Raw genomic sequence first — 72,089 nt, 5'->3', positions numbered from 1 at the left:
ATGAAGAGCATTGTGAACGTTTTACTCTGTTGCAATCTCTACATGAAGATGTTCTCATTGTCTAGTCCTATTTTGGGCGTTTTCCACCACTTGGCACTATCTCTCGTGCAACTGGTAATTGACCAGAGTCAAGGGAATATTGATCAGACACTTGCCCCCATGAGCCCTGCAGGAGCGGCCTGCATTCAGTCTGTTTCTTCTGGATTGTGTGGTTGGTGCAGGTTTGTGGGGGCTGGGTGGGGAGACAGGAAACAAGATCCAGGAACTGGGATCACTGCATCAGAGAACAACCGATTAAAAACTCATGTGGGAAAAGTTAAGATTAGATTACTTACAGTGTGGAAACAGGCCCTTCAGCCCAACAAGTCCACACAGACCCACCGAAGCACAGCCCATCCAGACCCATTCCCCTACACCTAACACTACGGGCAATTTAGCATGGCCAATTCACCTAACCCGCACATTTTTGGACTGTGGGAGGAAACCAGAGCAAACCCATGCAGACACAGGCAGAATGTACAAACTCCACACAGTCAGTTGCCTGAGGTGGGAACTGAACCCAGGTCTCTGGTGCTGTGAGGCAGCAGTGCTAACCACTGTGCCACCGTTAACTCCCAATTTGAACCTGCTGACTCAATCCAGCACAGAGATGAATAAAATTCACAGCAAATTCAACCCTTTCCAAAACAATTTATTGTGTCAAAATCATCAGCAGAGATTTACACATATATACATCATTGAGAATACTGAAACACTGCAGTTATTTAAAAATAGATCCATTCATCATGTCTTAACTAATTGATCAAAGTATACAAGGCAGGAAGTAAACCTTTAACTTTCCGCAGAGTAAAATGTAACTGTTGGAAGTATAAATGATTTCTTAACAATAAGAGGAGTTTGGGACTATGAGAGGAGTCCATTGCTCAGTCCTTTGAGTACAGGAGTTGGGACATTATATTGAGATTGTACAGAAGATTGCAAAGCCTCTTCTGGAATACTGTGTCCAGTCCTGGTCGCCCAGTTATAGGAAGGTCGAGATGGCTAAGAAGAGATTTACTGAGATGTTGCCGGATATGGAAAGTTTGACTTATTAGAAAGGCTGGATAGGCCGGGACATTTTTCTTGCTGGAATGTTGGAGGTTGAAAAGCGATCTGATTGAACCTTATAAAATTATGCGAGGTACAGGTATAGTTGATGGGAGCTGTTTTTTCCTTATGAAGAGGAATTTCAAGACTAGGGGCCACATTTTTAAGGTGAGAGGAGAGAGATTTAAAAAAGAGATGAGGCAAACGTTTTACACAGAAGGTGGTTCGTGCGTGGAATGAACTTCCTGAGGAAGTGTTGAATACAATTTCTATTACAACATTTAAAAGACATTTGGATGGATACATGAATAGGAAAGGGATATGGGCCAGGAGAAGACAGGTGTGGCTAGTTTAGTTTGGGATTATGTTCGGTATGGACTGGTTGGACTGGAGGTCTGTTTCTGTGCTCTATGACTCTATGTAATAAATATGTCAGAGCACCCTAATGAACTTCTGTACTGAGCTAGGACGCCAACAATAAGAAATCAGGCCATTTATCTAACTTTGAATGGACTTTAAGCACAGGCATAGATTCAATACCCAAAGCTGGCTCTCAACTGGAATGAGGTAGTTGTATAAAACGGAAGGGAGAAAGTGAGGACTGCAGATGCTGGAGATCAGAGCTGAAAATGTGTTGCTGGAAAAGCGCAGCAGGTCAGGCAGCATCCAAGGAGCAGGAGAATCGACGTTCCGGGCATGAGCCCTTCTTCAGGAAGGCTCATGCCCGGAACGTCGATTCTCCCGCTCCTTGGATGCTGCCTGACCTGCTGCGCTTTTCCAGCAACACATTTTCAGCTTATAAAACGGAAAGCCATGTTTCCAGGTTGTGGAGGTGCCAGTGTTGTTCACAACTAATCTTGGAGGAACCGGTTTCGGTGAAGTTCACAACATAGAATCAGATAAGTTAATTGTTATTTTAAGTCTGTCCATGAGAAAGGCTGTATTAGTGAGTACAGTGGGTTCTTGATTATATGTTTTTGAAGATAAGTCTCTTGATTAAACTTAAAATATAAGCCATAGCTCTTAATTTAACTTGGGGCAGTGTTTTGGAGAGGAATAAGACGGTGTTATTTTCTGGGTCTGTAGATTGTGAAGGAGCAAAAATGGCCTTTGCAGTGATATGTATTTCTTGTCAGATGTGGGAGTTTAAAGAGAGTTTAAGGGTTACTGCGGATTATATCTGCCACAAATGCTGTTGGATGCGAATCTTATCAGATCAAGTGGAACGGTTGGAGAGACAGATAGAAGCGATGAGGAATTTGCAATAGAAACAGAATGTGATGGATTCAGTTATAGGAAGGGGTGAAAGTCTCAGATACAGTCACATAGATGGGTTAACTCCAGGAAGGGTAAGAGAGGTTGGCACCTAGGGCAGGAGTCTTTTGTGGATATACCCATTTCAAACAGGTGTGCTGCTTTGGAAAATGTAGGGGGTGATAGATTCTCAGGGGAACATAGCATAAACAGCCAAGTTTCTGGTGTTGAGACTGGTTCTAATGCAACGAGGGGTATAGCAGTTCCAAGACATCAATTGTGTTAGGGGATTCTGTAGTCCGAGGTACAGACAGACGTTTCTGTGGCCATCAGAGAAAAAGCAGAATGGTGTGTTGTTTCCCTGGTGTCAGGATCAAGGATGTCTCAGAGAGGGTGCAGAATGTTCTCACGGGGGAGAGGGGCCAGCAAGAGGTCATTGTCCACATTGCAACCAATGATATAGGAAGGGAAAAGTTGAGATTCTGAAAGGAGATTACAGAGAGTTAGGCAGAAATTTATAAAGGAGGTCCTCAAGGGTAGTAATATCTGCATTACTCCCAGTGCTATGAGCTGATGAGGGCAGGAATAGGAGGATAGAGCAGATGAATGCATGGCTGAGGAGCTGGTGTATGGGAGAAGGATCCACATTTTTGGATCATTGGAATCTCTTTTGGGGTGGAAGTGAACTACAAAAGGTGGATTGATTGCACCTAAATTGGAAAGGGACTAATATCCTGGCAGGGAAATTTGCTAGGAGAAAGTGAGGACTGCAGATGCTGGCGATCAGAGCTGAAAAATGTGTTGCTGGAAAAGCGCAGCAGGTCAGGCAGCATCCAAGGAGCAGGAGAATCAACATTTCGGGCATAAGCCATTCTTCAGGAATGAGGAAGGTGTGCCAAGCAGGCTAAGATAAAAGGTAGGGAGGAGGGACTTGGGGGAGGAGCATTGGGAATGCAATAGGTGGAAGGAGGTTAAGGTGGGGGTGATAGGCTGGAGAGGGGGGTGGGGGCGGAGAGGTCAGGAAGAAGATTGCAGGTTAGGAAGGTAGTGCTGAGTTTGAGGGTTGGGACTGAGACAAGGTGGGAGGAGGGGAAATGAGGAAGCTGGAGAAATCTGCATTCATCCCGTGTGGTTGGAGGGTTCCTAGGCAGAAGATAAGGCGCTCTTCCTCCAGCCGTCGTGTTGCCATGGTCTGGCGATGGAGGAGTCCAAGAACCTGCATGTTGTTGGTGGAGTGGGAGGGAATGTTAAAGTGTTCAGCCACGAGGTGGTTGGGTTGGTTGGTGCAGTTGTCCCAGAGGTGTTCTCTGAAATGTTCCGCAAGTAAGCGGCCTGTCTCCCCAATGTAGAGGAGGCCACATCAGGTGCAGCGGATGCAGTAAATGATGTGTGTGGAGGTGCAGGTGCATTTGTGGGGGATATGGAAGGATCCCTTGGGGCCTTGGAGGGAAGTAAGGGGGGAGGTGTGGGCGCAAGTTTTGCATTTCTTGCGGTTGCAGGGGAAGATGGCGGGAGTGGAGATTGGGTTGGTGGGGCGTGTGGACCTGACGAGGGAGTCACGGAGGGAGTGGTCTTTCCAGAACGCTGATAGGGGAGGGGAGGGAAATAGATCCTTGGTGGTGGGGTCCGTTTGGAGGTGGCGGAAATGACGAAGGATGATATGAAGTATCTGGAGGTTGGTGGGGTGGTAGGTGAGGACTAGTGGGGTTCTGTCCTGGTGGCGATTGGAGGTGTGGGATTCAAGGGCGGAGGAGCGGGAAGTGAAGGAGATGTGGTGGAGAGCATCGTCAACCATGTCTGAGGGGAAATTGTGGTCTTTGAAGAAAGAGGCCATCTGGGTTGTTCGGTATTGGAACTGGTCCTCCTGGGAGCAGATGCGGCGAAGGCGAAGGAATTGGGAATATGGGATGGCGTTTTTACAGGGCGTAGGGTGGGAGGAGGTGTAATCTAGGTAGCTGTGGGAGTCGGTCGGTTTATAGTGAATGTCCGTGTTGAGCCGGTCGCCCAAGATAGAAATGGAGAGGTCTAGGAAGGGGAGGGAGGAGTCTGAGATGGTCCAGGTAAATTTGAGGTTGGGGTGGAAGGTGTTGGTAAAGTGGATGAACTGTTCAACCTCCTCGTGTGAGCACAAGGCAGCGCCAATACAGTCATCAATGTAGCGGAGGAAAAGGTGGTGCCAGTGTAACTGCGAAAGATGGACTGTTCCACATATCTGACGAAGAGGCAGGCATAGCTGGGGCCCCTGCGAGTGCTAATGGCTATTTCTTTGGTTTGGAGGAAGTGGGAGGATTGGAAAGAGAAGTTGTTCAGGGTGAGGACCAGTTCAGTCAGTCGAAGGAGGGTGTCAGTGGAAGGGTACTGGTTGGGTCGGCAGGAAAGGAAGAAGCAGAGGGCTTTGAGTCCTTCGTGATGGGGGATGGAGGTGTACAGGGACTGGATGTCCATGGTGAAGATAAGGCATTGGGGGCCCGGGAAGCGAAAATCATGGAGGAGGTAGAGGGCATGGATGGTGTCCCAAACATAGGTTGGGAGTTCTTGGACTAAGGGGGACAAGAGCATGTTGAGGTATGCAGAGGTGAGTTCGGTGGGGCAGGAGCAGGCTAAGATAATGGGTCGGCCGGGGCAGTCAGGTTTGTGGATTTTGGGCAGGAGGTAGAAACGGGCGGTGCGGGGTTGTGGGACGATGAAGTTGGAGGCGGTGGATGGGAGATCCCCTGAGGTGATGAGGTTATGGATGGTCTGGGAGATGATGGTTTGGTGGTGGGAGGTGGGGTCATGGTCAAGGGGACAGCAGGAGGAGGTGTCCACGAGCTGGCGTTTAGCCTCATTTGATAGAACAGCTTGGGAGTTTTTAAACTGGTAAGATGGGGGGGGCAGGGAGATAGTGAGGAAAGAGATCTATCTGAGACTGGTACGGTTGAGAACAGAAGTGAATCAAACAGTCAGGGCAGGCAGAGACAGGGTAGGGCTAATAAATTACACTGCATTGATTTCAATGCAAGAGGCCTTACAGGGAAGTCAGATTAACTCAGAGCATGGTTAGGAACATGGGACTGGGATATCATAGCAATTACAGAAACATGGCTCAGGGATGGGCAGGACTGGCAGCTTAATGTTCCAGGATACAAATGCTACAGGAAGGATAGAAAGGGAGGCAAGAGAGGAGGGGGAGTGGCATTTTTGATAAGGGATAACATTACAGCTGTGCTGAGGGAGGATATTCCTGGAAATACATCCAGGGAAGTTATTTGGGTGGAACTGAGAAATAAGAAAGGGATGATCACCTTCATGGGGTTGTATTATAGACCCCCTAATGTCAGAGGGAAATTGAGAAACAAACTTGTAAAAATAATAGGGTAGTTATGGTAGGGGATTTTAACTTTCCAAACATCGACTGGGACTGCCATTGTGTTAAGGATAGAGATGGAGATGAATTTCTTAAGTGTGTACAAGACAATTTTCTGAATCAGTATGTGGATGTACCTACTAGAGAAGGTGCAAAACTTGACCTACCCTTGGGAAATAAGGCAGGACAGGTGTCTGAGGTGTCAGTGGGGGAGCACTTTGGGGCCAGTGACCATAATTATATTCGTTTTAAAATCATGATAGAAAAGGATAGACCAGATCTAAAAGTTGAAGTTCTAAATTGGAGAAAGGCCAATTTTGATGGTATTAGGAAAGAACTTTCGAAAGCTGATTGGAGGCAGATGTTCGCAGGTAAAGGGACGGCTGGAAAATGGGAAGCCTTCACAAATGAGATAACGAGAATCCAGTGAAAGTATATTCCTGTCAGGGTGAAAGGGAAGGCTGGTACGTACAGGGAATGTTAGATGACTAAAGATTTTGAGGGTTTGGTTAAGAAAAACAATGAAGCATATGTAAGATATAGACAGGATAGATCGTGTGACTCATTAGAAGAGTTTAAAGGAAGTAGGAGTATATTTAAGATGCAAATCAGGAGGGCAAAAAAGGGGACATGAGATAGCATTGGCAAATAGAACTAAGGAGAATCCAAAGGGTTTTTACAAATAAATTAAGGACAAAAGGGTGACTCGGGAGCGAATAGGACCCCTCAAAGATCAGTAAGGCGGCCATTGTGTGGAGCCACAGAAAATGGGGGAGATACTAAATGAGTGTTTTGGATCAGTATTTACTGTGGAAAAGGACATGGAAGATATAGACTGTCGGGAAATAGATGGTGACACCATGCAAAATGTCCAGATTACGGAGGAGGAAGTCCTGGATGTCTTGAAACGGTTAAAAGTGGATAAATCCCCAGGACCTGATCAGGTGTACCCGAGAACTCTGTGGGAAGCTACAGAAGTGATTGCAGGGCCTCTTGCTGAGATATTTGTATCATCGATAGTCACAGGTGAGGTGCTGGAAGACTGGAGATTGGCAAACGTGGTGCCACTGTTTAAGAAGGGCAGTAAAGACAAGCCAGGGAACTTTAGACCAGTGAGCCTGACCTCGGTGGTGGGCAAGTTGTTGGAGGGAATCCCGAGAGACAGGATGTACATGTAATTGGAAAGGCAAGGGCTGATTCAGGATAGTCAACATGGCTTTGTGTGTGGGAAATCATGTCTCACAAACTTGATACAGTTGTTTGAAGAAGTAACAAAGAAGATTGATGAGGGCAGAGCAGTAAATGTGATGTAATGGACATTCAACGAGGTTCCCCATGGGAGACTGATGAGCAAGGTTAGATCTCATGGAATACAGGGAGAACTAGCCATTTGGATACAGAACTGGCTCAAAGTTAGAAGACAAAGGGTGGTGGTGGAGGGTTGTTTTTCAGACTAGAGGCCTATGACCAGTGGAGTGCCACAAGGATTGATGCTGGGTCCACTACTTTTTGTCATTTACATAAATGATTTGGATGCGAGCATAAGAGTTACAATTAGTAAGTTTGCAGATGACACCAAAATTGGAGGTGTAGTGGACAGTGAAGAGGGTTACCTCAGATTACAACAGGATCTGGACCAGATGGGCCAATTGGCTGAGAAGTGGCAGATGGAGTTTAATTCCGATAAATGCGAGGTGCTTCATTTTGGGAAAGTAAATCTTAACAGGACTTGTACATTTAATGGTAAGGTCCAAGGGAGTGTTGCTGAATAAAGAGACCTTGGAGTGCAGGTTCATAGTTCATAGCTCCTTGAAAGTGGAGTTGCAGGTAAATAGGATAATGAAAAAGGTATTTGGTATGCTTTCCTTTATTGGTCAGAGTGTTGAGTACAGGAGTTGAGAGGTCATGTTGCAACTGTATAGGACATTGGTTAGGCCACTGTTGGTATATTGCATGCAATTCTGGTCTCCTTTCTATTGGAAAGTTGTTGTGAAACTTGAAAGCGTTCAGAAAAGATTTACAAGGATGTTGCCAGGGTTGAAGGATTTGAGCTATGGGGAGAGACTGAACAGGCTGGGGTTGTTTTCCCTGGAGCATGGGAGGCTGAGAGGTGACCTTATAGAGGTTTATAAAATTATGAGGGGCATGGATATAATAAATAGACAAAGTCTTTACTCTGGAGCCGGGGAGTCCAAAACTAGAGGGCATAGCTTCAGGGTGAGACGGGAAAGATAGAAAAGAGACCTGAGGGGCAACCTCTTCATGCAGAGGGGGGTATGTGTATGGAATGAGCTGCCAGAGGATGTAGTGGAGGCTGGTAGAATTGCAACATTTAAGAGGCATTTGAATGGGTTTATGAATAGGAAGGGTTTGGAGGGATATAGGCCGGGTGCTGGCAGATGGGACTAGGTTGGGTTGGAATATGTGGTCGGCGTGGACAGGTTGGACCGAAGGGTCTGTTTCCATGCTGTACATCTCTGTGACTCTATGACCCATTTATTTGTGGCATCCTCCCACTAAAATAAAATCTGGTCCTATTCAATCTATTATCAACAAAACAAGGTCAGTACAGAACAACAGAAACTGATGAATGTACCACAACTGAGTGTTGGTTTCTACAGGAATATCCACTTCCTGTTTGACATGAGATTTAAATAGAATGAAAGAAAACCACAACATGAACAAAAATACAGTCTTTCATCAGGAATGAGCTGACATCAACACGTGGGACATCTTCACATGATCTGACTTGTAAGCACAATCGTCCCCATGGCTTCACTCCAAAATGCTCCAATTGGATGTCCCAGTTGAAAATAAGGCAGCATCATGTCAGCTCCATCCTCTCCAGCTCAGGGTGAAGCTGTTGAAATGATTTGCTGGTCACTCTCAAACCTGGATTCCTTCCTTAAAATGGGTCCAAATGTCCGAGAGCCAATCACTAGAAGCACACACAGCAGGAACCAGAGATATTGGGATGGAGTTACACCATCTCCATTACATCAACACAGCCTGTTCTACTGGAGTGAGTACAGAGACAGTGAGAGAATTAAAAGCAGACAGTGCAAAATCCTGCCGTTGGGTCTCGCAACAGTAAGTTTACAGTGGGTGCAATATAAGTCCAGTCAATTTTAGTAAGCACACGTTCTCTTTCCGGGCACTTTACAAATTGACATTTCAATATTTAATAAAGGGACTGCTCCCATCACATTAATGATGACAGAAAGATAGAGCTCCCTCACAGAGGATCCCAGTGATGTGCAGCAAGTTGACACAATGTCTCTGACTGGAAACGGTGTATCACTCAGTTTCCAGCTGGAGAACTGGTCGCTGGGGGTCAAGCTGTCGTTAATAACTGGGCAGCTTTCCCCAGCTTGTGGGTTCTTTCAATTCAAATTGTAACCACAGCTGAACTACAAGATCAATTCCAAAATGTGACAGATCTTTTTAGTTCAGTTACAAAGACTGAAGTTGCAAGGTCAATTAATTATATCAATAGACACATCCAAAATATTATCCATAGAATCAAAAAACAGCAACAAAGCAAAGATATCCCTTATTTCACTGAAAACTCTTGAAGATCTTAAACAGAAATCTGCAATTCATAAAATAGTCAAAAATGACACAATGATCAATTGTACAAATCAATATTTGCATCGAGTGCATATCGAGTGCGATCTCAGTACAGGTCAGATTCAGTGGAGTGTTGGAGGCTGAGGGGTGACTTTATAGAAGTTTATAAAATCATGAGGGGCATGGACAGGGTGAATAGTCAGGGTAGGGGCATAGGTTTGAGGTGAGAGGGCAAAGGTTTAAAAGAGGCCTAAAAGGGACCGAAGGGACAACTTTTTCACGCATAGGGTGGTGCATGTATGAAATGAGCTGCCAGAAGAAGTGGTGGAGGCAGATACAATTAAAATATTTAAAAGGCATCTGGATGAATAGGAAGAGTTTAGAGGGATATGTTGGCAAATGGGACTAGATTAATTTAGGATATCTGGTCGGCATGGATGAATTGGACTGAACGGTCTGTTTCCATGCTGTATGTCTCTACGACTCTAAGTTGGACCAGCGTCAAATACTGTGCAGATGTAAATAAAGGGTAAATTGGTGATGAAATACTGGCCAAGGTGGAGTTATTTCAATGACAATGATGGAACAGCTGCGCGCACCTTTTGAAATCCACGGGCTCCCAGAAGCGTTGGTCACAAACAACAGGCCATCATTTACCAGCAGGGAATTTGAGTATTTCCTAAAGTCAAATGGCATTTGGCATAGAAGGACAGCTCCATACCATCCATCATCAAGTGGTCTGGTGGAAGGAACAGTCCAAATTTTGAAGGCAGGATTAAAGAAACGGCCTAAAACTTCACTCGATACTTAACCGTCCCGGTTTCCATTTGATTTTCAGGTCATTCCTCGTGCAACTACAGGGATATTCCAGCAGAGTTGCTCACAGGGAGAAGACACTGTATCAGGTTAAATCTGATCTTCCCGGACCTGAAGGTGAGGGTGAAACAGCATCAAGAACACCAATGGCAAACACAAGACTCCTCTAAATGAGTGAGGCAGTTTACTTCAGGGGATGACGTTTGATGCCAAAAGCATGGGAATGGCCCTGCATGGGTAAGGGCCATGGTCAAAGTGAGATCAGGTCCAGTGACATACTAAGTTCAGGTAGGTGAGGCAGTCCTGAACATGCACGAGGACCACATGAAAACTGCAAACCTGCAAAAGTGCAAAACATACCCAGCCCCTCAGAACAGCTGGATAGGCTGTTGGGACCCATGGGTTCCCCTCCTCCATCTGGTATCAAAGAAATCTCAGAGACTGAGATGGACACAATAGATGTCACAGCCTCGACTCCTTCACACCCGAAGTAGATGAATTTCTCCCAAGATGCTATGGGCACAGCGGGTAGGCTATGGTCTGGTGCATTCTGCCCGTAGCCAAGGCTGATTTGGAGGAATCTGACCCGGTGCGACAACACCAGGAGAGGCTACAGGGAAAATAACAGACCTACGTGTCTGGATTTAAAAAGGAGAGGGATGTAGTGACTGTAGGTCAGGCAATTTGACCTTGCAGAATATGAGTTCCCTGATTAGGGCTGTAACCTGGTCCAGTCAGGGAGCCCAGGCTGACAGATATAAACAGGAGTGTCAGAGGGTCTGTCCACTCTGAGAGCTGGCTCCGAGGGAGCTGGATTAGTGTCAAGTACTATGCACGTGTAAATAAAGGGTGACTTTGTGATGGGATACCGGCCTCTGAAGTTATTTCGTGGAGCGTAATCCAGAATATTTGGTAGTGGGTAAAAAGAACAAAAACAAGGTTTAAAAGATTGTGATTTGCAAAAGAGGTAAGGGTGATGTGAAGGAAACAAATACCACCCCAGTATAACCAGGGTCCAGAGTGCACTGCCTGGGAATGTAGTGGAGGCAGGTTCAATTGAGGGGTACATTGGGTAATTATTTGGATAAAAATAGTGTGCAAGGGTATGGGGTAATAGAAGGCACTTAGTTGTGATGTGCTATTGAATAGCTGATGCAGATATGATGGATCAAATGGCCTGTTTCTGCACTGTAACATTTATGCAACTCGTGTGCTAGTATTTTGCAAACAAATTGTGGTGGTGGCGTTGTCAAACTCACTGTCACTCTTTTAAACAACGCATAGTCCAGTCTCAAAAATACTGTTCACTCTTCACTGGAGAAAATTAAGTCTTACATTCTTCAAAATTAATCAATGACAAGAATACAAGGGAGTGGTGTGAAACAAAGCTGAAAAACAATCTTGTATTGAGCAATTTTGAATTATGAGGCATGGATTATATTTGAGACATGGATTATATTTGAGACATGGGCCTCAGGGAAGGGGATAGTGACATGTAATAAACGCTACTAATGGAAGCAGAGTGTTGTTGAGGAAGATGAGGAGGATGGGGGAAAATCTAAAGGCTGGATCCCACATCTCTACTTCCTCACCATTACCCAGCAGCCTCATAGACAGTAGAAAGACACAGATGAAGATAAATGAGATAAGGGCAAATGAATCCTCATAGTATCATCTACCATGATTTAATTATTGCTAACAAAACCAATATGAATCCATATATACAAACCAACATACAAGTAAACATAATTGCAGGAGAATTTCATACATGCGTGAATAATATTCACTTAAGAAATATTTGATAAAAAAATTATTTTCTTTGACTTTAAATTTCCGATGACCACTCAGTGAATACTAGACATTTAATCCACTTGTCTTTAAGAATCCTTTATAATCTTGCTCCAGGCATTTTCTTTGGAAGTTCTTCCTCCAATTACTGTATGGAACTGTGTACAATCAGTTGCTCGACAAGTACTTTGTATTTCTTGTTGAGGAAGCAATTAAGATTAACTGTTCCATCTCATTTTGTTACCATCTAGGTTATCAAGCTGCTCCGCTGATTAGTTTTTGATAAGTCCAAAATGCTATGGTTTATTATTGTTGAAGAAAACTCTCAGACTGCCCGAAACGTCGAATTTCCTATTCCTTGGATGCTGCCTAACCTGCTGTGCTTTAACCAGCAACACATTTTCAACTGATTACTTTATTACACGATATATCACGGGGAATTCACCGTCCTAACTGTGGCTCGGTGTTATTCTGAAGTACATCAGGATTATATCGAGAAAACAGCTCGGAGCTGATCGTTAATTACCCAGTTTGGCATGCTTACAAGTTGATGCTAAATTAGAGGTTAGTCATTAAGTTCAAAACTAAAGCACTATAATGCATTCTACAAGTGGACAGATCAAATGATATCATCACCTGCTCTAGTCACACAGACTGCTAACACTCAGCAGAGATGTCCCTAATTAGCTGAATGACTGTGAAGAGGCAATAACTAGAGAAGGAAGGGGGACTAATTGGAAAGTCTATGTCAGATTGACTGGTTCAACAGCCTGCGCTGATCATTCAGCGAAGGGAGGAGACACTATCATGAGAAGGAAGATCAGGATAACCTTTCACATTACCTCATGGTAAGGAATGCACAGGGAGCAAAGTTCCGACTGGGGACACAAAATGGAACTCTCAGCCAAATCAGGAAAATGGCTTCCAGGCAAATAATGCTAACTTTTCCCCAACAATCCTCTCCTTTTTCTTTCCATAATCAGAAAGGCGGGTCCAGGACTCATGGGGGAAGGGTGGGGGTGGGGGGAGGGAGTCTGAAGGTTGAGTGTACTTCCTCTTAAAGTGGACCGGATAGACTTTGAGGTAAGGAGCAGGGAATAGTTGCAACTGTTATATCCAGCATCTGGATCAGTGTTGCTGGAAGAGCACAGCAGTTCAGGCAGCATCCAACGACCAGTGAAATCAACGTTTCGGGCAAAAGCCCTTCATCTGGTTTCCAGCATCTGCAGTCATTGTTTTTACCTTGTTGTATCCAGCAACCCACCGACCGGGAGAGTGGCTTTTAAAACAAATAGTTCCCAGGGGTGCAGCCAAGCCCGTGATGTTTGCAAGGCCCAGGGCAGTGGGTGCCCGCGAGGGGTTGTACCAGCCTGTGTACCTATTCAACGTACACCCTGCTATTTCCTGCGGGGGTGACTATTATCTGTTAGGGCAAGGCCCAGTTTCTCGAACCTACTGGTTAAGTCGCAACATGGCCCACCTCGGAGGACCGATTCCGTTCCAACCATCATTCAGCAGTGTCCGATTTACGGGATGGGATGGGAGGGGGGGATTCCCCCATGAGAATGAATAGGAATGTGAGCACATACCCAGCAGCGGGAATGGTCAATCTCTTTCGCATAAGTCATTTGTAGGAAGGTGTTAGCATGTAACTCACGAACGATAAAATGCTGTGCCCTGTTCCCTGGGATCCCATTCAAACCCCACCAGGGGGTACAGAGCTAGGAGGGATACAGAGAAGAGGCAGACAGTCACTCCCCAGATGGCACAGCCAGCGGGTATGCTGGTGCTTCCAGTGTCTGCTGTTAAGGGGTGTTCTGGTCAGGTTGTTCGGGCAAAGGCTCTCTTTTGCAACTGGCGGTGTGTCCACTCAGATACTCCTTCATCCTTGACAGCCGTTCGGGTCACTAGGAGGACGAGGTATGGGCCTTTCGACCGAGGAGAAAGAGAATTCTTTTCAAAGGATTCAATCATCACATACTACCCTGGGTGGAACAGATGCATGGGACCATTACCCGGCACGGGAAGGACCTCCTTGACCAACTCATGGTTGCGAGTAATGACCTGGCACAATGACTTGGCATAATCCAGAAGAGACTCGTGAGTGAGAAGCAGAGCCACATTCTGGGGAAGTCTCGGGGGGGGAGGGAGGGGGGTCAGAGCTCCGTGGGCATCGTGCAGCCCATGAGTACCTCAAAAGGGAGTTAGTCCCATGGTTCAATTTCCTTGGCCGCGGAGAGTGTAAAGGGCTAGTGGCAATGCCTTTGGCCAGGTCAGATCTGTATCCTGGGTGACTTTGGTGAAAGTAGTTTGAAGGGTGTCATTCATCTGTTCCACCATCCCAGAGGACTGGGGCTGATACTGAATCTGGTGTTTCCACCTAATACCCAGAATTTTACTAACCCCTCTTGTGACCTCAGCAGTAAAGTTTGTCCATATGTCACTGTTAACACTATTCGGGACACCATACAGAGGAATCACATCCTTCATGAGACACTTCACCACTGTTCTAGTATCATCCCTACGTGTAACGAAAACTTCCACCCATTTGGAAGACATATGCACTATGACCAGCAGGTATTTAAAACCCTGTTTGAGGGGGAATATGGGCAAAGTCAATCTGCAAAGGATGAAAGGGTCCGTCGTGGACAGGCAAGTGATCATATTTGGCCAGCGGGTTAGCATTATTATTCTGTTGGCAGATCAGACAGTGGGAAACTTGTGCTTGTGCTGTAGCAGTGAAGCCGGGAGCATTACCAGCTTTGTCTTACTGCATGGATCGTTCCCCATCTTCCTGTATGGCCAACTCCAGGGACAGCCAGTGCCAAAACATGCAGGAGTGACCGGGGGCAGACGGTTCCACCATCCTGGTGTTGTGCTCGTCCTGAGCTCTCCGATTCCTTAGCCCCTAGACGTGCCCAGCTGTCTTTCCCGGCCTGAGGGGCGTGCTGCTGAGCGACCACCATCCCATCCGCCAGTAGGTGTGAAGCTTCTTTTGGCTTCCCTGTCTTGAGAGGCTGCGAAACACATAGAGAGAGGATCAAAGCTGCTGACTTGGCAGCTTGGTCAGCCCGCGCATTCCCTCAGGGTATTGGATCGTCTGTAGCAGTATGGGCTGCACACTTGACCGCAGCCACAGCAGGGGGAAGCATTATAGCCTGCAAAAGGTTGTTAATGAGCAGGGCATGTCGGAGGGGTTGCCCAGAGGAAATAATAAATCCTCTGTTTCCACAGGGCTCCAAAATCACGTGTATGTGGAGTCAGTGTGAACATGAACAGACTGTCCGGGGAGAGCAAACAATGCAGCCGGGGAAGGGACTTCAGCACAAGCAATGCAGCCGCTCCGAGGGTATCGAAAGGGGCACAGACCGCATTTCCGGCCAACAAAGAGAAACCATCAGTAAACAGAATCATGTCTCCGTTGTCCAATGGGTCTCAGAGGGAAGGGTGGAGTGGGGTGAGGGGCGAGGAGTGGTCAGTGTGGGGAGAGGTCGAGGTGGGGTGGGGCGAGGTGAGGAGTGGTCAGGGTGGGGTGGGGTGAGGGGCGAGGTGAGGTGAGGTGAGGGGTGGGGAGAGGTCAGGGTGGGGTGGGGTGAGGGGTCGAGGTCGGGGAGAGGGGCGGGGTGAGGAAGGGATTGGGTGGGGTGAGGTCGGGGCGGGGTCACAACCTCCTGGAATGCCTGCAGTCAGTCCTGGTCCGCCCCAGGTGGGTCAGGGGAGGGGTGGGGAGTGGGGAGGGTAGCTGGGTGCAATGTGGATGTGCGGTGTCATGTCAAAGGTTGGTCCGGGATAGTAAGAGACCCTTGTAGCCAGTTCTGCGCGTTGCTGCAAGATGTTGGGTTGCTGCTGAATTTAGCCGCAGGGAGAGTGATCGAGGCACCAGAACAGTGCTCGGGTAACCCATCACAGCGGGGGTGGGCTTCCCCACCATTACAGCAGCAGCACACAAACAGGCCGGTATCCCCCTTACAACAGCTGGGAACTGTACACAATAAAAGGCGGCAGGTCATCCCTGTGTTAAAATGCTGGATGCATACCCCTCTTGTGTACATACACTACCGTTTCAGCTTTATAGTGAGGTGTGCCCAGAGCCAGGCGTTGTTGAAGCGGGCCAAAGCCCCGTGATAGCTCAGGCGTCCAGGCGCATCAACAAGACGATAGTCCGGGATCCAGTGTCTGTAATAGTTCAGCATGCTGAGGAAAGCTCATTCCGAGCAGCAGGAGGACAGAGTTTGTGGTGGGGACGGCAAGTTTGGGATACTGACTGGAGTAGAGGTGGAGGGGCGGTATGTGGGGATATGCAGGAACGGAAGGGGCTGCAGATTCAGTGAAACGCTGAGAGCGGATTTTAGTCCGGGAGGGGCTGATGGCTTTTTAAAGCAACTTCCTTAAAGTTATCTAGACAGCCGAGCATGTAGCCCGTGTCCCAGAAGGGATCCCTGTAACCATCCTCAATGTCCGCATATCCAAGCCGAAAAGAACCCCCGTAAAACCAATTACCGTGGCACCATCCGTACAGCTCGGGGGTGAAAGGGATAGTGTACCGGCTGTCACCAGCCTCCTGTGTTCCTGATGAAGGGCTCCTGCCTGAAACGTCGATTTTCCTGCTCCTCGGATGCTGCCTGAACTGCTGTGCTTTTCCAGCACCACTCTGATCCAGAATCCATCCAGACAGTGCCAGCCGGGGGAACGAGAGGGTCTCCCACCTTACTCTTGCATCGAACATATTTACCATGGTGCTTTACAACAGCCTTGGGGGGGGGGGGGGGGGAAGGGGGGCAAAAGGGCGGTGTGTGGCCCGCACAGCGGAACAGGATTGACCTGGCCCGGGGCCGGAGCTTCAGTCAGTCCCGGAGATACTCGCAAACTCATCACAAACCTGTCAACAAAACAACCCACAACCCACAAAGACAGTACTAACAGCAGCGCCGCAACCACTCCTCAAGGTCCTTCCACAAGCAGTCTTCTGGGCAATAGTCCATCTTCCGTCCCACCCCGAGCTCAGCTCAAGTTAATACCAACATTACATTTAATGCGATTTTCCCCTTATTCCGTCCTGCCCCCCCAGGGGGATCAGCCTGCAAGGCTCAGCTCAGGGGCACGCATGTGGCCGATAAAAGTAATTCCGAGTGGCCCTTCACACTCTACTAGCCAATTGAACACAAATTTAAAGCACTGTCTTTTCGAAGACAAACCCACAGTAAATGAAACTACAGGTCCAGCTAACCTCGTAAAATAGAGGCCGAACTGACTGCACCAATTGTTGAAGAAAACTCTCAGACTCGGACCTTGCGAACTGATTACTTTATTACACGATATATCACGGGGAATTCACCACCCTAACTGTGGCTCGGTGTTATTCCGAAGTCCATCAGGATTATATCGAGAAAACAGCTCGGAGCTGATCGTTAATTACACAGTTTGGCATGCTTACAAGTTGATACTAAATTAGAGGTTAGTCATTAAGTTCAAAACTAAAGCACTATTATGCATTCTACAAGTGGACAGATCAAATGGTAGTTAACTAGAATGCTCTAGTCACACAGACTGCTAACACTCAGCAGAGATGTCCCGAATTAGCTGAATGACTATGAAGAGGCAATAACTCGAGAAGGAAGGGGGACTAATTGGAAAGTCTATGTCAGATTGACTGGTTCAACAGCCTGCGCTGATCATTCAGCGAAGGGAGGAGACACTATCATGAGAAGGAAGATCAGGATAACCTTTCACATTACCTCATGGTAAGGAATGCACAGGGAGCAAAGTTCCGGCTGGGGACACAAAATGGAACTCTCAGCCGAATCAGGGAAAAGGCTTCCAGGCAAATAAAGTTAACTTTTACCCAACAATTATCAACAGACTTTAACTGGTCAACAACTGTGAACTCTGAACCTATAACTCCACCACACTGTGAGATGTTCTCCCTCTCCTGTTTAGATTTACGTTCTGTGCAAACCAACACTGCATGACAAAGCTGTCCTCCTTAGGTCACATGTCCAGGTATATAACCTAATCCTACCTTCCACAATGTTCGTTCCTTTCAGGTTGGGACTTCTTATTGCTTGATTCTAGTGTGCAAGCAGCCATCTGTAGCACTGGGGTATCCAGCTAGTCCTTCACACCACTCCCCTGGCTTCATCACTAGGGTGGCATGGTGGCTAGCACTGCTGCCTCACAGTGCTAGTGATCCTAGTTCAACTCCACCCTGGGGGAGAGTCTGTGTGGAGTTTGCACATTCTCCCTGTGTCTGCAAGGGTTTCTCCCCAGTGTTCCAGTTTCCTCCTACAGTCCAAAGGATTGGCCTTTGGAATGATGGAGTGGGTCTGGGTGGGATGCTCTTTGAAGCATTGATGTGGGTTCAAAGGGCTGAATAGCCTGCTTTCACCCTGTAGTGATTTTATTCTGTTCTACCCCACAATGTGGGTTTACTTTGATTAACCTCCTGATTGTTCCCTGGGCTCATTTTACTGCCCTCTCCTCAGGGACATAAAGTTTGCATTGATCAAAATGAAACCATTTAGTTTGATTTGACAGTCACACTGAGGGTTTCACGGGCTTCCCTTGTGCACAATACTGTACATTGCCATGTACTGTGATTCAAGTTCTTCATCTGACATGATCTCAACTTGACCTGGTCCCCTATCCTCCACTTCTGTGACGGTAGCAACATTTTAATTTCCTGGTGTTGGCTACTCATGTGTCCCCAAGTATTGTCCTCCTGGTGTCATACAGATCTTGTAGAAATCTGTGCTCAGTGATATTCTTAGTTTAGGTTTCGTTCAGGATCAGTACCAACTTGACTTGCATCCATGATACCCTTCTGGTCATCAACTTGTATGGGGAGTGCCTGTGCTCTCACAGCCTTGAGGTTTGTAAGAAATACATGCAGCACCTCAATTCCATTTCTTTGGACACACACCTATCTTCTTCCAACAACCCTTCTTCAAAGTCTGGTTCATCCTCTCGACTACACCCAGTAACTTGGAGTTCTGGGCTGTTTGCCAGTTTCTCAATATTCCCAAAAGTCTTATGGTCAGCCTGTATGGCGTGCCTTATGAAATTGTTCCACCCTCCCCAATCTTAATGTGCAATGTGGGGAAAGCCCCAGTGGGAGAACACATCCCATAGTCGGATCAAAGTTGCTGTAGCCACTCTCCCCAACACACACACACACACACACGCGCACAGACCCCTACCAGAGAAAATGTCCACCATCTACAGAGCATGTTTGTTACTGATTTTATGCGGGGCAGTGGCATGATGAAGTCTGTTTGTGTAAATAGCTATGATCCTCCTAACCTCCTCCAAAGAGCTTTGCCATGATGGTGAGTTGGATTGTTGATCCTCCTAACCTCCTCCATAGAGCCTTGTTGTGATGGTAGATTGGATTGTTGATCCTCCTAACCTCCTCCAAAGAGCCTTGTTGTGATGGTGGGTTGGATTGTTCACAGAAACACAGAACTGGAAGAGGAGATCGGAGCACTCTATTCCTCTTGAGACTCCAGACTGTGGCCTAATCCAGGGGTGCCTGCTTGGAGATAAAACTTAAGTAAGACTTTAAAATGTGGACATTTCTCATTCCTTTTGGCTTTGTTTCCTTTATTTCTGCTTTTTTTTAAAAAAAATCCAATTTTGCAATCAAGTGTGTTACCAAGATGGTGCTGGTTATATTGGTGAAGATGAGATGGCTCCAAAAAGTGGTGACCTTTGCTCCAGTGGCAACAGCACGCTGAAGGGGACTTGTGCCTGGTGACCAGGCCCATAACCCATGATGGAGCACTTAACAAGAAGGCCTGTAAAGTTGGACATTTCCTTTATTTCCTCATTTTTCTGCTATTATATTCTATGTTTCAGATTATTTTTCTGTGTTTTAAGATGGTGCCAGAGAGTGGTGACACTATACAACACTTTTCACTGTATTATGTAACAAGACTGTTTTCCCTGAAGCATCAAAGGCAATGATCATCCCTTTGATATCTGTCACAAAGCTGTGAATTGATACATCTCCGAACATAGGCTGAATGTATTTGAAACACAACTTAGGAGAACACTGCCAAGGCATCAGCTATCCAAATCCTCAACAATATAGGATAAATTTCAGAAAAATTAAGGAGAATAAAGATGGTACATAACCAATATGCAGAAGTGGAACTGCAATGAAGATCGTATGAGGAAAGGCTGAGGCAGTTGGGGCTGTTCTCATTGGAGAAAAGAAGGTTTAGGGGAGATTTGATAGAGGTGTATAAGATGATTAGGGGTTTAGATAGGGTAGACACTGAGAACCTTTTACCGCTAATGGAGTCAGCTGTTACTAGGGGACACAGCTTTAAATTAAGGGGTGGTAGGTATAGGACAGATGTTAGGGGTAGATTCTTTACGCAGCGGGTTGTGAGTTCATGGAATGCCCTGCCAGTAGCAGTGGTGGACTCTCCCTTTTTATGGTCATTTAAGCGGGCATTGGATAGGCATATGGAGGTTATTGGGCTAGTGTAGGTTAGGTAGGCTTTGGTCGGCGCAACATTGAGGGCCGAAGGACCTGTACTGCACTGTATTTTTCTATGTTCTATGTTCTATGTAAGACACACTCTGCAATAAATAAACAAACTGTTCTGGTGCAGAAGGAGACCATTCAGCCCATTACACCAGCAGTAACTCATTCAACGGGCAACATTATCTCATGCCAATCACTTGCCTTTTCTCTGTAACCACACACACACACAATTTCTATCCAAATAATCATCCAATGTCCTGCTGAATGCCTCAGTTCTACTTGCTTCCATCACATTTCCAGGCAGTGTAGTCCATACCTTAACCACCCGCCGAGTGAAAAATGCTTTGTTTTCTCACATCATCCCTGTTTCATTCACATATCATTTTCAATCAATGAAGTTTAGTTCTTGTTTGTTTTATTACTAGGAACAGCCCCAGTCATGACTTTGAAAACCTCTATCAAATCCCCTCTTGGCCACCTCTTCATGAGAACAATTGCAACTTCTTCAATCTCTCCACATATCTGAAGTTATCATCCCTGAAACCATTCTTGTCAACCACTTACAACCATAAAGTCTTAAAGATGTACAGCATGGAAACAGACCCTTCAGTCCAACTCATCCATGCCAACCAGATATCCTAAATTAATTTAGTCCCATTTGCTAGCACTTGGCCCATTTCCTTTTGAACTCTTCCTATTCATATAGCTATCCAGATACCTTTTAAATGTTATAATTGTACTATAATTGCTCATTCCATACATGCAACACCCTCTGCATTGAAAAGTTGTCTCTTAAGTTCCTTTTAAAGTTTTCCCCTCTCAACCTAAGACTATGCCCTCTTGTTCTGGACTCCCCCACCCCAGTGAAAAGACCTTGTCTATTTACCCTATCCATGCTCCTCATAATTTTATTAGAAGGTGTACAGAGCGCAGGAGCAAACAAGGGATGTTGAACTAATATGAAACACTCATTCCACCTCGTGGAGTATTGTGCACAGTGCTGGATGCCATATTTTAGGAATAATGTGAACACATTGGAGAGAGAGCTGAACAAGACATTAGTTAGGCCACGTTTGGAATAATGTGTGCAATTCTAGTCTTCCTGCTAGAAGGAAGGATGTTATGAAACTTAAAAGGGTTCAGAAAATAGTTACAAGGATGTTGCCAGGGTTGGAGGGTTTGAGCTATAGGGAAAAGATGAATAGACTGGGGCTGTTTTCCCTGAAGCATCAAAGGCAATGATCATCCCTTTGATATCTGTCACAAAGCTGTAAATTGATACATCTCCGAACATAGGCTGAGTGTATTTGAAACACAACTTAGGAGAACACTGCCAAGGCATCAGCTATCCAAATCCTCAACAATATAGGATAAATTTCAGAAAAATTAAGGAGAATAAAGATGGTACATAACCAATATGCAGAAGTGGAACTGCAATGAAAACAGAAGGTCAGAGTCATATGTCATGCATAGTGATCAAGCCTAACTTGAAGAGGTATCGGAAGAGCACAGGGTGTCTTGATGCAATGAAGTCATGACATTCAATAGCACAGTTTTGGGAAAAGCTGAAGCCAACTCAGAGAACTGCACAATACTCCAATTGTGCATTCAACAAACAAAATTAAACTTAGATAATGAAGGGTGGAAAAGGTGAATCTGTCTAAAAGTTTGATTAGGCCACAATTTAGCACCAATTTAATTACAGAAATTATAAAAAGAAATAATTGAGACAAAGTTAGGACAAAATTTAACTTTTGTTCCCTCCACGGCTCCTGGTTTTCTAAAGTGGCTATGGGATGCCACCGCTGAAGCAAGGAATTCCAGATTGGACCCCCTTGCTGTCACTGTCAAAGCCAACACTGAAGCCATTACATCACCATCATTGCAAGGAGTGACAGACTGGATCCACCACATCACCATTGCAGAAGCCATCACCACAAGGGACAAACTGGATCCACTGTGCCACCATCGCTGAACCCACCACAACACTGCCAAAAGGAACAGAGCAGACCTCTTGACGATGAAGTCTTTGATAAAGCCATGGCCATTATGGTCACAAGGAATGGACATCTGGATCCACCATGCTGTCCTCACCTTCACCTTCACAGGTGGCATTTTAAAGTCAATAAATTGCAAACCTTTATGGTAGATTGCCTCAGTCATGTGATAAATACCAGATCTTGCAGTAAGGGACAGGAGGTTTAGAGAGGATGTGAGGAAAAGCTTTTGAACCCAGAGGCTGATGGGAATCTGGAACTCACCGCCTCCAAGGGTGGTAGAGGCAGAAGCCCTCACAACATTGAAGAAGTATTTAGATGCCACAACAGACAAGGTTATGTGTCAAGTGCTGGTGAATGGGATTAAAATAGTGAGGTGGTTGTTTTTGACCAGCATGCATGCGATGGGCTGAAAGGCTGTAGATATGTGTTGTAAATCTCCCACAACACTAAAGTGTGAGATCTAAATCTCTGAAGGTCACACCATTACAAGATCAGGATAGATTGTCAAATCACCTGGATGTTACACAAAAATGGAATGCACTGCCTGGAAAAGCTGTGGGTGTTACTTAAATTATGGCATTCAAGAGACTGATGGATAGTTACTTAAATAGGGACAATGTGGAAGTTTATGGGGAAGTAAGGGGTTTAGTATTGAGTCAAAATGTTCAGAGAGCTGGTGTGAACACTGTCAGCCAGTTGGTATTCTGTGCTGCAACAATGTTACAGGTCTGTGACAATTTGATCAGAGGAGTTCCGAATGGGCAGGAGGAATGTAATGGACAGAGGTGTGGCACCTTTTACACTTTGATCATAAGAATGACAGAGCTTGTTTTAAATGTAAAAGTTGTAAATATTGAGGCTCAGAGAAACATTGATGTATGAGAAACACAGAATTCTAGTGGGGAGGATTTTAATTTTTAAAATTTGATTCTTTGTTCATTCATGGAATGTGGGCATTACTCGTGCCTTATGGATGATGGACAGGCTTTGGGGAGTCAGGAGGTGAATTACTCTCTGCAGTATTCCTAGCTTCTGACCTGCTCTGATTTAAATGGCTAGTTCACTTCAATTTCTACTCAATGGTAACCACAGGATGTTGATCGTATGAGATTCAGTGATGGTAATGCCGTTGAATTTCTAACTTGATTGTCTCTCCAATAATTATTGGAGATGGACGTTGCCTGGCATTTATGTGGCATGAATGTTACTTGCTAGTTTTCAGCCCAAGCCTAGATATTGCATTTGGACATGGAGTCCAGTAGCCTAGTGTCCTCGCCTTCACCTTCACAGGTAACATTTCAAAGTCAATAAATTGCAAACCTTTATGGTAGATTGCCTCAGTCATGTGATAAATACTAGATCTTGCAGCAAACTTTGCAAACTTTGCAGTGAAATTTGCATTCATCACCAATCCTACATTTATACTATAGCTATTTCAACCTTTCATTTATTTCCCAATAATTTTAAATCTGCATTTCTCTATTGAATTATTTAATAAATATTTTAATTGTACTGTATTAAATTATTTAATCAATATATTAAATGTATCATTGGTTATTTTATAGTAATTTACTGCTTGAAGATTTTTAAACTTGTTTCTTTGTATTACCGAATCTCTGTACTGCTTGTGCCTTATTTTTTAAACATCAAAATAATAGTTATCCACTTTTTCTAGGGTTTTCCTACTTCTTTGTAAATAAATTGAATGTTTTCTTGTTTTTCATTTTTTGAGGTATCAAGCACTTTCCTTTCCACAACTTTAAAGATAAAGTTCTCCAGACAAAGCCTTTTTATATCTTCCTACTGGAATCACACCTTGATTACTGAATCCCAATCCTTTTAAATCTTTCATTGTTCCTAACTTTCCCTTCTGCTGGATCCTATCACAAGCTTTCATTAAAACATTGGTTGTTCCCAGATTAAGTAAATGCTGAAGCCTTCCTAGTTAAGCAGTCCTGGTCTAAGTTTTTTTTTCTGCACCCTTCACTATTATGTACAGCTGTGGCTCATAAAGCCTTCTCCTGAATATGGCAATACTTGCCAAGGACATGAGAACTCCCTTTTACGCTCCCTTGACCTCTGTCCCAGCTTTTGTTCCACTTTTAAAGTTATCCCTTTTTAGTTTGGGATCTCTAATTTTACTTCCGGGAACCTTCAGGTGCTTCCTTCAAAACCTCATTCAATGAGGGGGATCTCTATAATACTAATCTTGGCTGGTTTTTCCATCTTTTCCTAGTCTTGCTCCTGCACTTCTTACCAGCTTCTGAGACAAGTTTAGCCTTTGGAGTGCTTTTTCTGTTTCCACAGCTGCTGCCATCTTTTTGTCAGTCGCTGAGTTTCAGCTGCTGACTGACTGTTCTCAAAACAGTAATGCTCTTCAAGTGGGAAACTCACTTGATTTCTGTTCTCTCCTTCTGGCTCATCTAGATTTCTTCACCTTGTGATGGGGACCAGATATGTACCAATCCCATCATGCGGTATTTTCCCAGATGACCACTCCTGGTTGCCAACTCCATGACTATGTGGTGCTGGGTAAGAGTTGATTGAGGTTGACTGTTACCTCCAAACTTCCTCTACCTTTTCTTTGTCTTCAGACTATTTAGTGATTAATAGTAGAGGATACACAATTGTAGAGTACCTCTAGAAGGGACATTACTATTTGTTAACAAGAATGTCTACTGGATGATAATAATAAGCACAATGACATTTAGTCAAGCACAGACCCTTAAGGAGCTGACTGAGATACATCTGCTCTCCTCAACAGTTACAATAGAACTCCCTCCCCAGACAGTGAGAGACATCAGAGGTGTGTTGGAGGCAACATAATACGAACAGTAACCCCTTCAGAACCATTGGCTCAATTAACATCCCACTCACCCATCCATCTTGACTTTCCATGTTTGCACAGGAACACAGATCACAAGAAAGAATCTGGGAGCTGGAGGTGGTCCTCTTGCCACCTTGCAGGTAACAAGGGAGCTATTGGAGACATGATGTGACTACACACCTGGCTGTCGGGGAGGGGAAGGGGACCTTTCCAACACCTGGTAACAGAATTAAATATAAGACAGGCTCATGGTCACAATGGCACTCATTCTGATAGTTTACCCCCCAATACTTTCAGCAGGTGATAGTCCAGTTCACTCATGAGGATACTGATCCTCAGAGGAGGTCACTCCCTGCAATAGGGTTATGGTTAAAGGTCAGCTCAGTCCCTCTGAATACAGAATATTTGATTTTGCTGGTGAGGCCGCACCTGGAAGACTGTGTACGGTTTTGGTCTCCCCATTTGAGAAAGGACATACTGGCACTGGAGCAGGTGCAGAGAGGTTCACTGGGTTGAGTCTGGGATTGAGAGGGTTGGGTTATGAGGAGAGACTGAGTAGACTGGGACTATACTCATTTGAATTTATAAAGGTGGCGGTGGGGGATCTTATAGAAACATACTCAATTATGAAGGGAATAGACCAGATAGAAGCAGGGAGGTTGTTTCCAGTGGCAGGTGAAACTAGGACTCAGGGGCACAGCCTCAAAACAAGGGGGCGTGGATTTAGGACTGAGTTGAGGAGGAACCTCTTCACCCAAACAGTTGTGAATCTGTGGAATTCCCTGCCCAGTGAAACAGTTACGGAGATCTCGTTGAATGCTTTTTATGGCAATGCTAGATAGATGTTTGAACAGTATTAAGGATGGTGGTGAGCAGGCTGGTAAATGGAGCTGAGGCCACAAAAAGGTCAACCATGATTGTCTAGAATGGCAGAGAAGCTTGAGGGGCCAGACTGCCTATTCCTGCTCCGATTTCTTACGTTCTTATTTTCATTTGATTTGCTTTATTATTGTCACATATACTGAGATATAGTGAAAAGGATTGCTTTTCACGTTAGCTGAAAATGTGTTGCTGGAAAAACGCAGCAGGTCAGGCAGCATCCAAGCAGCAGGGGAGTCAACGTTTCGGACATGAGCCCTTCTTCAGGAATGAGGAAAGTGTGTCCAGCAGGCTTAGATAAAAGGTAGGGAGGAGGGACTTGGGGGAGGGGCGTTGGAAATGCGATAGGTGGAAGGAGGTCAAGGTGAGGGTGATAGGCAGAAGTGGGGTGGGGGTGGACAGATCAGGAAGAAGATTGCAGGTTAGGAAGGCGGTGCTGAGTTTGAGGGATTTGACTGAGACAAGGTGGGGGGAGGGGAAATTAGGAAACTGCAGAAATCTAGGTTCATCCCGTATGGTTGGAGGGTTCCTAGGTGGAAGATGAGGCTCTCTTCCTGAAGGGCTCATGCCCAAAACATTGACTCTCCTGCTCCTTGGATGCTGCCTGACCTGCTGCGCTTTTCCAGCAACACATTTTCAGCTCTGATCTCCAGCATCTGCAGTCCTCACTTTCTCCTGCTTTTCATGTTAGCCAGGCAAATCATACCTTACATAAGCACATCAGGGTAACAGAACAGAATGTAGTGTTAAAGTTATAGAGAAGCTGCAGAGAAAGATCAACTTTAATATATCAGAGACCTGTTACTAAAAGTCTAATAACATTGGGGAAGAAGCTGTTCTTGAAGTTATTGATAAGTGTTTTCAAACTTTGTATCTTCTGCCCAATGGAAGAGAGTGAGAGTTTATTATCAGGGTCGGAAGGTCTTTGATTATGATGGTTGATTTCCTGAGGCAGTGGGAAGTGTAGATGGAGTTAATGGATGGAAGCAGGGTGGTTGTTTCCAGTAGTGGGTGGAACTAGCGCTCGGGGGCATACCCTCAAAATTCCGTAACTGACTAGATTGTGTTCACAGCTCTCTGTATTTCTTGCAGACTTGGATATAAGAGTTGCCATACTGAGCTCTGATGGATTTGGTAGGATGCACTCTCTGATGTATCAATAAAAAACTAGTAATAGTCATTGTGGACATGACGAATTTCCTTAGCCTTCTGAGGAAATAGAGGCATTGGTCTGATTTCTTGACAGTAGCATCAACATGGGTGGACTAGGACAGATTTATTGGTTACATTTACATGCGTACATTTATCTATATACAGACCGTACACAAGCTCAGACACTCTCACTGAGATCGGGAAGGATAATCATTGGGGTTTCATCCAAGGTTTCACACATCACAAGTGAGAGAGAGGAGATGCTGGAGACAGGAGCAGCAGTGGAGGAGGTGGGGGCCTGAAAGGGAACATTTGTAATCTTTTGTTCAATTAAATACTGAATAAGACTGAGGTTTCCTTTTGTAATTGTTTATTCATGCATGCAAGGGAGTATCTGCATCAAAAAACGCAAACAGTGACCAAACCTGTGACAAAACAATGGATTTATAATATCTTTTATGGGTAACAGCTTTCCAATAAAATAGTAACACACTGAACACTTTCATCTCTATCCAATAGTGTTCATTCTACTCTACATTCCAAGTGAGTACGCACGACTATATTCTCCAATTGGACTGAAATGTGTACAGAGAATTAGGTTATACAATTGAATCATTACATTTTCACATCAACTGGATGTACATTGTGATTATGGAAACTCTTTACTGTATTTCTACTTGCTTTCAGAATCCTGGGAGACTGTGTAGGAGCAGCAGCATCAGATAATGTGTGATGGACTGTCAGGAATTCCAGCTGCTCTCTGCAGGATTACAGAGAGAACATAGCAGTCCGGCTCATGACAAGGGGCATGTAGTCCCAGGCTATTGTGTTGGTACCTTCGCCCTTGGGATATGTGAGCTCACGCGTGGAGAGTCACACTCAGCAAACACACACGGGTATTAGCAGATCCCTCGACAATGGCTTTGATTCTGAAAGCCACCTGAAATAAGAAGGTTCCCCCATCGACCCCCACCTGCCCTGGCCATTCATCACCAAACTGAGCTGCAGTGAGGTCACTGCTCAGAGTGAGGGGTGGCTGGGCTATGAGAATAAAGATGACAAAAGGGATTTGAATGAGTCAGATCAGCTCAAAGTGTTTTGACGTCTCACACGTTTACCTCCCTCCCAGCCCCTCAATCAGTGGCTATAAGACCATTAGACCATCCGAGCAGAAATGAGGCCATTTGGCCCATCAAGTTTGCTCTGCCATTCAATCATGGTTGAAAGGTTTTTCAACACCATGTTCCTGCTTTCTCCCCATAGACTTTGATCTCCTTGGCGATCAAGAACTTATCTGTCTTGGTCTTAAATATACTCAATGGCCTGGCCTCCACAGCCCTCTGTGACAATGAATTCCACAGATTCACCACTCTCTGGCTAAAGACGTTTCCCTTTATCTCCGTTCTTTAAGGGTATTCCCTTTGTTCTAAAGATGTGCCTTCGGATCCTCGCCTCTCGGGCCAATGGAAACATCTTCCCAATGTCCACTCTGTCCAGGCCATTCAGGTATTCTGTAAGTTTGGGCATTCATGAGTTGCTATGGGCCATCAACAGCAGCAGAATTATACTCCAGCTCAATCTGCAACCTCATAGCCTGGTATATCCCCCACTCAACCATTGTCATCAAGCTAGGGGATTAACCCTGGTTCGATGGAGAGTGTAGGAGGACATGCCAGGAGCAGCATCAGGCATACCTAAAAATCAGGCAACCTGGTGAAGCTGCCAAATGGCACAAACAGCAAGTGACAGACAGAGCTAAGTGATCCCACAATCAACAGAAAAGATCTAAGCTCTGCAGTCCTTCCGCATCTAGTCGTGAAAGGTGGTGGACAATTAAACAACTCATTGGAGGAGGCGGCTCTATAAATATCCCCATCCTCAATGATAGAGAAGCCCAGCACATCACTGTAAAAGATAAAGCTGATGCATTCGCAACCATCTTCAGTCAAAAATGCCATGTGGACAATTCATCTCGGGCTCCTCCAGTGGTCCCCAGCATCACAGATCCCAGTCTCCAGCTAATTCAATTCACTCCACATGATATCAAGAAGCAGCTGGAGGTACTGGATACTGCAAAGGCAAAGGTCCCTGATAATATTCCAGCAACAGTAATGAAAGAGTGTGCGCTCGAACTTGCCGGTCCCCTCGCCAAGCTCTTCCAGTACAGTTACAACACTGGCATCTCCCCAACACTGGGGAAAACTGTCCAGGTATGTCCTGTGCACAAAAGGAAGGAGAAATCCAACCCGACCAATTACTGCCCAATCAGTCTACTCTCCATCAAAAGAAAATGATGGAAGGGGTCGCCAACAGTCCTATCAGCAGCAACCTATGTAGTGATGCCCAGTTTGGGTTTCGCCAGGGTCACTTAGCTCCTGATCTCATTACAGCCTTGGTTCAAACACAGACAAAAGAGTTGAATTCTCACGGTAAGGTGAGAGTGACAACCCTTGACATCAAGGCTGCATTCGACCTGGTGTGGCACCAAGGGGCTCTGGCAAAACTGAAATCAATGGGTATCAGGGGGCAAACACTGCATAGGTGAGAGTCATCTTGGAGAAAGTGCAGACCGCAGGTGCTGGAGATCAAAGTCGAGAGTAGTGTATGTAGTGTAGTATTTATGTAGTACCTTCAATCGAATAATTGGTGCTTCGAACCAAAAGTGTGAAGCAAAATCAAGCACTGAGTCACATCAAATATGTTATGGCAAATGAAGAAAAACCTTCTCCAAAGTGGTTTGATGGACCCTCTTAAAATCAGAACATGAGGAGGCAATGTAGAAAGGTTTAATGGATTCTGGTGCAGTGGCATGAGGTGGAACAAAAGCTGAGCTGCGATAGGGTGAAATAATTATCGTTGGCGATGCTGCAAGAACCAGGATTAGAATGCATACCATCATAGAATGCCATTCAGCCCATTCAGTCCACACTGACCCTCTGAAGAATATCCCACCCAGACCCAGCCACATTTAACCCTAATCCTACATTTCCCATGGCCAATCCATCTAATTTGTACATCTTTTGACTGTGGGAGGAAACCGGAGCACCTAGAGGAAACCCATGCAGACACAGGAAGAATGTACACTCTCCACACAAGTAGTTACCCAAGGGTTGAATTGAACTTAGGTCCCTGGTGCTGTGAGGCAGCAGTGCTGAGCACTGAGCCTCCATATATCCCAGTGGATTATAGGGTTGGATGAACATACAAAGATAGGGCAAGGATCTGTCAAGAACAAGGATGAAAACTTTAAGATTGAGGCATTGTGTGAAACAGGAGCCAATGTGGATGATTGTGCTCAGAGACATTGGGCCAATGTGATATGATGCCAGCATTCTAACGCACAGCAGAACTTTGAAATGGCCTTGATTTTGTAGAAGGTGGAATGAAGGAACTTAGCCAGGAGTGTGTTGGAATAGTTGAGTCCAGCGGCCACATAGGGGATGAATTTAAACAGTCGTGGAGTTGGGTCATCTTACCGTGATCTTCATAATGGTCCAGATGTATTCAGAAATTCTTCCCAATGGCAGATATGACTTCGGTATTCAGGACAGCCTCTGTGTGTTTCTGGTGGGAGGGATTAACATTGCATTCAGTCGTGCAAACATTCTACCAAATGGAATTCTATGCCAACTGCAATTTCTGGCAACCTAACCATAAAAATTAAGTGTTTGATCATGCTGGAAAGTATGCAAAATTGCAGCAAAGGTCAATGAAGCATCAAATCATTTCAGTTGGAATGAGTCCTGATCATAGGTAATCATGTTTAGTCATGTACTTGAAAGTTAACACGGCCGATTAAACTTGTGATTATTCCCAGCGGGCATTACATGCAGCTTCCTTCAGAGTATGGCATCAACAAAGGAAACTAATCTGAGAGTGTACTTCCAACATTTTCCACATGGCCTTCCCACACACCTTCCAATTCAACTGGTATCAAACAAGTATGTAGGCGGTGATGGATTCTCAGGGGAATGTAACATGAACAGCCAAGTTTCTGGTATTGAGACTGGGCCTAATGCAACGAGCGTTAGGTAGGAACTTAAAAAGGAGGCCCTTGAAAATAGTAATATCTGGATTACTCCTGATGCTATGAGCTATTAACGGCAGGAATAGAAGGTTGGAGCAGATGAATGCATGGCTGAGAAGCTAGTAAATGGGAGAAGGATTCACATCTTTGGATCATTGGAAGCTCTTCTGGGGTAGAAGTGACCTGTACAAGAAGGATGGATTGCACCTGAATAATATACTGACAGGGAGATTTGCTAGAACTGCTTGGGAGTTTTTAAACGAGTAAGGTTGGGTAGGGGGGTGGGGGTAGTGGTGGGACCCTGGGACCCAGGGAGACAGATCAATCTGAGACTGGTACAGTTGAGAAAAAAGGCGAGTCATACAGTCAGGGCAGGCAGGTAAAAGGTAGGACTGATAAATTAAACTGCATTTGTTTCAATGCAAGAGGCCAAACAGGGGAGGCAGATGAACTCAGGGCATGGTTAGGAACATGGGACTGGGATATCATAGCAATTACAGAAACATGGCAGGACTGGCAGTTTAATGTTCCAGGATACAAGTGCTACAGGAAGGGTAGAAAGGGAGGCAAGAGAGGAGGGAGAATGGTGTTTTTGATAAGGGATAGCATTACAGCTGTACTGAGGGAGGATATTCCCGGAAATACATCCAGGGAAGTTATTTGGGTGGAACTGAGAAATAGGAAAGGGATGACCTCCTTATTGGGATTGTATTATAGATCCCCTAATAATCAGAGGGATATTGAGAAACAAATTTGTAAAGAGATCTCAGTTATCTGTAAGAATAAAGTTATCTGTAAAGAGACCTGGGTTCAATTCCCGACTCAGGCGACTGACTGTGTGGAGTTTGCATGTTCTCCCTGTGTCTGCGTGGATTTCCTCTGGGTGCTCCAGTTTCCTCCCACAGTCCAAAGATGTGCGGGTCAGGTGAATTGGCCATGCTAAATTGCCCGTAGTGTTAGGTAAGGGGTAAATGTAGGGGTATGTGGGTTGCGCTTCGGCGGGTCGGTGTGGACTTGTTGGGCCGAAGGGCCTGTTTCCACACTGTCAGTAATCTAATCTAATAATAGGGTAGTTATGGTAGGGGATTTTAACTTTCCAAACATCGACTGGGACTGCCATAGTGTTAAGGATTTAGATGGAGGGGAATTTCTTAAGTGCGTACAAGACAATTTTCTGATTCAGTATGTGGATGTGCCTACTAGAGAAGGTGCAAAACTTGGCCTACTCTTGGGAAATAAGGCAGGGCAGGTGACTGAGGTGTCAGTGGGGGAGCACTTTGGAGCCAGCGATCATAATTCTATTCATTTTAAAATGGTGATGGAAAAAGGAACACTAGATCACAAAGTTCCAGTTCTAAATTGGAGAAAGGCCCATTTTGATGGTATTAGGCAAAAACTTTCAAAAGCTGATTGGGGCAGATGTTCACAGGTAAAGGGACGGTTGGAAAATGGAAACCCTTCAGAAATGAGATAACGAGAATTCAGAGAAAGTATATTCCTGTCAGAGTGAAAGGGAAGGCTAGGTATAGGGAATGCTGGATGACTAAAGAAATTGAGGGTTTGGTTAAGAAAGAGAAGGAAGCATATGTCAGGTATAGACAGGATAGATCGAGTGAATGCTTAGAAGAGTATAAGGGAAGTAGGAGTATACTTAAGAGGGAAATCAGGAGGGCAAAAAGGGGACATGAGGCAGCTTTGGCAAATAGAGTTAAGGAGAATCCAAAGGATTTTTACAAATACATTTAGGACAAAAGGATAACGAGGGAGACTATAAGGCTCCTCAAAGAACAGCAAGGTGGCCTTTGTAGGGAGCCACAGAAGATGGGGGAAATCCTAAATGAGTATTTTGCATCAGTATTTACTGTGGAAAAGGACATGGATGGCATAGAATGTTGGGAAATAGATGGTGACATCTTGAAAAATGTTCATAGTACAGAGGAGGAAGTGCTGGATGTCTTGAAATGCACAAATCCCCAGGACCTGATCAGGTGGACGCGAGAACTCTGTGGGAAGCTAGACAAGTGATTGCTGGGCCTCTTACTGAGATATTTGTATCACTGATAGTCACAGGTGAGGTGCTGGAAGACTGGAGTTTGACTAACGTGGTGCCACTGTTTAAGAAGGGCAGTAAAGACAAGCCAGGGAACTATAGACCGGTGAGCCTGATGTCAGTGGTGGGCAAGTTATTGGAGGGAATCCTGAAGGACACGATGTCCATGTATTTGGAAAGGCAAGGACTGATTTGGGATAGTCAACATGGCTTTGTGCGTGGGAAATCATGTCTCACAAACTTGATTGAATTTTTTGAAGAAATAACAAAGAGGATTGATGAGGGCAGAGCGGTAGATGTGATCTATATGGGCTTCAGTAAGGCGTTCGACAAGGGCCCCCATGGGAGACTGATTAGCAAAGTTAGATCTCATGAAATACAGGGAGAATACTGAGAGTCTACTGACTCAAAGGTAGAAGACAGAGGGCGGTGGTGGAGGGTTGTTTTTCAGACTGGAGGCCTGTGACCAGTGGAGTGCCTTAAGGATCGGTGCTGGGTCCTTTACTTTTCATAATTTATATAAATGATTTGGATGTGAGCAAAAGAGGTAGAGTTAGTATGTTTGAAGATGACACCAAAATTGGAGGTGTAATGGACAACGAAGAAGGTTACCTCAGATTACAACGGGATCTTGATCAGATGGGCTAATGGGCTGAGAAGTGGCAGATGGAGTTTATTTTAGATAAATGTGAAGTGCTGCTTTTTGGGAAAGCAAATCTTTGAAGGACTTATACACTTAATGGTAAGGAACTAGGGAGTATTGCTGAACAAAGAGACCTTGGAGTGCAGATTCATAGCTCCTTGAAAATGGAGTCACAGGTAGAAAGGATAGTGAAGAAGGCATTTGGTATGCTTTCCTTTATTGGTCAGAGTTGAAAATGTGTTGCTGGAAAAGCGCAGCGGGTCAGGCAGCATCCAAGGAGCATGAGAATCAATGTTTCGGCATGAGCCCTTCTTCAGGAATGAGGAAAGTGTGCCAAGTAGGCTAAGATAAAGGTAGGGAGGAGTGACTTGGGGAAGGGGCATTGGAAATGCAATAGATGGAAGGAGGTCAAGGTGAGGGTGATAAGGTGAGGGTGATAGGCCGGAGTGGGGTGGGGGCGGAGAGGTCAGGAAGAAGATTGCAGGTTAGGAAGGTGGTGCTGAGTTCGAGGGTTGGGACTGAGACAAGGTGGGGGGAGGGGAAATGAGGAAACTGGAGAAGTCTGAGTTCATCCCTTGTGGTTGGAGGGTTCCTAGGCGGAAGATGAGGCGCTCTTCCTCCAGCCGCCGTGTTACTATGGTCTGGCGATGGAGGAATCCAAGGACCTGCATGTCCTTGGTGGAGTGGGAGGGGGAGTTGAAATGTTGAGCCACGGGGTGGTTGGGTTGGATGGTCCGGGTGTCCCAGAGGTGTTCTCTGAAACGTTCCGCAAGTAGGCGGCCTGTCTCCCAATATAGAGGAGGCCATGTCGGGTGCAGCGGATGCAGTAAATGATGTGTGTGGAGATGCAGGTGAATTTGTGATGGATATGGAAGGATCCCTTGGGGCCTTGGAGGGAAGTAAGGGGGGAGGTGTGGGCGCAAGTTTTGTATTTCTTACGGTTGCAGGGGAAGGTGCCGGGAGTGGAGGTTGGGTTGGTGGGGGGTGTGGACCTGACAAGGGAGTCATGGAGGGAGTGGTCTTTTCGGAACGTTGATAGGGGAGGGGAGGGAAATGAAATATATCCCTCCTGGTGGGGTCCGTTTGGAGGTGGCGGAAATGACGATGGATGATACGATGTATACGAGGGTTGGTGGGGTGGTAGGTGAGGACCAGTGGGGTTCTGTCCTGGTGGCGATTGGAGGGGTGGGGCTCAAGGGCGGAGGAGCAGGAAGTGGAGGAGATGCGGTGGAGGGCATCATCAACCATGTCTGGGGGGAAATTGCGGTCTTTGAAGAAGGAGGCCATCTGAGTTGTTCGGTATTGGAACTGGTCCTCCTGGGAGCAGATGTAGCGGAGACAAAGGAATTGGGAATATGGGATGGCGTTTTTACAGGGGGCAGGGTGGGAGGAGGTGTAGTCTAGGTAGCTGTGGGAGTACTGAGCACAGGAGTTCGTTGGTCATGTTGCAGCTCTACAGGACATTGGTTAGGCCACTGTTGGAATATTGTGTGCAATTGTGGTCTCCGTTCTTTTAGAAAGATGTTGTGAAACTTGAAAGGGTTCAGAAAAGATTTACAAGGATGTTGCCAGGGTTGGAGGATTTGAGCTACAGGGAGAGGTTGACTAGGCTAAGGATGGTTTCCCTGGAGCGTCGGAGGCTGAGGGGTGACCTTATAGAGGTTTATAAAATCACGAGGGGCATGGATTGGATAAATAGACAAAGTGGTTTCCCTGGGGTGAGTGAATCCAGGACTAGAGGGCATAGGTTTAGGGTGAGAGGGGAAAGATACAAAACAGACCTAAGGGGCAACTCTTTCACACAGAGGGTGGTACGTGCATGGAATGAGCTGTCAGAGGTAATGGTGGAGGCTAGTACAATTGTAACATTTGAAAGACATTTGGATGGGCATATGAATAGGAAGGGTTTAGAGGGATATGGGCCAGGTGCTGGCATGTGGGACTTGGTTAGGTTGGGTTATGTGGTTGACATGGACGGGTTGGACTGAATGTCTGTTTCCATGCTGTATATCTCTATGACTCTATGTTCCCTTTCATTCTGATCATTCTCCAGTATTGCTCTGCCTGCATCCCCAGAGAGACCTCTGTGTCCCATTCCCCCAGAGTGACCTCTCTTACCCCTCAGCAAGTTTTATAACTCTGTGGAAAATCACAGAATCACTTTACTGTGGAAGCAGGCCATTCAGCTCATTGAGTCTAGACAGATCCTCTGAAGAACATCCCACACAGGCCCAACCCCCTCACCCTATCCCTGTGACCTTGCAATTCTCATGGTTAATCCACCTAGCCTGCACATCTCTTGACTATAGAGCAACGTAATGTGGCCAATCCATCTAACCTGTACACCTTTGGACTGTGGGAGGAAACCCACACAGACACAGGGAGAAGCATAGAATCTCTACAGTGTGGAAACAGGCCATTTGGACCAATAAGTCCATACTGACCCTCTGAAGAGTACCCCACCCAGACCCATTCTCCTACTCTAATACTCTAAATTTCACATGAAATGCACCTAACCTACACATCCCTGAAGACTACGAGCAATTTAACATGGCCAATTCACCTAACTGCACATCTTTGGGCTGTGGGAGGAAGCCAGAGCACCCAGAGGAAACCCATGCAGACACAGGGAGAATGTGGAAACTCCACACAGACAGTTGCCCAAGACTGGAATCGAACCTGGTTCACTGGTGCGGTGAGGCAGCAGTGCTAACCACTGAGCCACTGTGCCCACCACCCCCCACCCCCCTCTCCACCCACCCAGAACAAACGAGTAACAATGGGGGAAGGTACAACACCGTTATAGAAGTAAGTATGGTGTGGAATTAATTTAGCAAGTATATAATGGGAAATTAAAACTGGCAATACACTGACTGCTTTAACAACACATGACGTCCACCATGTAGAAGGAGAAGGAGTTGGCGACATTACCAGCACCAACTGCACAGTATCCTGATTTAGAAATACATTGCTGTTCTGCAGTGTCACTGCGTGAACATCCTAGAGCTCCATTCTCAACAGCCTCGATCTAGTTGGCCACTGTTTTGCGGGGACCTGCTCCTGGCATCCTGAAACGGGTGGGAACAACACAACCCAAGACGACAAGAGAAGCTGCCTTACCCCAGCGCCCTGCAGCCCACCGTCCACAGCAACGAGCAACTGAATGGACTGTTGTCAGGAGTCACCACAGCCCAGGGGCAAAACTTCAACCTCAGGGGGCAAAATGAGAAGATGATTAAAATGTGTTTTGAACCTTTAAAATTAAGCTCAACCACCCAATGAATGTCTCAAATCCACAATCTTGCAGTTTGTTCCAACCTTCCAATTCTTCACCAAGACATCTTACCAGAACGCTGGCAGTCAGGACAATCCGTAGCCCAGGCTAGTTTCTTCAGCTTGTTGAAAACATATTGGACTTGGCCTATGTCCCCAGAGAAAGTGAGGACTCCAGATGCTGGAGATCAGAGCTGAAATATGTGTTGCTGGAAAAGCGCAGCAGGTCAGGCAGCATCCAAGGAGCAGAAGAATCAACGTTTTGGGCATAAGCCCTTCTTCAGGAATCAATGTCCCCAGAGTCAAGGCTAGAATCTCTCAATCCCTCCCCTGCCCACCCACCCCCAGCCCTGTCACCGCTACCACCACACCACTCCCTTTCATCAAGGCTCAGGGCACATAGCACACCCCTCCTTCACCTCATCTCCAACCCAAATTTCACATTCCTCTCTCTCTCTCCCAGCCCCATGGTTCTCTCTCAAAGCTCAGTGAGGTTTCCTCTTTGCCTGGCATAGTGGTCTCTTGGTGGCCTGGCAGGATTGTCTTTATAATTTCATTTTTCCCTAGGGCAGCATGGTGGACCAGTGGTTAGGATTGATACCTCACAGACCCAGGGACTCAGCTTTGATTCTCACCTCGAGCGATTGTCTGTGTGGAGTTCGCACATACTCCCCGTGTCTGCGTGGCTTTCCTCCAGATGGTCCAGTTTCTCCCACAATCCAAAGATGTGCAGGTCAAGTGAATTGGCCATGCTAAATTGCCCATAGTGTTAGGTGCATTAGTCAGGGGTAAACATAGGGGAAGGGAACGGGTCTGGATGGGTTACTTTTTGGAGGGTCGGTGTGGACTTGTTGGGCTACAGGACATGTTTCAACACTGTAAGGAATCTAATCTAATCCAGTGTCCATGGATGTGCAGGCTGGAAAAGATAGGGTTAGATGGGATAAGGTGGGGTGAGGGGAATGGTGCATCTGGATGAGATGCTCATCAGAGGGTCAGTGTGGATTTGATGGGCTGAATGGCCAGCATCCACAGTGTAGGGATTCTAAGAATCTGTACTTCGACACTTTGAACCAATTATGGCACCATCAGTGATGATTTGTAAACTTTTATATAAAATAGTACAGCATAGTGTTATGACTTAGGGTAAACTTTAGTTTAAATCCAGCAGAACGGAGAAGATGTATACTATGCAGTAATCTGTGGCCAAGAACTATACAAAGTAAGAATTGACAACTTTATTTCTTAAAGTATAGCAGAGAATACTTAACTAACCACTATTTACAATTTCTTTTTCTCTAAGCTTTCTTTGACCTTCCCTTCTACAATATTAGTCTGATAAAACTCCCAAAAAATATTTATAAAACAACACTTTTTATCTCAAAACCAGGCAGCTGTAGGTTCTTATCTTTGGATCTTCCTGTGTCTTCTTTTCTCCTTGCTAGGAATTTCTGCATCATAGGATACTGATCAAAAAGGTACTTTTAAGAGAGATATTTTTTCAAGCAGTCTGTCAAATGCTAGGAGTTGGCAGTTCTCTGCTCAACTGTTCAGTTTTCCCCCAATCTTATACCCCAAAGCATTGGATTGTCATTGGCTTTTAAAATTGTCAATATACTCAATTCAAATTGGACTGGAGTTTGATATCTTTTGAGGTATAATTTAAACTGATTGGCTGAATTCAAATTTGTTTTTGTCTCCAGGCAACATACTAATCGAGTTGTTCAACCCTGTGTTACATTGGTGCCTTACTGAAAACACTCAGTGTTGTAGTTCTGCTGCTTTTAACTCTCTGAGAGGTGCATCCACATCTTCATAACAACAGGCATGGGCTCTTCACTGAACATGACACAAAATGAAACGAATCTCCTCTGCCCGGTGTTGGTCCATCTCCCTCTATCCCTTGTATATTCATATTCCTATCTGAAAACCCCTTAAGCACCCCTATATACCCTGCCTCTACCACTACCCCTGGCAGTACATTCCAGATTCCTATTACTCTCTGTGTAAAAAATATGCCCCTCACATCTTCTTTGAAATTTCCGTCTCTCATCTCACATCTCCTAATATTAGACATTTAGCAATGGGAGAAAGATTCAAAAGTAAACCCTATCTATGCATCTCATAATTTTATAGACTTCCATCAAGTCTTCCCTCAGCCTCTGCCATTCCCGAGAAAAGAAAACCTAGTTTTTCAAGCCTCTCCTTATTGCTCAGACCCTCTAATCCAGGCAGCATCCTGGTCAACCTCTTCTGCACTCCCTCCAAACCTCCACATCCATCCCGTAACGTGGCAACCAGAATTGAATACAGTGTGGCCTTAGAAAGCTGCAGCATGACATTTTGACTCTTGTACTCAATGCCCCAACCAATAAAGGCAATCTCTCCATACACTTTCTCTGCCACCCTATCTAATTGTATGGCTACTTTCAGGGAGCTATGGACTTGAACCCCAAGATCCCTCTGAACATCAATGCAGTTCAGGGTCCTGCCATTAATTGTATACTTTTCCTTAACATTTCTTCTCCCAAAATGCAGCATCACACACTTTTTCATGGTATTCATTTGAGTGTATGTGACAATAAAGTTAATTCTAATGCAAAGAGGTTGGAGAGCAGAGGAGTGGGGGCAGGTCACGAATAGGGGAGTAGAGGCAGAGGGGAGGAGGGTGGGGATTGTGTAAGACTAGATTGGGTGATGACTTATGTTTCAAAGAGATCACTTTTCGTTCTTCTGAACCCTAGTGAGTAGACTCCCAAATTGTTTAGTATTTGCTCATAAGATAATCCCTCCATTCCAAGAATCATCCTAATGAACCTTCTCTGAGTTACCTCCAATGAAATGGTATCTTTCCTTAAATAAGCGAACTAAAACTGCTCATAGTACTCCCAGTATGGTCTCCCCTGCACCATCTACAGTTGCAGTAAGACTTCCCCACCCTTATACTCCAACTCCCTTGAAATGAGGGCTGACTTCCATTAGCCTTCCTGAATACCTGCTGCGCCTGTATACTAGCTTTCTGTGTTTCATGCATAACTACTCCGAACCCCTTGTCTGCAGCCTTTCTCCATTTAAATAATACTGTATTCTTTCACTCACCCTTCCAAAATGAACCACTTCACATTTTCCCACATTATAATCCATTTGCCAACTTTTTGTCTACTTAAATTATCAATATCTCTCTGTAAACAGTTTGTATCCTTCTGACAGCTTGCCTATCCACCAATTTTTGTGTCATTTGTAAATCTGGCCACAGTCCATTCACTTCCTTCCACTAAACCATTAATATACAATGTAAAGAGTTGTGGTTGCAGCACTGGTCCCTGTGGAACCCCACTAGTTACAGGTCACCAACCTAAAAAACAACCCCTTTTCCCCACTTGCTGTTTCCTGCCTATTAGCTAGTTCTCGATCCATGTCAATATACTCACTCCAACACTGTGAGCTCTTATCTTATGGCTTAACTTTTTGTGAATTAGCTTGCTGAGTCCATTCTGAAAGTCCAAACACAATGCATCCACTTGTTCCCTCTACCCACTCTGATCAAGACTTTCTTGAAAAACTTGAATAAATTAGACACAGTTTTCCTTTCATGAAACTAGATTATGATTTTCCAAATGTTCTGCTATCACCTCCTTGGTAACTGATTACAATACATTTACAACTACAGATATTAGGTTAATCAGCCTATGGTTACAGGCTGTTTGACCATAATGCTGTTTTGTTTATGTGAATTCACTATAATGTGATTGACCAATTGGGGACCCTGTTTCTAAAGTGCAAACTTTTAAAATGTGTGCTTGCTGTAATGCGGTTACATCGCCAATTTGTCACAGCTGTTTACATTTTACACAAATCCCCTCCCATTCTTCTGAACACCAGAGAATACAGACCCAACCTTTCTCATAAACCTGCCATCCCAGAGCGCATCCAGTGAACCTTTGCTGCACCCCCTCACAAGCAGTATTATCCTTCCTTGGGTGAGGAGATCATATTGCATACAATACACCAGCTACAATCTCACTGAGGCTCTTAAAATGACACTAAGACTTCCTTGTCCTGTTTCTCAAACTTTCTTCCAATGCATCATCATATATTCAAAGTTTGTGAGAAGATTTGTAGCTCGGGTGCTCGTTGTTGTGGTTCTGTTCGCCGAGCTGGGAATTTGTGTTGCAGACGTTTCTTCCCCTGTCTAGGTGACATCCTCAGTACTTGGGAGCCTCCTGTGAAGTGCATCTGTGATATTTCCTCCGGCATTTATGATGGTTTGTCTCTGCCGCTTCCGGTTGTCAGTTCCAGCTGTCTGCTGCAGTGGCCGGTGTATTGGGTCCAGGTCGATGTGCTTATTGATTGAATCTGTGGATGAGTGCCATGCCTCTAGGAATTCCCTGGCTGTTCTCGGTTTGGCTTGTCCTATACTAGTAGTGTTGTCCCAGTCGAACTCATGTTGCTTGTCATCTGTGTGTGTGGCTACTAAGGATAGCTGGTCATGTCATTTCATGGCTAGTTGGTGTTCATGAATGCGGATCATTAGCTGTCTTCCTGTTTGTCCTATGTAGTGTTTTGTGCAGTCCATGCATGGGATTTTCTACACTACATTGATACAAAATCCCATGCAAGGACTACACAAAACCCTACATAGGACAAACAGGAAGACAGCTAACGACAGCTAAAGACAGAATTTCCAGATCACCTTGGCGTGGCTAGAAATGCGTCTCATAGGGGATGTCTCCTGTTCCTAGCAACCATTGTTGTTTTAAACGCATGAATTAAAAAACCCAGCCCTGCAGTTTCGATGTTGAATAAATCAGAGAAAAGTCAGTGCTAGAAAAACACTAGAACTGTGTCAACACTTGTAGGTGATTGACAATGGATTAAAAGGGCGTGAATCAAAAGGTTTTGGTGGCTCAGTCATGATGTATGAGGTTAGGGGCCAAAAAGAAGAACTGCTAAAGTTATTCCCCAGTTCCAAATGAAATAGAACTGTTAGAGCTGTACCTCTGTTTGTCCAACTGAAATGTGTCCCATTTTCATTGAAATATTTAAATTTTAAAAAATTGTTTCCCTAATTCGAATTCAGCGCACATTGCAAAACAACAATAAGCTTTGTGCAGAAGTGGGATTGACTGAACCATTTGCATGGATCTGAATGAGAATGCTAAATGTATCTGCTGAGTAAAAATCAGCTGACCACAAAGCTTCAGAAAAATACTGTGACTTCTTTTAAACTGATTTTTCTCAGAACATACCTACCCCTTGATCAAATCTATATTGCACACAAAACAGATTTTAGTATCATAGCGTGGTAGCACAGCACAGAAAAAGACCATTTGGCCCATCTCATCCATACTAGTCAAAAATAACCATCTAACTACTCTAAACCCATTTTCTAGCACATAGCCCATAGCCTTGCGCAAATGCTTATGTTGCCGATGTTTGCTGGAACTGAGTATAGTTCTAATAGTTTGAGGCACATTATGCAAATGTTTATGCAAATGCTGCATTTATTCACAAAGTAATCGATTGTAGGGCATGATGTGGAGGTGCCAGTGTTGGACTGGGGTGGACAAAATCAAAAATCACAAGCCATCGGGTTATAGTCCAAAAGGTTTATTTGAAACACAAGCTATCTATAATTTATAATAATTGTAGTAATGCACTGATCAAGAAAGATATACCTGAAAAATATTTCATCATGTTTTTTGAACATTGCTTGAGGTTGGGCAAGTTACTGACTTACTGGACAATTGTTGTGCTCACCCCTCAGGAATGTGAATTTGCAAACAGAAAACAACTTTCATTTTACCAATTGGTAACACACTCATTGCCAATTCATAATAAATAATTACCAATTTCCTGTCTCTCAGTGTAACCTCATGAATTCAAACAATAGATCTGAGTTTCACAAAGAATGTGAGATATTACTGCAGGAAAGATTAAATGAGTAAGTCAATTACTCATGAAGGCACAATGCAGAGCTTACAATTCATTCAGACATTAAAAGGTGTAATTTTTAATGTGGATATCAAGGGAAGGTGAAATATTGGGGAGAATTTGGAAGAAATAGCTCTCCAGTGTTGTGTTTAGTGAAGATTCTTCTGACAAGGAAGACTTTGAAGATTTATTTAAACACCTGGGACAAATATATGATCGGAAATTGTGGAAATGGTAAATGCTGTGATTGATTGTGTCAATAGTGAGGAAGCAGATCAAACAGAGATCACAGAACAAGAAGCTGAAAGCAAATGGAAACATATGAAAGAGATTATAGAACATCTTGCAAAGGATGAACTGGCTCAAAGGTTGGAGACAGGGAGTGGTGGTGAAGGGTTGGTTTTCAGACTGGGGGCCTGAGAAAAAGTGTGTCTCAAGGACCAGTGTTGGGTCCACTGCTTTTTGTCATTTATATAAATGATTTAGATGTGAACATAGGAGGTATGGTTAGTAGGTTTGCTGATGACACCAAAATTGGAGGTGTAGTGGACAGCGAAGAAGGTTACCAAGATTACAATGGGGCCTTGATGAGATGGGCCGATGGGCTCAGGAATGGCAGTTGGAGTTTAACTTAGATAAATGTGATGTGCTGCATTTTAGAAAAGGCAAATCATGGTAAGACTTATACACTTAATGGTAAGGTCCTGGGGAGTGTTGCTGAACAAAGAGACCTTGGAAAGCAGGCTCATAGTTTGGAGGAGTTGTGGGAAGAGTTGTCAATGGTACTGACCATTGTACAGCAAACACGAGCAGTCTCCTTCCCAACCTGAAAGTAAGGTGTGGGTGCAATGTCGTCGCTGGGAATGGCCATTCGGCCTCTTTTGTTCTTTGTCCAGTCTTCCCCATTCCACATAATTCAAACCTGACTCATCTTCCTTCTCAGAGCTAACCTATCAACCTTCCCCATCTCCCTCCACAGATCCAGCCCAACCTGCTCCTCAATATTCCCACCATTTTCTGCTAAGATGCAATATAAACGAAGTGTACATATTGGTTCAGACATTGCGCCCGCAGCCAGCCCCCACCTCACTGAATATGTTCCTGAGTTAATAAGACACCGTTAGGAGCTGGCGTTAATGTCCTCATTCAGCAGCAGATTTGTTGTAGAAATTCGGAAATTCTGTTGTAACTGTTCCTTACTTATTCCCAATATACATTCGCAGTCATATGGGAGAAGGAAACATCATAATTAAAGGCGGATGCTGAGAAAGACACACAGACACAGAGACAGACACAGACACAGAGACAGACACAGACACAGAGACAGACACAGAGACAGACGGGCATCGCACAAAGACCAAAACAGACAAAATTACTGCAATACACAACACATGCAGCCAGAGAGAAAAACACACACTGACATGAACGATTTTCAAAGATCTTTCTCACTTTCCCGAGAGAAGCAGCTGTTTATATTTCTCTACGATTTTGTTCCCAAACTGATTAATCTCGATTTCCGTCAGAATTTCCGAAAAGCTTGTCACAGTTTTCGGTCGAAATTCGGTTTTCTCCTGACTATCAGATGCTGAACGCGAGTGTTCACTCGGCCATCCCCTGTACTTCCTGGATATGAAAACGATCAAATATTAGCTCTAACCATCCTGGATCACGGACACCTTTCAGCTGGGGGTAGGTCACGCTGATGTTCAAAATGTTTCCTTTGGGAGTTTGTTCGTATCCTTCTGTCCTCTTTTCAGCTTTTTTCACGTTTCTTAGGAACAACACAATGTGTGTCGGTCACCTCCACATCGACCACCAGGTTTGAATTGAAGTGAAATGTTTTTTTCCCCAGGGAATGTCCTTCCGGGATTAAACCCTCGCTATTTCTCCATGATTTGGAGATGCCGGTGTTGGGCTGGGGTTGACAATGTGAAACCTCACACAGCACCAGGTTATAGGGTTAATTGGAAGCACACTAGCGAGCTATTTCTAGCTATTTCTCCAGGCTGTAGCTCGGGCGGCGGGACTGGAACATGGTTAGGATATTCTTATCAAAGGCGAAAGGACATTTACTCAGTTCAACCCTAACCTTTTTTATTCTCAAGCGTGTCTTTTCGTTGTTTTCTAAGCTATAAACGGTGAAGAGTGTGTGAGGGGACTCACTGTTGAGTTTAACGCTGTGGAGGTGCCTTGGAATGGGGTGGACAAAGTTAAACATCACAAAAGTTAAAAATTTTATACATCAGTGATCTATTGCTATAAATTCTGTGTCCTATGCTCCGAGCCCACTTGCTACCTGATGAAGGGGCAACACTTCCAAATAAACCTGTTGGACTTTAACCTGGTTTGGTGTGATGTTTAACTTTGTCCACCCCATTCCATAAAATTGAAGAAATCCTGATTGTTGTTGTGCCAATCTAATGTATCAGTGTATGGCACTATAATCTTTTGCCATAATTTCTGTGCCCTAATGATCCAACCCCACACGTTCCCTGACGAAGGAGCGGCGCTTCGAAATAAACCTCCAGTTAAACCTGTTGGACTGTGACCTGATTTTTCACCTTTTGTTGAGTTTACAAACGAGGAGAGTTAATCCTTGAAGGTGTAAAGAGCAGCTGAGTAAGACAGAGCCGAAGGGAGTGGCGCTGACTGAGAAACTGCAGGAGCTTGTGAAACCAGGAGGGTCTGTTTTTGGCATTTTCCTCCATTCTTACCTCACCCATTCGCACTCCTTTAGTGAACCCACAAAGATAATGACAGAATAGATTTTATTGACGCAATAACTTTGATGTTTTCAAAAGAATCTATGAAGTGTTTTTTAAGCTTTGTCCAGTGTGCATACACTGCAAGATACTGCTTCTGGAAGAATGAATGCTCCTCCCAATCAGCTGATGTTGTACATTATTGTGTGGGGAAATGAACCCTGAATGGGTCTGTGTCTCCCAGAAAGCCTTTTACTATGAATGGGATTACACACCTCCAAACCTCGATTGGGGAGCTGATGGACCAGTGGCTAGACTGGTGCGAGACTGTTAATCTATACACCTGGGTATTGTTCTGGGAATATTAGTTCAAATCCCATCACAGCAGGTGATGGAATTCCATCAGTAACTGGAATGAAGGATATAACAATGGCCATGAATCCATTGTTGATTGTTGGGAAAAAAACTCATCAGGTTCACGTATGTCCTTTAGAAAAGGAAAGTGCCCTCCTTACCAGGTCTGTGACTCTAGACCAGAGCTGGGGAACCTGTTCATGTTGGAAGGCTGCAGTATGTTAGTTGTAATCTAATAAGGCCGCATCCAAGAAACTTCAATTATATATTCTTCAAAATTCACGTTATTTTGTAAAAGTCTAACTACTATGTAGTAACTAACTAAAAAAAGAGAAAAAAATGTTAATTCTAAAGTTAACTAACCTTTTAATGACTTTGTTGTGACTGCTTTTTGTCGGAAAGTATTTGAATATTTGGTTGCAGCATGGAGGTCTGCAGTTTTAGCTCATCCTCTAGACGGGTATCTGTCATTTGTCACCTTAAGGGCAGCTTGATTTTGGTTAAGTAGGAGAATGTAGATTCACAGCACTGAGTGGTTGAAAAGCAAGAAAGCATTTTTTGTGCATGTTGCCGAAGGCATGGGTTTTCTATTGCATATTTACATATTTCAATTGGGTCGGTCTTAGCGTCAAATAAGGACTTTTGGGGATCTAAGATGGCGGCAATCTGAGAAGATCACACTGCAGAGCTTCGCATCGCACCCACCCAATCCAGGTCATCAGGATTTCTTGGGGCGTTGGAAGGATTGTGGAGCCCCAAGAAACATTTAAAAATTGACTTACCTGTATTTTCAGCTGTCCAGAAATGCCTAAAAAGGTAGGAGGAGCATCTGAGGCTGGGCCTGCAGTTCAGCCTGCAGCAGCCTCGGAGCAGATTACTCTCCAGGACCTGGTGAACCAGTTCTCAAAATCTCGAGAGATGTTGGGGAAACAGATTGAAGAGAAGCTGGCTCCAGTCTCTCTCATGCTGCAGAAGCATGAGCAGCAGCTGGGAGACCTGGAGAAGAGGACAGATGAGGTGGAGCACAGAGTCACAGTGGTGGAAGCTGATGCCAGTTCATTCAAGGAAGAGATCCAAGCCCTGAAGATGCAGGTTCGTAATTTGCGTGACCAAGTGGATGATCTTGAAAACAGGGGCTGGAGAAAAAACATTCGGATCATCGGTCTGCCTGAGGGTTAGGAAGGTGAGCGGCCTGCGGAATTTGTTGAAGATTGGCTTCTGAAATTCCTTGACTTGGAGACTGGTATGAGAGGATTGAAGATAGAGAGGGCTCACCGGGTCGCAGCACGGAGGTCGGGTCTGGGTCAACGCCCTCGTCCTTTCCTGGTGCGGTTCCATCATTACTGGGATAAGGAGAGAGTCATGGAGGCTTCCAGACTCCAGGGGAAGGATCCAAAGAGCCTAATTTACAAGGAGCCTAATTTACAAGGGGCCTAAGATCATGCTTTTTCAGGACTTTTCAGCGGTGGTGATCCAGAAACGAAAATCGTACGATGGTGTCAAGAGAAGATTGAAGGAGCTTGGGATTCAGTACTCCCTGAGATATCTGGCAATGCTTCGGATCACCTTAGATGGATCCATGCATCTCTTTGGCACATTGGATTAGGCAAGAGACTTTGTGGACAAACTAACCTAATTTAAACAATTGTAGTATGCATAAATATCGTTGCTTGAGTATGCGTTTATTATTCTGTAAAAGAAATGGAGGAAATCCGGTTAGAGCTTTGTTTTTCCCTTTTGTTCCCTCTGTTGCATGCTCATGCAGACGGCAAAGAAGGGGTCGGCTTTTGCAAAGCAAAGGTTATACGAGCATGGTGACAAGCCAGGCAAATACTTAGCATACCTTGCCAGAAAGAGAAGTGCCCCACAAACCATTACAGCGATTAGGGAAGAGTCTGGGAACCTAACATGTGATTCTAAAAAGATTAATGTGGCGTTCCAGAGATTCTACTCTAAGTTATATCAGTCTGAGAATTGTGAGGAGGGGCAGCCAAAATGGAATCCTTTTTTTAGAGATCTGAAGCACCCAGGTGTAACTCCCGAACAACAGTGACCAAGTGGATGATCTTTCTCAATGCCCCATTATCAGAGCAAGAAGTGCAGGAAGCTGTGAGGCAGCTTTAGAGTGGAAAGGCACCTGGTCCTGATGGACTTCCTAGTGAATTCTATAAGGAATTTATAAGTATATTGTCAGGCCCGATGCTGAATGTGTTTAATGATTCATACAGTCATGATTGTCTCCCACCATCTCTGAGAGAGGCCAATATTTCACTTATCCTTAAAAAAGGAAAGGATCCGGAAGACTGTGCTTCATACAGGCCCATCTCACTCTTAAATGAGGACTTTAAGATTCTCTCTAAGGCTCTTGTGTTAAGGCTGGAGACTGTGTTACCTTCTATTATTAAAGAGGATCAGATAGGCTTCATAAAGGGTCACAGATCCTCCAATAACGTTAGGAGGCTGCTTAACATAATTCAAGCATGCCAACAGCAGGCAATACAGGGATTGGTGATTTCTTTAGATGCAGAGAAGGCATATGACCGAGTTGAGTGGCCGTACCTTTTCTATATTCTAGACCGGTTTGGTCTGAGCGAAGTTTTCATAAGATGGGTAAAGATTCTCTACAGTGTACCTCTCGCTGCAGTCATTTCCAACGGGATACGATCAAAAAATTTTAATATTTCTAGGGGCAGCCAGCACGGCTGTCCCCTTTCACCATTACTTTTTACGTTGGTGATTGAACTGCTGGCAGAGGCCATTCGTGGGGATCTCAATACATCAGCTCCAGAAGTGGGGCCAAAATTACATAAGATCTCGCTCTATGCAGATGATGTTCTAATTTTTTTGACAAATCCAGCAGTCTCAGTGCCCTGCCTGATACAATGCATTCACGCATATGGCGCTTTTTCAGGGTATAATATTAACTTTGCTAAATCAGAGGCTATGTCTATGGGTGGTCTTACGAAAGAGTTGGCTCTTGAGAGTGACTATAGATTCCCATTTAGGTGATCACAGGGGGGTTTGTGTATTTGGGCATAACGTGACCATGGGTTACCTGGGAAACTAATGATAGAATTCAATTAAAAGAAACAAAAACATAATGTGCCAAAAATTAATGGTAAATCAGAGAATTGGGAGAGTTTTAAAAGCAACAAAAGATAACGAAATGTAAATGAAGAGAGCAAAACTAACAATATGACCAAACTTGCAAGAAACTCGGAAATGGACAACAAGAGATTAATTAAATACATAAAAAGAAGTGAGACCACAATGAACAGAGAGCCCAGAGGTCATGGCTGATAGTTCTGTAAGAATTCTTTGAGGAGGTAATGAGCAAGTTAGTTAAAGGAAAGCCAGTGGACATGACTATTTGAATTTCCATAAGGTCTTTGAAAAAGCACTGCACAGGAGGCTGCTAATTATGATAAGAGCCCATGCTGTTAGAGAGTCAGGTACTAGTATTAATAGAGGTTTGGCTAACTGGAGGAATGCTGAGAATTGGGATAAAGTGGTCTTTTTCAGGATTGTAGCCAGTGAATTCTGGACTTCCACAGGAGACAGTGTTGAGACCACAATAATTCACATAATTTATTCATGATTTGAACGAAGGAACTGAAGGCATTGTTGCTAAGTCAGGATATGACACAAAAATATGTGGATACACAGGTAGTGTTGAGGGGAGACTGCAGAAGGATTGAGACAGACTAAGAGAGTGAGCAACAAAGTGACAGGTGAAATATATGGTGTAGGAAAGTATGAGTCATACAGTCATAGAGATGTACAGCACGGAAACAGACCCTTCAGTCCAACCCATCCATGCCGACCAGATATCCCAACCTAATCTAGTTCCACCTGCCAGCACCCAGCCCATATCCCTCCAAATCCTTCCTATTCATATACCCATCCAGATGCCTCTTAAATGTTGCAATTGTACCAGCCTCCACGACATCCTCTGGCAGCTCATTCCATACACATACCACCCTCTGCGTGAAAAGGTTACCCCTGAGGTCTCTTTTATATCTTTCCCCTCTCACCCTAAACCGATGCTCTCTAGTTCTGGACTCCCTGACCCCAGGGAAAAGACTTTGTCTATTTATCCTATCCATGCCCCTCATAACTTTGCAAGTCTCTATAAGGTCACCCCTCAGCCTCCGACGCTCCAGGGAAAACAGCCCCAGCATGTTCAGCCTCTCCCTGTAGCTCAGATCCTCCAACCCTGGCAACATCCTTGTCAATCTTTTCTGAACCTTTCAAGTTTCACAACATCTTTCCGATATTGATTGGCTGACGGTTATATTTGGCGAGAGTCAACAGTAAAGATGAAACCATCTACTGTTACACACTGAATAACTGGCTTCACATAATGAATACTTTTCACCTTGTTATACTAACCTCACATACTGACTGCTTCCAATCTTGTTAAATGGCTCAACATAATGACTGTTTTGCAGCTTGTTAACCCATTACCTTTGCCTGCAGACCGAATTTTAACTGTAAGTTCTTATATGATCTGAATCATGCTCAGCTGAACCTCTTGTTTCACAATACTCAGAACTTAACTCTTTCCCTGCCTGCTTATACCTGATACACATTATCAACTGAGAAAGCTGTGTTAGCAAAGATCTCAGAAATATCTACTCATTTGTGATTGACATCACTCTTCATATTCCAGAACACTGGAATCACAGCTGCTTGAGCAATTCAATTTTTAATGTTATAACATTTATGAGCTAGGATATGTTGCACCAAAGTGTTTTTTTTAACCCTTAAAGTGAATTTTTGCAAAGTGAAATCTGACTTTTCCCCTTACCCAGTCTATGAGTGTGTTTTGTTGGTGTGCTTTTGGCAATTTAGAGGGGTCAGCATTTTTGAATTTATAAAGTTTGACATCAGCATTAAATAAGTTTTATTAATAATAAATTAATCATTTTGATCCTGGACAAGAATGCTGGTTGATGGATCTCTGCTTCTAATACTAGTGTAGTAAAAGGCCATATCCTATATCCTATATCCTTTGTCCTATATTCTTTGTCTTATATCCTATATCCTTAGCTGAATATTACAAAGAACTTTATTTCAGACCCTGCAGTAAAGGGAATTGAGAAAGACAGTGTACTGCTCCCATCATTGAAAGAGAAGAGGGATGTTGTGTTTTCATCTTTGGAGTGATGTCTTTTTAAGACATCAATGCGCAAATATGAAATGTACCCAAGCCAAAGGTTTTCTGCATTGTACCACTCAAGACATAGACCTTACCTGGAGATTACTTTAAATGTAAATATTAGACTCATGGTATGTCACATATCAAGAAAAATTAATCCACATACCTAGTGGTGCTGCATCTACATAAGAATATTAATGCAATACCACACATACATACACACACTCATACACATATACATATGGATATTCATGTGTTTTTTCCTCCCTCTCACTCCTGTCCCTACACAAACATTTCTAATTACCATGTTCCCTCACGGTCTCTTCCAAAGTTACATGACAAAACTTTACAAGCTCTCCTTTATAGGATCATCAACGCTCATGGGATATTATCCTGGAGGTTTGACCATAAAATATCTGATAATATAACACATGCCTACTGTTTTCAAATATCATCACATTCTCCACATTTCATTGGGATTGCTCACACTATTCTGTCTGTCTGTTTGACCCTGTTGATAATGTCGCTGGCCTCAACAAAATATCCCACAAAGTTTTGTAAAGGGCAAATCAACAACAGGGAAAGTCACATGTAACATCAGCCTTTGTTTCAGTCCTGACACGCCCAGTGTATCCTGAATGCTGATACACCCGTACGCACAGCCTATGATCATTGGGGCACAGACACCTTTCAACACGGTAAGTGAAAACTATTTCTAACATCCTTCCTTTGGAAGATTGTTCGGAAACATTCATTCCTCTTCCAGCTTTTCCCACGACAGTTTGGATGATCATGTTGTGGGTTAATCCATTGCCAGCTTTGGGTTTTGTGAGTTGTTTACAGACACTTCTGACTGCAAGCCCTCTCAAATGATCCAGGCTGGGGATTGGAACATGCACACACTGGCCTGTCTGGGACTGGGATTCAGAACAGCATTAGGCATTCTCCTACTTCTTGGAAACAGTACTTGCACTATAGTCCTTTTCCACACCCATTCCCCACTCTCTCGATGACACCCTCCCCCTTTCCAACTCTCTCACTATACCTCTCCACCTTTTCCACTCCATCTCTCTCTCTCTCTCGTTCTCTCTGCCTTTACTCATTCTCTTTTTCTCCCTCTCCATCGCACTGTCTGTTATCCCCACTGTCTGTTTGTCTGACTCTCTTTCACTCTTCAAACCTTTAACTGCAGTTCATTTTCCCAGAACAAAACAAATATATGTGACTTTCTGCTACGATTTCTCCCGTTTATCAGCAGTGTCTCAATGATTTCACAAAGATTTTGTTTTGTCAAAGTTCACTTCTTTCCCACGGTTCAGCTTTCCTGGAGTTTGATTGAAGCAATTTGCCCAGGAGAGGACTAGATCACAAGGGGAACGGTGATGTGCTCCGTGCATATGGATGAGATGCTGGGCCAGGGGTCTATGGGCTGCAGACTCACAGGAACTGCTGAAGGGTGGGGAGGATCTGCTGTGGGGATGAGGGGGATTTGTCTGGGGGATGACAGAAACTCCTACATGAGGTTAGGGGAACTGATCCTGGGTTGGGGGAATCTGCTGTGAGGGGCAGGTGAGGGGAGAGGGCAGTGTGAGTGTGGGGAGTGGGAACTGAAAGAATTGGCAGAAAGTTACTGATGCACTCACGGCAACTGAGAATCCCACTGGATTGCTGACAATCCCAGCAGACAGCACCTGCAATGGAGATGAACAGAGAGCAGTCTATCTTTCACAGTTCAATCTCTAGCTATTCTGAGTTTCACTCTGAATGAAGAGCAGTATTTGAAATGTGAAAAGGTCAACATGTTCAGGCAGGTGTAACGTGTTTGACGGTGTTAGTCCTGTTTGCCAAATATACTCTTTCAGTTCAACAAAATATAATTTCTGAGGCTGGTGAACAGGTCATAACAAATCGTAAAGAAGTAGAATAATGATGGCTGAAATAATGTGCTAGCTATGTGTGATTCGACAAAGAATGACATTTGTGAGGTTATTCAGTTTAAAATGAAACAGTAAGTTTATCACTGTGTTGAAGGTTCAGTGGGCAGCTGAGTCACTGAGTCAGACAGATCTGGAAGTGGCACTGACTGAGAAACTGCAGGGGCTGGTCAAACTGAGAGGTCTGTTTAAAATCTGATTGAAGATTTGAAGCTCGGGTATCCGTTGTTGTGGTTCTGCTCACCGAGCTGGAAGTTTTTGCTGCAAACGTTTCGTTCCCTGGCTAGGGAACATCATCAGTGCTGTTGGAGCCTCGTGTGAAGCGCTGCTTTGATGTTTCTTCCGGTATTTATATTGGTTTGTTCTTGCCGCTTCCGGGTGTCAGTTTCAGCTGCAGTGATTTGTATGTGGGGTCCAGGTCGATGTGTCTGTTGATGGATGTTCTTGCCGTTTCCGGGTGTCAGTTTCAGCTGCAGTGGTTTGTATATGGTGTCCAGGTCAATGTGTCTGTTGATGGAGTTTGGGGATGAATGCCATGCTTCTAGGAATTCTCTGGCTGTTCTCTGTTTGGCTTGTCCTATGATAGTGGTGTTTTCCCAGTCAAATTCATGTTGCTGGTTGTCTGAGTGTATGGCTACTAGAGATAGCAGGTCGTGTCGTTTTGTGGCTAGCTGATGTTCATGGATGCGGATTGTTAGCTGTCTTCCTGTTTGTCCTATATAGTGTTTTGTGCAGTCCTTGCATGGTATTTTGTAAACTACATTAATTTGGCTCATGCTGGGTATTGGGTCCTTTGTTCTAGTGAGTTGTTGTCTGAGCGTGGATGTTGGCTTGTGTGCTGTTATGAGTCCTAAGGGTCGCAGTAGTCTGGCTGTCAGTTCTGAGACACTCCTGACGTATGGTAGAGTGGCTAGTCCTTTTGGTTGTGGCATGTCCTCATTCCTCGGTCTATCTCTTAGGCATCTGGTGATAAAGTTGCGTGGGTATCCGTTTTTGGCGAATACCTTGTATAGATGTTCCTCTTCCTCTTTTCGCAGTTCTGGTGTACTGCAGTGTGCTGTGGCCCTTTTGAATAGTGTCCTGATGCAGCTTCGTTTGTGTGTGTTGGGGTGGTTACTTTCATAGTTTTAGACTTGGTGAGAGGTCTGTTCCAGGCTTTTTCCACCCTCACAACTGAACCCACAAAGGCGAAGAGAGAGTCAGTAAGGCTTCTCTTTAACCTGGAATGTGAGTGTTTTCATGGTGTTAATAATCGCCTGACAGTCAATGATGTGGTTCTGAACCTTTCAATTTAATTGTGGAACGTGGGTGTTTGGTGGAATGCTTGGTGGCTAATGTTTTCTGTATGGATTGTGGGCATCATTGTCAAGGTCAACGTCTGATGCTCATATCTCATTATCCTTGAATTGATTGGCTCTCCTGGTTGTTTTAGAGAGAAGTTAAGATTCAGCCACACTGCCATGGGTCTGTATTAAATGAATTTACATGTTGAGGGTGTCACTGTCTAGGCTGGCATGTATTCCCCATCTCTAATTGACCAGAGAACACTTAAGAGTCAACCACATTGATGTGAGTCTGGAGTCACATATAGCCCAGACCAGGGGAGGATAGCAGATACCTTCCCTTAAGGATTCTGGTGATGGATGTGGATATAGGTTTGCTCGCTGAGCTGGAAGGTTCATTTTCAGACGTTTCATCACCATGCTAGGTATCATCTTCACTGAGCCATGGATGAAACACTGCTGATGATTCCTGCTTTCTATTTATATATTTGGGTTTCTTTGGGTTGATGTCATTTCCTATGGAGATGTCATTTCCTATGGAGTGTCATGACAGAAGCTGGGCTCTGCTGTACAATGGGTTTCAAGATGCCCTAGATCCAGCCTGAGAGGTTCTTACACAAGGTTCCATTACCTGACACGATGGGGATGTCCTGGTGTGTTGGATTTGTGTATTTTCGGCAAGGCAGTAGAAGTCCTGTACGTGAGAAGAATGTGGGATGAGAGTGCATAGGGAAGAGTGAAGAATTGGGTCAAAAGTCTTGATCAATCTGTTTAGTTCGTGGGTGTATCCTTCAGTCGGATCAGCCAGTAGTTGCCTGTAGTGTTCCTGGTTGTTCAGTTGTTGGTGCACTTCCTTGCAGTAGTCCGTTCTATTGTGTATGGTCATGGCTCCTCCTTTATCTGCAGGTGTGATGACAATATTACGATTGGTTTTGAGAGCATGGACAGCATTGCGTTGTGATCAGGTGATGTTTTGCTCTACCTTGTGAGTGTGGCTGATGAATCTGGCCTTGACACATTTCCTGACGGTTTGAGCATTCACGTCAAGCCCAGGGCAGCGGCCCTCCAGAAGGCTCCAAATCGACTCCTTCTTTGGTCACTCCACTACGGATCTCTCTGATATCGGTTCTGGTTTATCGATTGTCTCATTAGGATCACTGCTGACATCTTGGAAGAATGCCTGGAGTCTCATTTGTTTGATAAACTCCTCCATGCCTGCCACAAGACCAACGGGATCCATTTGGGTGGGAGGGCAGAAATTGATCCCGTGGCTGAGAGCTTCAATCTCTTCCAGTTGAAGTGTGTGATCTGATAAATTGATGATCGATTTGCCCGTGTGATAACGTTTTCAATTGTGGTGCTGGGGAGGTTTGGCTCCTGTGAGTGGTGATGCCAAGTTTCTCCAGTTTCTTATTCTTGGAGTGCATGTACATGGTGTAGTTCTGTCACCTTGTCTGCTTGGCAGTGTCTCATAACTGTAATACTGTGTCTTGAACGCAACGTGAGAGTGTGGACTCTACCTTGATTTCAAGATTATGGTGCCTGCTGTAGAGTCGGTGCACAAGATGATTGAGGAGTTTGCGAAAGGTGTGACGGCAAAGTCTCTCAGCATAGTCTGAACTTCTCAATTATCACTCACAGCACATAATAGGTTTGGAGCAGGACTGATCAAAGCAATGTCATTAATGAATATGACCCAACTTGAATCCCCTGTCATGGGACTGAAACTGCTGGTTTGTTTGAATTGCCTTTAAATATATAGTTTTTGACTTATTATTCATGATTCTATTCTCTTAACTATTCACTGACCTCCAGGTCAGCTATATCTAACACTCAATTTAGAGAAATTTTGAATCATTAAAGGAACATTGTCATTTTTACCAGCTACAGACTGGGTTAAAACGAAATATTCTGCCTCCTGGGAGTTTTCAAACCAGCTAAATTATCTCAGGGTAGAATATATTTACAGAATATTATTACATACTTTAATAGAAAAAACGTTTTTTTAAAGTTTACAATTTTTTTAGAAACTGTAATTTAGGAATCATAGGATATTATAGGATCTAATTCTGTATTGCAGACTATAACATGCTCAAAGAAATAAAGACATTTATCAAAAAGGCAAGTATTCTGGGAAAAGCATTCAGTGATCACTGAAGGGGTCCCTGATGCTGTGAGGCAGCAGTGCTAACCACTGAGCTACCGTGCCGTTAAGTCCAAGTCTCCCACCAACCTACCCTCCACACCCGGCATCTTCCCTCACTTCTGCAAGAGATGCAAAACATGCACCCACACTCCCCCCTTACCTTCATCCAAGGCCCCAAAGTATCCTTCAACATCCAGCAGAAATTTTCCTGCACATCCAAACAACTCATCTACTGTGTCCATTGCTTTCAATGTAGTCTCCTCTACAATGGGGAGACAGGACGCCAACTCACAGAACATTTCAGAGAACATCTCTGGGGCATACGCACCCAACAAGCCTACCGAACCTCAACTCCCCTCCCACTCTGCCAAGGACATGTAAGTCCTGGGCCACTGCCAGCGCCAAATCCAAACCACCCCACAACTGGAGGAAGATCGCTTCGTCTCCTGCCTTGGGACCCTCCAATAACACGGCATCAATGTCAACTTCACAATTTTCATTATTTCCCCTCCCCACACCTCATCCCAGATCCAACCCTCCAACTCGGCACTGCCATCTTCAACTGTCCTACCTATCCATCTTCCTCCCCACCTATCAGGTCCATCCACCACTCTGACCTATCACCATTATACTCCACCTGCATCTACCTATTGCCTTCCCGTTACCCCACCCCCATCCTCTAAATTACCTCAGGAGACTACATGCCAGTTACTATAACGTATTATAGTGAAAATGGATTCCACAATTAGCAAGGTTATAACAGGAAACTTAGCCAACATGATTTTGTGAAAGGGAAATTTTGTTTAGAGAGTTCTTAAAGGAATTAACAAACAACATGTACAAAGGTGAATGTGCTGTATCTAGATTTCCAAGAAGGCATTTCTGCACAAATTAAGAGCGCACAGTGCTTCATAATCACATTAGTTAGTTCACAGGAAGGAGAGAGAAGGCATAAAGGGGTTGCTTTTTTTGGTTTGGCAAGATGTGATGAGTGCTGCAGGGTTTGTGCTGGAGTCTTAACTGTTTTCAAAGTATGCCAATGACTTTGGATGAAAAGATTGAAGATAGGTCATTAACGTTGTTGTTGAGAAAGATATAAGAGGACAACAAGTTGGCAGAAAGACATAAGAGCCTGAAAGAGGGTAGAGATTGGTTCAGTGGATGGAGCAAATGGAATATAATGTGGGAAAGTGAGAACATAATCCCTCTCACAAGAAATGCAAAAACAGTCTGCTATTTTGATGGACTGAGTTTGCCAAAGCTCTGAAGTGCAGAAGGATCTAACTGTCTTGGTAGATGAATCACATAAAGATGGCATGCTAGTACAGCCATTGAAGATAAATGAAATTGTGCCATTTATTGCAAGCTTAAAGGAATATAAAAGTAAGGAAGTTTTCCCACAATTGTGTCGGACATTTATGAGACTACATCAGGGATACTTTGTACATCTTTGGTCTCCTCCATTAAAGAAGGACATAACTGCATTGTTGTTGGTATAGCAAAGATTTACTTGGCTGTCTGAGTAAAGACAAAGTACTGTGGATGTTGGACATCTGGAATGTACACAGAGAGAGTACTGGAAAAACTCAGCAGGTCTGGCAAATCTGTGGAGAGAAAAACAGTTAATGTTTTGAGTCCAGTATGAGTCTTCTTCAGAGTTTTCTTCTGAAGATTTAAAACACAAATTTCCATTTCTTTCTCCTTCAATTTTAGATTAGATTCCTTACGTATGGAAACAGGCCGTTTGTCCCAATCAGCCCACACCGAACCTCTGAAGACTAACCCACCCAGACTCATTCCCCTACTTTTACCTCTGACTAACACACCTATCACTATGGGCAAGTTAGCATAGCGAATTCACCTAACCTGTACATCTTTGGGTTGTGGGAAGGAACCAGAACACCCGGAGGAAACCCACACAGACACCCGGAGAATATGCAAACTCCACACAGACATCCGCCTGAGGTGGGACATGGACCCGGGTCCTGGTGCCATGAGGCAGTAGTGCTAACCACTGAGCCAGCATGTCACCTCAATGATGCCAGACCTGCTGAGTTTCTCCAGAGCTCTCTGTATCTGTGCTACATTACTGAGTTCAGAAGAATAAACAGCAATTTCATTGAAATATAAGATTCTGCAGGATTCAAGGGGATGGACTCTGAGAAATCCTTTCCACTATTTGGGAAATCAAGGTCTTTGGTGAACAGCCTCAGGATAAGGACTTCACCCAAAGGATTGTGAATGTTTGCAGTTTTATATCCAGAGGGTGCTCCATGACTGAAATTTCTAATGCTGAAATAGTCAGACTTATCATCTTTCAGGGAATTGGGGGGAATGTGGAGTGGGAAGGAAAGTGGAATTGAAACCCAAGATCAGCCATAATTGTATTACAAGGTGGAACAGGCTGGGTTGGTCAAATGTCTCCTTCTGGCTGTATTACCTGTGCTCTTATGTTCCATTTGCTACTTACTGAAATGCTTTGCTTTTGAGCTTGTAAGTGTTCCCAAGTATGACTGTATAAACTGAACTGTTTATAATTGACAATTCTTTCTTCTCACAGTGATCATTACAGAACCACCTTCAGTGATGAAGGGTATTGCAAAATTTGCAGTATTTTTCCTCATGCTGGTATTTGCCCTTGCTGCCTACTTGCTTTTAAATCCCTCTCTGAATGAGACGATTTTAAAATTAAGTGAGTTGCCAAATACACTGGCAAACTACATGGGCAATCCAGTTGGCACTGATCAAATTAAATTACCAACATCAAGCTACACAGTGAGTGTGAAATGCCCACACCCATCCACAGACCCGGGAATCATGTTTCTCCAGACATCCAGTCAACTGAATCCTTCCTCACTGGCCATGTGTGGCATCGAATCAGCAGCAAGACTAAACCCAAACAAACCAGTTTATTACTTCATGAAAGCATTCAATGGGAATATATCTGCATATCGAGATCCTGAGTACAAAGGCATCCGTCTGCTTTCTTCATTCAAGAACGTAATCATCTTGCCCTTGAATCCTAAAGAATTGTTCAACAACACGCCCTTGGCTGGATGGTATGCGAAGGTAAGGAGTTATATGGAACTGGCTGCTTGGTTTTGTGGATGGTAAAAGCTGCTAATGTCCATCAATCTGATAAATGAATAGTAAACTTTACACTGACAAGCTAAGTCCCAGTATCTTTGTGTACAATGATGGATAATGCTGAATTGCACGTCCTGTGGGTTTTAAATTAAAATATAAACAGGAAGTAGCATTTGTGCAGAGAGAAAAATGGGATTACTTTGAGTCCAATTTAACTTCTTCTGAAGAAAACCCAATTCCAGACTCAAAATATGAGCTCGGTTTCTTTCCCTACATTTGCTGCCAGACTTGCTGAGTTTTTCCATCAACTTCTATTTCTCCTTTAAATCTCCAGCATCTGCACTATTTTGCTTTTTTTTTATATGTTTTGCAATCAAGTTCAGAACAGAATTGTTTTGGGTTTTGAATGATGTGGGCAAAGGAAAGATTTCAGGCAATCGTGTGAGAAATCCAGTGAGGCCAAACTGAATGCTGGTGGCACCTCACTCCATGTTTTGTGCATCCATTGAGAGATAAGGTGAGCTGCAGGTTGGAGCCTAGGTTCCAAAATCTCAGGGCACAATCCATGGGTATCGACTACACACACACACAGGCACACACTCACACACACAGACACACGCACACACATACACATGCACACACACAGATACACAAACACACACACAGAGACACATGCACACACAGACACGCGCGCACACACACAGAGACACAGACACACACAGACACACACACACACACACACCCCATATCTACCGATATTGGCTTTCAAGATGCTCAGCCTTTATGACCCCTTGTGGTACTTTTCCAATCCACTCACAGGATGTTTCTGCACTTCAGTGTTATCCCTTGGGCAGCCTCGCTAACTCTCATTGAAATGCTGCATCAAGGACACTATGAGCTCAGGAACGCACACTCACCTCCTGAATCTCCGGGCTTCTCCCTCACTGTCACAGAGCTCCCTCACGCTGAGCGAACCTGGATACTCACAGTGCCTCGCTTTACCTTTTTCATAGAATCATAGAATTCCAACAGTATGGAAACAGGCTCTTTGGTTGAACAAGTCCACACTGACCCTCTGAAGAGGATCCCAGCCAGACCCATTCCCCTTCCCTAATGCTCTACATTTCCCCTGACTAAAATGCACCTCACCTACACATCCCTGAACACTATGGGCGATTTAGCACAGCCAATTCACTTAGCCAGCACATGTTTGGATTGTGAGAGGAAACCAGAGCACCCAGAGGAAACCCATGCAGACACGGGGAGAATGTGCAAACTCCACACAGACAGTTGCCTCGAGGCTGGAATTGAACCCCCGTCCCTGGCGCTGTGAGGCAGCTGTGTTGACCACTTATCCACCATGTGCCCCCTCAGACAGAGATACCAGGCTCACATTACTTCTGTCTCGCCTTGCCATTCAGTGTAGGCACAGAGCTAGAAAGCTTGCCAGCAGACCTTCAGTAAAGGGGGAATGGCCTTTGCTCAGGGGTCATCGCACATTAAGTCAGGGACAGCCTCCAACATCAGTCCAGGGTCTTGGATACAGTCAGTCAGTGCTCAGGGCAGTCAGAGACTGGGATCTATCCACATAGCGGACTGAGGAGCTAAATGTTGGACAACCCACAATCCAAATGGACCTTTTCTGCCCCACTGTGGACCGTTTTCCTTCTGGAATGAGACACAGGCAGGTACCATGGAAGATGAAAGTGGATGACACAGCTATTACTCTGAACCGGTAGTTGCTTGTTCAGGTGCTTTATAAGTTGACACAGACTCAACAGGCCTTTGACTGATACCTGCTGAGTTGATCCAGGAATGGCGTGTTGTAAGATAGGGATACAGTCACACAAGCGAACACCACAAAGAGCAGGTTAGGTTGTTAATCAGACGTGTTGGGTAAGAATTGGTGAGAAATCCTGCTGGATCTCGTGGTGTGAATCATGGGAAAACATGACACAACTCACACTTATCCAACAAAATGTCAAACACAGAAGGTGTGGCTTAGGCAGTAGATCTCAGGGGAACCATTCCTGGGAGAATGGTAGCAGTTTTAGCTGGTGACTGACCTCGTTCATCGAAGACATAGAGATGCAGAAGAACCAGGATCAATTCTTTTCTTTATCTGTTAAATGGAGACTCAGAGTCTGCAGAAAGTCATGATTGAAGTCAATTCGTGAGTGAGAGAGGGATTGACACTCAATCAGTTCGGTGAGTACAAATTGGGAAGAAACAAACCATTTGGGTCCTAGTTGTACCCACAGGAAAGGTTGTTTTTTCCAAAATTAGAATTTCTATTTAACTCTGTGTACACACACTGTCTATACCATATCTGGCTATACCACATTGCAGTGATTTTCCCCATGATCTTCCTTGTGAGAGTTACCTTTGCCATCTACATCATTGATATCCATCCCTGTAAATCCATCAGGATTACTTCCAACATCTGAGGGGGTTCCTGCTCTACCACTCTTGAATTCCATTCGTTTTGTCTGCTTTATCTGTCAGCCTCACTCTTTCTCACTGGGAACAGGATAACCATGTCCTACACTGAGCTCTCCAATGCCACCTCTTCTTGCCATGTAATATGAAGCATTTCCAACTGTTCCTCAAGCTTGGCAGCTTTTAACCTAGAGCAAGTTCACCTGAAAATAGTCTTCCTGCTGCTGGTGATTCTGGGGACACACCATTGATTCCAGATTACCCCAGGTTCTGTAAGTGTAGAATAACGCTGGCTTCCTGCCAGAGAAATAAAGGGCTTGGAAATGCAGCCAGGAGCAATTTCACACCAATGGCAGTTCATTGGCTCACGTCCAGTGTAATGAAGTTAAATTACGCAAACCGGCACAGTCACTGTGATCAGGCAGCTGTTCAAATATATGCAGTTCTTTCAACGTGTGGAGGAAGAAATTACTGTCGGTCTCTGGTATTTTCTCAGCTCCTTTCACTGTCCCAGCTTATCAATCAATCCAGATCAGTCATCATTTAGAATTTCACATTTAGCACACATTCCACTTCAAGCCCATCTCACTTCATTCATTGGAATTAATACACTGCTGCACACATTCAAGTTAATGACAGCATGCCAATGTTAACAAGTTAACAACTGTTGCAGTTTGATTTTTATCATTTGAAAAGTAGCATTGGTTCCCAATAAACCCTGGAGAAGAATCATTGAGTTTTAGAGTTGTGCAGTTTTAATTATTCTATCGGCTGCAGGCCAGTGTTTCTCCAAAAATCCTCCACTGTCTTCTGTTATTTGTCCACCTTTTCCAATATTGGATCTTGATGAAGACATGGGACTTTCCTGGTGGCAGACCTGATGCAAAGAGTTATCTTTTTGTGTCTGAAACGAGCAGTCACCCTGACATTCGAACGATACAAATCGGAAAATCCCAGCTACTTAAATACTTGAGTGTTGGGATGAAACCCACTGATTATTTATGATCCAGTCATAGTTTCTAGTCAATATTCTGACAATCTATCTAGTTTATAAAGTGGAGATCGACAGTTTTCTCTTCACTAGAACTGTATTTGTAGAGTGTTTCAGGGCTGAATTCAGAACCATGCTGTTCCCCTTCAAGTTCACTGTCGGGGGTGAGGGTTGATGTAGGCATATGAGCCTTGTGTTCTGGCGCTGTGAATTTAAACCTTGGGCAACATGAACAGATTAATCTGAAGTCAGTCTGACAGTGAACAGTGGGGAATTGTTTGTCAGAGATCAAAGGAACACTGGATGTTTTTCACTGGGAAGTAGGTACAAGATATTTACACTTAGACAGACATGAGTATAAAGACCCAAATGTGAAGTCTGTTTTCTCAAGAAAGCTTGAAATGATGTAAGAAAATCAGAAATAGGAGAAGGAAAGGACATTCGCTCCCTGAAGCCATTCAGCATCACCATGGGGTGATGTGATAGCACGGGATAGAGTGCAAAGGAGATTGACCAGGATGTTGTCTGGGCTGGAGAGTTTCAGTGATGAAGAGAGATTGGACAGACTGCTGTTGTTTTGCTGGAGCAAGGAGATTGAAGGGGGACACGATTGAGATGGAGGAGAAAGTGAGGACTGCAGATTAGAGTAGAGAATGTGGTGCTGGATAAGCACAGCAGGTCAAGCAGCATCCGAGGAGCAGGAGAATTGACATTTCAGGCATAAGCCCTTGATCAGGAAGGAGGCTTGTGGGCCGGAATGGCTGAGAGATAAATGGGAGATGGGCTGGGGCTGGAGGGAAGGTTGCTGGGAATGCAATAGGCAGATGAAGGTGGGGACGAAGGTGATAGGTCAGAGAGGAGGGTGGACGGATAGATGGGAAAGACAAGGGCAGATCAAGAGGGTGGTGCCAAGTTGGAGGTTTGAAACTGGGATAAGGTGGGGGGAAGGAAGTGAGGAAACTGGGGAAATCTGCATTAGTCCCATTTGGTTGCAGGGTCCCAAGGTGGAAGATGAGGCATTCTTCCTCCAGGCGGCAGGTGGTTAGGGTTTGGCGAAGGAGGAGACCCAGAACCTGCATAGTGCTTGCTGGAGTGGCAGGGGGAGTTGAAGTGTTCAGCCACGGGGCGGTGGGGTTGGTTGGTGCAGGTGTCCTTGAATAGTTCCCTGAAATGATCCACAAGTTGGCATCCTCTCTCCCAGAGGAGAGGAGATCACATCGGGTGCAACGGATTCAGTAAATGACACTGATGGAGGTACAAGTAAATTTCTGTTGGATGTGGAGCCCTTTGTGGCCTTGGACGGAGGTGAGGGGTGAGGTGGGGGCTCAGGTTTTGCACTTCCTGCAGTAGTGGCTAGGGAAGAAGCCGGGAGTGGGTGAGGTCTGGTGGTGGGGGGGGAGTGGGGAGGGTGCGTGGATCTGACAAGGGTGACACTGGGAGAATGGTCTCTCCATATCACTGATAGAGGTGGGGAAGGAAATATATCCCTAGTGACGGAGTCTGTTTGTAGGTGATGGAAGTGGCAGAGGATAATGCGATGATGCGACCATCCCCACCTTTTCCTCCCCTGCATCAATTACTGTATCAGTGCTAACTCGTGCTCCCACGAGGAGGTTTAACAGTTCATCGACTTCATTAACACCTTTTACCCCAACCTCAAATTCACCTGGACCATCTTGGAGACCTCCATCCCCTTCCTGGACCTCTCCATCTCCATCTCAGGTGACTGACTAATAACAGACATCTACTACCAACCCACGGACTCGCACAGCTGCCTGGACTATACCACCTTCCACCCTGCCACCGATAAAAATGCCATCCCTTATTCCCAATTTCTCTGCCTCAACCACATCTTTTCCCAGGATGACAATTCCACCAGAGAAAATCCCAGATGGCCTCCTTTTTCAAAGACCACAATTGCCCTAACCACTTGATCGACGATGCCCTCCAGTGCATGTCCTCCACCTCCTGCTCCTCTGTCATAGGACCTCACTCCTCCCAACACAACAAGGACAGAACCCCCCTAGTCCTTACCTTCCACCCCACCAACATCCGTATAAATCACATCATCCTCCACCAGATCCTGGGCCTCCTCCATTGCCAAACCCTAACCACTCGATGCCTGGAGGAAGAACTCCTAATCTTCTGCATTGGAACCCTACATCTACATGGGATTAATACAGATTTCACCAGTTTCCTCATTTCCCTTCTCCCACCTTATCTCAATCCCAAGCGCCTAACTGGTCATCACCCTCTTGACCTGTCCATCGTCTTTCCCATCTATCCGCTCCACCCTCCTCTCTGACCTATCACATTCACCCGCACCTACATCTACCTATCATATTCCCAGCTACCTTTTCCCCCAGCCCCAACCCCTCTCCCATTTATCTCACAGCTTGCTGGCCCAGAAGCCTCATTCCTGATGAAGGGCTTTTGCCCGAAGCCTTGATTCTCCTGCTCCTCAAATGCTTCCTGACCTGCTGTGCTTTTCCAGCACCACACTCATGATTGAAATGTGTACAATTATGAGGGAGATGTGTCATTTTTTTCAGTTATTCACTGGAAACTTGATCCTTTTTGGCAGGAATGTGGTCAGAAATCCACACTGGATTCCCACTCAATCTCGAGCCTGAGCGGTTGGTTTTCTATCTGTTTGAACTAAAGTTTTATTAGTCGCGTGCTGTGGTGTGGTTCCCAGGACACTGGCACTTGTGGTTGAAGTTGGAGACTGTGCTGGGGGCAATGGGGAAAGAGGCTGCAGCTTTTCTCCATTGAAAGAGTGTGCAGGTTTAAGACTGAACCAGCCCAGGTTCCCATCTCCTCGAGATCCACCTTGCCGCCTGTTACAATGTGCTCTCAGGAATTGGTGCTCAGGACGGAGCGGACAATATTTGGAGGGAGGGTTGATTTAAAACATCAAACCCATAATTGATTAACCTCTATTCTGTTATTTTACAGGTAGATCCCAGCAAGGAAAGATATTGGTTCCATGTCCTCGCTGATGGCTGCCGGCTGGCCTTGCTGTGGAAGTACGGAGGCATCTACCTGGACACGGATATCATTTCACTCAAACCCTTGGAATTCCGAAACTTTATCGGTGCAGAATCAACACATTTTGCGAATAATGCAGCTTTGGGATTTAACCGCTCGCATTCTTATGTCGAGAATTGCTTGAGGGATTTTGTTGAGAAATTCAATGGAGCAGCTTGGGGCCATCAGGGTCCTAAACTGATAACCCGGATGGTGAAGAAATGGTGTGGGACTGACAATCTTCAAAGCCTCTTCAACAAAGGATGCAAAGGTATTATGTTCTTGTCTGACAACTGGTTTTACCCAATTCCATTCAATGATTGGACAAAGTACTTTGAAAAAAATCAATGGAACAACAACAGTGATGATATTGAAAAGAAATTCTCAAAGACGAAGGGGGTACATGTTTGGAGTTTTTTATCCAGTCGCCAAAAAATTCAAATTGGAGGAAGTCACTCTTTAGTAGAATACTTCTTCAGTACATACTGTCCAAGCACATATGAAACTCTCCCCAAATAGTGTGTGCTGTGAGTGTCAGTTTACATATTGCTTTGAATTTTCCCCACTAAATAACTACCTGTAACAAACCGATCATGATGGGTGGCTCTCGGCCTCATCTTACTCTATCTTCATCTGGATCTTCCTACTGTCTTTCAGGCATAGAATGGAAGGGGACAAGTGGGATCCTGCCTCGAGTTTTCCTCTCTAACTTTCTCCCATCTTACCCCATCACCTGCTCCCTCCTTCCCCCAAATAATCCTGGAAACCATCTCCCATTTTAATAAAAAGTAAAAGACTGCAGATGCAGGAAATGTGAAACAAACACCAAGAACACGGGAAAAACTGAGCAAAGGAGTTCTGGACCCAGCGCTGTATCTCTTCCTCCACAGATGCTGAGAGATTTGGTGAGCTCCTCCCACATTCTCTGTCTGCTTTTATTTTTTGTAAAGCTAAGTGCAAAATCCTGGGAAAGTGTGCAGTAAAAATTACCAAGATACACTGGCCCTTAGGTATTATCACTGGACTAATAATTTAAAGGTACAGGTGAATAGCATGTGGACACGGGGTCAACTCCCACCATGGAATTTAAATTCAGTTAATTAACTTGGATTGGATGATTGCTGTAAAAATCCATTTGGTCTTAGAATGTTTTCAGGGAGAGAAATCTGTCAACCTTACTTGGTCTGGCCTAGGTGTGACTCCATAGCCATTTCCCTGACATGGCTCAGTGAACCACTACAAAGCCTAAAAAAAAGAAATGAAACCAGATAGACCACAGACATTGACCCAGCTGGTGTTAACATCCAGAACTATAGTGCTAGCTCTATCCAGCCTGTAAACGCCTTCTTACTAACATCTGTGGATTTGTCGGAGACTGTCTTACTGACCTATGGTGCCCCATGGTAGGATGATGAAGAAGGTGAAGTTGCATGGGGTCCAGGGTGTACGAGCCAAATGGATAGAGAACTGGCTGCACATTCTCCCTGTGTCTATGTGGGTTTCCTCCAGGTGCTCTGGTTTCCTCCCACGGTCCAAAGATGTGTACATCAGGTGAGTTGGCCATGCTAACTTGCTCCTCATGTTAGGTGCATTAGTCAGAGGGAATTGGGTCTAGGTGGGTTATTCTTTGGACGGTTGGTGTGGACTTGTTGGGCCGAAGGGCCTGTTTCCACACTGTAGGGAATCTAATCTAATCTAATCTAAAAAAAAAACCCAGGAAACAGAGAGTAGTAGTAGAAGGAAGTTTCTCAAAATGGAGACCTGTGACCAGTGGTGTCCCACAGGGATCCATCCAGGGACCACTGTTGTTTGTGATATATGTAAATGATTTGGAGGAAGGTATATCAGATCTGATTAGCAAGTTTGCAGGTGACACTAAGATTGTTGGAGTAGCAGATAGTGAAGGGGACTGTCAGAGAATACAGCAGAATATAGTTAGATTGGAGAGTTGGGCAGAGAAAAGGCAGATGGAGTTCAATCCGGGCAAATGGGAGGTGATGCATTTTGGAAGATCCAATGCAAGAGCAAACTTTACAGTAAATGGAAAAGCCCTGGGGAAAATTGATGTACAGAGAGAACTGGGTGTTCACGTCTATTGTACCCTGAAGGAGGTAATGCAGGTCAATAGAACGGTCAAAAAGGCATTTGGCATGCTTTCGTTCATCAAGCAGGGTATTGAGTACAAAGGTTGGCACATCATGTTACAGTCATATGCTTACTACTCTCTGAGTGAAGAAACTACCTCTGACATCTGTCCTATATCTATCATCCCTCAATTTAAAGCCCCCTCGTACTCGCCGTTACTGTACTTGGAAAAAGGCTCTCCCTGTCCACCCTATCTAACCCTCTGATTATCTTATATGTCTCTATTAAGCCACCTCTCAACCTTCTTCTCTCTAACAAAAACAGCCTCAAGTCCCTCAGCCTTTCCTCGTAAGACCTCCCCTCCATATCAGGCAACATCCTGGTAAATCTCCTCTACACCCTTTCCAAAGCTTCTTATAATGCGGTGACCAGAACTGTACACAATACTCCAAAGTGCAGCCGCACCAGAGTTTTGTACAGCTGTCGCATAACCTCATGGTTCTGGAACTCGATCCCTCTATTAATAAAAGCTAAAACACTGTATGCCTTCTTAACAACCCTGTGAACCTGGGTGGCAACTTTCAAGGATCTGTGTACATGGACACCGAGATCTCTCTGCTCATCTACACTACCAAGAATCTTACCATTAGCCCAGTACTTTGCATTCTGGTTACTCCGACCAAAGTGAATCACCGCATACTTGTCCGCATTAAACTCCATAGATTAGATGGGCTTCAGATTGGTATGACTGGTCGGCGTAACATCGAGGGCCGAAGGGCCTGTACTGAGCTGTAGTGTTCTATGTTCTATGTTCTATGTAGTTGTATAAGATTTTGGTTCCGCCAGATTTGGGATACTGCATTAGTTCTGGTCGCCACCTTACCAAAAGGATGTGGTTGCTTTGGAGAGGATGCATAGGAGGTTCACTAGGATGTTGCCTGGTATTTAGGGCACTAGCCATGAAGAGAGGTTGAGTAGATTAGGATTATTTTCATTAGAAAGACGGAGCTTGTGGGGGGACCTGACTGAGGTCTACAAAATTATGAGAGTTAAAGACAGGGTGGATAGCAAGAAGGTTTTTCCCAGAATATGGGGTCTCAATTACTCAGGATCACGAGCTCAAAGTGAGAGGTTTAGGGGAGATATGCATGTGAAGTTCTTTACACAGAGGGTGGTGGGTGCCTGGAATGTGTTGCCAGCGGAGGTGGTAGGTGCAGGCACGACTGCATCATTTAAGATATATCTAGACAGATACATGAATAGGTGGGGAGCAGAGGGATAAAGACCATTAGGTAAAAGGTGATAGGTTTAGGGAGAGGATCTGGATCACTGCACGCTTGGAGGGCCGAAGGATTTGTTCCTGTGCTGTAATGTTCTTTGTTCTTTGTACACATAGAATTATACCTTACACACAGTGTCCCTGACGCCACCATCAGCATCCTCAGCTCTGACCTATCCCACTGACTATGGTGTACATTGGGAAAAATGTCTTGCTCACTACTATGTAATGGACTCCTTTGCTCAACCAATAAGCCAATGTTCCTCCGTGTTGAATACCATGTTGAGTGAGCACTGAAGTAGATAAGGGCACACGGTGAGGCATGGGGGACTTCAATGTCTACCACCAACTACTGATTGTGTTGGAGAAAGTGAGGACTGCAGATGCTGGAGATCAGAGCTGAAAAATGTGTTGCTGGAAAAGCGCAGCAGATTGTGTTGGTCAAGTATTAAAAGCTCTAACTGCTAGACTGAACCAGCAGCAGGTGGAGAGAGAGAGAGAGCTAACAAGAGGAAGAAGCCTGCTTGAACTCAACATCATCACTGCCCCTGTGGCAGATGTATGTGTCCATAACAGCATCACTAGAGATGTACAGGTATACAGCCTTTGCTTGAAGAATACCCTCTATCATGTTGAGAAGCGCGGTCCCATTGCAAACAAGTCAGATTTTGAATAGACCTGGCATCTCAAAACTGGGCACCATGAAGCACTGTGGGACATCAGCATCAGGAGAATTATATCGAACCACAATCAGTATCATCATGGCCTGAATAATCCCCATCCTGCCATGAGCACTAAGGATTCAAACTGATTCAACAAAAATTGCAGGAGGATAGAAGGTAATTTTCTGTATGGTGGGACATGGAGCACAGTGAGGATGCAGTTTACAATGGTGGGGGTGGGGGGGAGGGGGGGCGATGACTGACTTTGAGAGTGCCTGAGCTAAGACGATGGAATGTCAGGAGGTCATCCATTCTTGCTGCAGGAATGTTGTTCTGCAGCATTTGAATATTTTACAAGGACTCCTGAGCAATTTGATGAGTTTACAGCTCTACCTCAGTTTCTCTGTTAGAATTCCTGCCCATCATTTTCCAGCAGGTGTCATGGGGGAAACGAAATGGGAATCCAACCTTCTGTTTTTTTTCACCCAGGACTTAGTCTTCTCTTGAACAATACCTGGTGTTACTTTCTGCTCAGTAAATACTGAGATCTGATCAGGGACAATTAATGTTTGATTCTTTATCATTCTGCTTTACGACCTCAGGGATTTTCATGGACCTATCTCTTGGTGGAATCCCACAAGCATCCTTGGTTAGTGACTGTGTCAGGGATTGATGGAATCAGGGGTTTAATGTTAGCAATGCTGCCTATATGGACAATAATGTTATACCTGACACTGAAAATGGGATCTGAATGTTACTTTGATCTGCAAGATTCTTTGTAAGACACATTTATGAAAGCACATTTGAAGGACAAATATATTTCTATATGTTTATTTTTGTTTAAAACATTCTGAGCTTACATCTTATCCTGGGGAACAGTGAGGTGATACCTTTTCAACTGTTGTAAAAGTTTTAGATTCCTACGTTGTACATTTGGATTAATCTGTTCCCAGGTGATAAATCAATCTATTTTTTAAAATGGCTACAAGGTTGATACATGTATATGTACATCTCCACTGATGATTTTGATTCAATAAATTGGATTATAAAGGGTGGAATTTATTCGTCCCCATTTTTGTTATGTTGATTCACAATATCTGGGTGTAATGTGTTGGGTAATATTTATTGCACATCCCGAGTTGTCGTCTTGAACTCCTGCAGCCCATTTGTGTAGGGACATCATTTATATTGAATTGAGTCAACAGTTTAAAAGGTGGTACTTAACATTTCCATCATGGCGTTTAAAGGGTTGTTCTTGTGAGCACAGAAATGAACACAAAGGCCCCTCACATCGTCTTTGAACTATCTGTCTCTCATCTCGCGTCTCCTAATATTAGACATTTAGCAATGGGAGAAAGATTCAAAAGTAAACCCTATCTATGCATCTCATAATTTTATAGACTTCCATCAAGTCTTCCCTCAGCCTCTGCCATTCCCGAGAAAAGAAAACCTAGTTTTTCAAGCCTCTCCTTATTGCTCAGACCCTCTAATCCAGGCAGCATCCTGGTCAACCTCTTCTGCATCCCCTCCAAACCTCCACATCCATCCCGTAATGTGGCAACCAGAATTGAATACAGTGTGGTCTTATAAAGCTGCAGCATAACACTTTGACTCTCGTACTCAGTGTCCCAACCAATAACAGCAAGCATGCCATAAGGCTTCTCGACCACCCTATCTAAATCTGTGGCTCCTTTCAGGGAGCGATGGACTTGAACCCCAAGATCCCTCTGGAGATCAATTCTGATCAGGGTCCTACCATTAACTGTATACTTTTCCTTAATATTTCTTCTCCCAAAGTGC

The 72,089-nt window shown here is 44.6% G+C and overlaps 1 protein-coding gene across 1 annotated transcript; it reads left to right on the top strand.

The window, feature by feature from the left end:
* Positions 1-44,730: 44,730 nt before the first annotated feature.
* Positions 44,731-71,268, top strand: LOC132821985 (lactosylceramide 4-alpha-galactosyltransferase-like). The gene is made up of 3 exons (XM_060835032.1): positions 44,731-44,825; positions 59,277-59,785; positions 66,192-71,268. Exons 2-3 carry the CDS (start codon positions 59,303-59,305, stop codon positions 66,780-66,782), a joined length of 1,074 nt encoding a protein of 357 aa, XP_060691015.1. The 5' UTR covers positions 44,731-44,825; positions 59,277-59,302; the 3' UTR covers positions 66,783-71,268.
* The last annotated feature ends 821 nt before the right edge of the window (positions 71,269-72,089 follow it).

The sequence above is a fragment of the Hemiscyllium ocellatum genome, chromosome 13, assembly GCF_020745735.1.
Source record: "Hemiscyllium ocellatum isolate sHemOce1 chromosome 13, sHemOce1.pat.X.cur, whole genome shotgun sequence".
NCBI lineage: Eukaryota > Metazoa > Chordata > Chondrichthyes > Orectolobiformes > Hemiscylliidae > Hemiscyllium > Hemiscyllium ocellatum.
This window is presented reverse-complemented; position numbering and strand designations above follow the sequence as displayed.

What these genes read in the sequence shown, in the direction of transcription:
- LOC132821985 (XM_060835032.1), top strand. Translation starts at nt 59,303, where the DNA reads ATGAAGGGTATTGCAAAATTTGCAGTATTTTTCCTCATGCTGGTATTT. An exon ending in TGGCTGGATGGTATGCGAAG is followed by an intron (nt 59,786 to 66,191) that starts GTAAGGAGTTAT and finishes GTTATTTTACAG; the next exon opens with GTAGATCCCAGCAAGGAAAG.